This window comes from Mus musculus, chromosome 3 (genome assembly GCF_000001635.26).
Source record: "Mus musculus strain C57BL/6J chromosome 3, GRCm38.p6 C57BL/6J".
NCBI classification, from domain to species: domain Eukaryota; kingdom Metazoa; phylum Chordata; class Mammalia; order Rodentia; family Muridae; genus Mus; species Mus musculus.
Genome location: NC_000069.6, coordinates 59,480,971 through 59,553,059, shown reverse-complemented (window position 1 = coordinate 59,553,059; position 72,089 = coordinate 59,480,971). Strand labels below are relative to the sequence as shown.

The 72,089-nt window shown below is 38.4% G+C and overlaps 1 pseudogene; it reads left to right on the top strand.

Annotated features, from left to right (window-relative positions):
- Window positions 1–17,833: 17,833 nt before the first annotated feature.
- Window positions 17,834–47,479, top strand: Gm4856 (annotated as a pseudogene).
- Window positions 47,480–72,089: the final 24,610 nt, after the last annotated feature.

Below are 72,089 nucleotides of genomic sequence, written 5' to 3'. Positions count from 1 at the left end.
AACCCCACTAAAAAATGGGGCTCAGAACTGAACAAAGAATTCTCACCTGAGGAATACCGAATGGCAGAGAAGCACCTGAAAAATGCTCAACATCCTTAATCATCAGGGAAATGCAAATCAAAACAACCCTGAGATTCCACCTCACACCAGTCAGAATGGCTAAGATGAAAAATTCAGGTGACAGCAGACGCTGGCAAGGATGTGGAGAAAGAGGAACACTCCTCCATTGTTGGTGGGATTGCAAGCTTGTACAACCACTCTGGAAATCAGTCTGGTGGTTCCTCAGAAAATTGGACATAGTACTACCGGAAGATCCAGCAATACCTCTTCTGGGCATATATCTAGAAGATGCCCCAACTGGCAAGAAGGACACATGCTCCACTATGTTCATAGCAGCCTTATTTATAATAGCCAGAAGCTGGAAAGAACCCAGATGCCCCTCAACAGAGGAATGGATACAGAAAATGTGGTACATTTACACAATGGAGTACTATTCAGCTATTAAAAATAATGAATTTATGAAATTCCTAGGCAAATTGATGGACCTGGAGGGCATCATCCTGAGTGAGGTAACCCAATCATAAAGGAACTCACACAACATGTACTCACTGATAAGTGGATATTAGCCCAGAAACTTAGGATACCCAAGATATAAGATACAATTTGGTAAACGCATGAAACTCAAGAAGAATGAAGACCAAAGTGTTCACTTTGCCCCTTCTTAGAATTGGGAACAAAACACCCATGGAAGGAGTTACAGAGATAAAATATGGAGCTGTGACGAAAGAATGGACCATCTAGTGTTTGCCATATCCAGGGATTCACCCCATAATCAGCTTCCAAATGCTGACACCATTGCATACACTAGCAAGATTTTGCTGAAAGGACCCAGATATAGCTGTCTCTTGTGAGACTATGCCGGGGCCTAGCAAACACAGAAATGGGTGCACAGTGGTCTGTTAAGATACAAGGTGTTGTTTCAGTTTTCTTGCATTTGTTGAGGCTTGCTGCTTATCCAACTATATGGTTAGTTTTGGAGAAGGATCCATGAGGTGCTGAGAAGAAAGTATATTCTTTTATGTTTCATTGAAACACTCTATAGCTGTTTTTAGGTCCCTTTGATTCATAATGTCTGTTACTCTCATTAATTTTTTGGGACAACTCTGCCAATTAATGTTGAAGTTCACTGTGACCTGAAGTCCTCTGAGAAAGGAAAACAAAAGACACTTGTTAACAGATTTTCTCATTCTCTGACCTTGTCAGGGGATTCTAAGCCCCCACACTTGCCTCTACTTGAGGACAGTCAGATAGCATAAAAACCTGGAATTTTCCATACTAACGAGATATCTAGATGGGCCCTGAGTGTTTAGCCAATGAGCTTCTGTTTAACTTTTGACTGGCTGACCAATAAATTGGGAAGAATGAGGTGTTGAAGTCTCCCACTATTAATGCATTTTTTGGTGGGATTTAAGCTTTATCAATGTTTCTTTTACTAATGTGGGTGCCCTTAAGTTTGGAGCACAGATGTTCAGAATTGAGATTCTTTTTTTGGTAGTTTTTTCCTTTAAGAATGAAGCATCCTTTCCTGTCTCTTTTGATTAATTTTGGTTGAAAGTCTATTTTATTAGATATTAGAATGGCTACTCAAGCTCACTTCTTGGGTCTGTTTGCTTGAAAAACTTTTTTCCAGTCCTTTACTCTGAGATAATGTATATCATTATTGCTGAGGTGTGTTTCTTATATGCAGTTGAATGATGGATCCTGTTTACGCATCCATTCTGTTAGCCTGTGTCTTTATATGGGAATTGAATCCATTGATGTAGAGAGATATTAATGACTAGTTATTGTTAATTCATGTTATTTTAATGTTGATAGTGTGTGTGTACGTGTGTGTGTGTGTGTACGTGTGTGTGTGTGTGTGTGTGTGTGTGTGTGTGTGTGTGTGTGTGTGTGTTTGTATACTTCCCTTGATTTTGCTGGTATGTGTGTTTTCTTAGATGTAGTTATTCTATTTGGGTTGGAATTTTCCTTACACTATTTTCTAAGGGCTGGATTTGTGGATAGGTATTGTATAAACATTGATTGGTCTTGAAATAACTTGTTTTCTCCATCTATAGTGATTGAGAGTTTTGCTAGGTAAAATAGTCTAGGTTGGCATGTATGTTTCTTTACCAGGTTGGAAGTTATCTCTCCAGTCCCATCTAGCTTTTAGAGTGTCTGTTGAGAAGTGAGTGTATTTCTGATAGGTTTGCCTTTTTCTGTTATCCAGCCTTTTTTTCCATGACACTTTTAATATTCTTTCTTTGGTCTGTAGATTTGTGTTTTGATTATTATGTGTCAGGAGAATTTTTTTGGTTGGGGTCTAGGAGAAGTATTGCTGGATCTTCCAGTAGTACTGTGACCAATTTTCTGAGGAACCACCAAACTGATTTTCAAGGTGATTGTACCAGCTTGCAATAACACCAGGAATGGAGGAGTGCTTCTCTTTCTCCACATCCTTGCCATCATCTGCTGTCACCTGAATTTTTTATCTTAGTCATTCTGACTGGTGTGAGGTGGAATCTCAGGGTTGTTTTGATTTGCATTTCCCTGATGATTAAGGATGTTGAACATTTTTTTTCAGGTGCTTCTCAGCCATTCGGTATTTCTCAGTTGAGAATTCTTTATTTAGATCTCTACCCATTTTTAATGGGGTTATTTGATTTTCTGGAGTCCATCTTCTTGAGTTCTTTACATATATATTGGATATTAGTCCCCTATCAGATTTAGGATTGGTATATATCCTTTCCCAATCCTCTCATAGCTTTAAGTCTTATTGACAGTGTCTTTTTTCTTACACAAGCTTTGCAATTTTATGAGGTCCCATTTATAGATTCTTGATCTTACAGCACAAGCCATTACTGTTCTGTTCAGGAATTTTTCCTCTGTGCCCATATCTTCGAGGCTTTACCCACTTTGTCCTCTATAAGTTTCAGTGTCTCTGGTTTTATGTGGAGTTCCATGATCCACTTAGACTTGTCCTTAGGACAAGGAGATAAGAATGGATCAATTCTCATTCTTCTAAGTGATGACCGCCAGTTGTACCAGCACCATTTGTTGAAAATGTTGTCTTTTTTCCACTGGATGTTTTTAACTCCCTTGTCAAAGATCAAGTGACCATAGGTGTGTGGGTTCATTTCTAGGTCTTCAATTCTATTCCCTTGGTCTACTTGTCTGTCGCTGTACCAGTACCAAGCAGATTTAATCACAATTGCTCGGTAGTACAGCTTTAGTTGAGGCATGGCAATTCCACCAGAGATTCTTTTATTGTTGAGAAGAGTTTTTGCTATCCTAGGTTTTTGTTATTCCAGGTGAATCTGCAAATTTCCTTTTCTAATTCATTGAAGAATTGAGTTGGGATTTTGATGGGCATTGCATTGGATCTGTAGATTGCTTTCGGCAAGATAGTCATTTTTACTACATTATTCCTGCCAATCCAACAGCTTGGGAGATCTTTTCATCTTCTGAGATCTTCTTTGATATTTCTTTCTTCAGACACTTGAAGTTCTTATCATAAAGATCTTTCACTTCCTTAGTTAGAGTCACACCAATGTATTTTATATTATTTATGACTATTGTTAAGGGTGTTGTTTCACTAATTTCTTTCTCAGCCTGTTTATCCTTTGTGTAGAGAAAGGCCATTGACTTGTTGAGTTAATTTTATATCCAGCTACTCCACTGTTTATCAAGTTTAGGAGTTCTCTGGTGGAATTTTTAGGGTCACTTATATATACTATCATATCATCCACAAATAGTGTTATTCTGAATACTTCCTTTACAATTTGTATCCCCTTGACCTCCTTTTGTTGTCTAATTGCTCTGTCAAGGATTTTTAGTACTATATTGATAGGTAGAGAGAAAGTGGGCATCCTTGTGTAGTTCCTGATTTTAGTGGGATTTGTTCCAGCTTCTCTCCATTTAGCTTGAGGTTGTCTACTGGTTTGCTGTATATTGCTTTTATCATATTTACGTATGGGCCTTGAATTCCTGATCTTTCCAAGACTTTTATCATGAATGGGTGTTGGATTTTTTCAAATGCTTACTCTGCCTCTAACGAGATGATCATGTGGTTTTTGTCTTTGAGTTTGTTTATATAGTGGATTACCTTGATGGATTTCTGTATATTAAACCATCCCTGCATCCCTGGAATGAACCCTATTTGGTCAGGATGGATGATTGTTTTGATGTTTTCTTGGATTCTGTTAGGGAGAATATTATTGAGTATTTTTGCATCGATATTCACAAGGGAAATTGGTCTGAAGTTCTCTATCTTTGTTGAGTCTTTCTGTGGTTTAGATATCAGAGTAATTGTGCCTTCATAGAATGAATTGGGTAGAATACCTTCTGTTTCTATTTTGTGAAATAGTTTGTGCAGAACTGGAATTAGATCTTCTTTGAAGGTCTGATAGAACTCTGCACTGAACCCATCTGGTCCTGGGCTTTTTTGGTTGGAGACTATCAACTACTGCTTCTATTTCTTTAGGAGATATAGGACTGTTTAGGTCATTAATCTGATCCTGATTTGACTTTGGTCCCTGGTATCTGTCTAGAAATTTGTCCATTTCATCCAGTTCTCCCAGTTTTGTTGAGTATAGCCTTTTTTAGTAGGATCTGAAGGTGTTTTGAATTTGTTATGTCTTCCTTTTGATTTCTGATTTTGTTAATTAGGATACTATCCCTATGCCCTCTAGTTATTCTGGCTGAGAGTTTATCTATCTTGCTGATTTTCTCAAAGAACCAGTTCCTGGTTTGTTTGATACATTGAATAATTCTTTTTGTTTCCACTGGATTGATATCAGCCCTGAGTTTGATTATTTCCTGTTGTCTACTCCTCTTGGGTGAAATTTGATTATATTCGATATTAGAATGGCGACTACAGCTTGTTTCTTAGGACAACTTGTTTGAAAAAATGTTTTCCAGGCTTTTACTCTATGGTAGTGTCTGTCTTTATCCCTGACATGGGTTTCCTATTTTCAGCAAAAAGTTTCGGTCCTGTTAAGGTAAACAGTCTGTTAGTCTATGTCTTTTTATTGGAGAATTGAGTCCATTCATATTAGGATTTTTTTATTGCCTGCCTTTTCTTCTTCTTTTTAATTAGGTATTTTCTTCATTTACATTTCCAATGCTATCCCAAATGTCCCCCATACCCTCCCCGCCCCATTCCCCTACACACCCACTCCCACTTCTTGGCCCTGGCATTCCCCTGTACTGAGGCATATAAAGTTTGCATGACAAATGGGTGTCTCTTTCCAATGATGGCTGACTAGGCCATCTTCTGATACATATGCAGCTAGAGACATGAGCTCCAGGGGGTAATGGTTACTTCATATTTTTGTTCCACCTATAACACTGCAGATGCCTTTAGCTCCTTGGGTACTTTCTCTAGCTCCTCCATTGGGGGCCCTGTGGTCAATCCAATAGCTGACTGTAAGCATCCACTTCAGTATTTGCTAGTGCCTGGCATAGCCTCACAAGAAACAGCAGCTATATCAGGTTCAGTTCAGCAAAATCTTGCTAGTGTATGCAATGGTGTCAGCAACTGGAGGCTGATTAGGAGATGGATCCCTGGGTATACCAGTCTCTAGATGGTCCATCCATTCGTCTCAGCTCCAAACTTTGTCTCTGTAACTCCTTCCATGGGTGTATTGTTCACAGTTCTAAGAAAGGGCAAAGTGTCCACACTTTGGTCTTCATTCTTCTTGAGTTTCATGTGTTTTGCAAATTGTATCTGGTATCTTGTGTATTCTAAGTTTCTGGGCTAATATCCACTTATCAGTGAGTACATATTGTGTGAGTTCTTTTGTGATTGTGTTACCTCACTGTCTTAGTCAGGGTCTCTATTCCTGCACAAACATCATGACCAAGAAGCAAGTTGGGGAGGAAAGGGTTTATTCGGCTTATACTTCCATACTGCTGTTCATCACCAAGGAAGTCAGGACTGGAACTCAAGCAGGTCAGGAAGCAGGAGCTGATGCAGAGGCCATGGAGGGATGTTCTTTACTGGCTTGCCTCCCCTGGCTTGCCTCCCCTGGCTTGCTCAGCCTGCTCTCTTATAGAACCCAAGACTACCAGCCCAGAGATGGCCCCACCCACAAGGAGCCTTTCCCCCTTAATCACTAATTGAGAAAAAGCCTTACAGTTGGATCTCATGGAGGCATTTCCTCAACTGAAGCTCCTTTCTCTGTGATAACCCCAGCTGTGTCAAGTTGACACAAAACTAGCCAGTACACTCACTCAGGATGATGCCTTACAGGTCCATCCATTTGCCTAGGAATTTCATAAATTCATTCTTTTTAATAGCTAAGTAGTACTCCATTGAGTAAATGCACCACATTTTCTGTATCCATTCCTCTATTGAGGGGCATCTGGGCTCTTTCCAGCTTCTGGCTATTATAAATAAGGCTGCTATGAACATAGTGGAGCATGTGTCCTTCTTTCCAGTTGGAACATCATCTGGATATAAGCCCAGGAGAGGTATTGCGGGATCCTCCGGTACTACTATGTCCAATTTTCTGAGGAATAGCCAGACTGATTTCCAGAGTGGTTGTATAAGCATGAAATCCCACCAACAATGGAGGAGTGTTCCTCTTTCTCCACATCCTTGCCAACATCTGCTGTTGCCTGAATTTTTAATCTTAGCAATTCTGACTGGTATGAAGTTGAATCTCAGGGTTGTTTTGATCTGCATTTCCCTGATGATTAAGGATGCTAAACATTTTTCAGGTGCTTCTCATCCATTGAGTATTCCTCAGGTGAGAATTCTTTGTTTAGTTCTGAGCCCCATTTTTAACGGGGTTATTTGAATTTTGGGAGTCCACCTTCTTGAGTTCTTTATATATATTGGATATTTGTCCCCTATATGATTTGGGATAGGTAAAGAGTCTTTCCCAATCTGTTCATGGCCTTTTTGTCTTATTGACAGTGTCTTTTGCCTTGCAGAAGCTTTGCAATTTTATGAGGTCCCATTTGACTATTCTCGATGTTACAGCAGAATCCATTGTTGTTCAATTCAGGAATTTTTCCCCTGTGCCCATATCTTCAAGGCTTTTCCCCACTTTCTCCTCTATAACTTTCACTGTCTCTGGTTTTATGTGGAGTTCCTTAATCCACTTAGATTTGTCCTTAGTACAAGGAGATAGGAATGGATCAATTCTCATTCTTTTACATGATGACCGCCAGTTGTGCCAGCATCATTTGTTGAAAATGCTGTCTTTTTTCCACTGGATGGTCTTAGCTCCCTTGTCAAAGATCAAGTGACCATAGGTGTGTGGGTTAAATTCTGGATCTACAATTCTATTCCATTGGTCTACTTGTCTGTTGCTATACCAGTACCATGCAGTTTTTATCACAAATGCTGTGTAGTACAACTTTAGGTCAGGCTTGGTGATTTGACCAGAGGTTCTTTTATCCTTGAGAAGAGTTTTTGCTATCCTAGGTTTTTTGTTATTGCAGATGGATTTACAGATTACCCTTTCTAATTCAGTGAAGAATTGAGTTGCAATTTTGATGGGCATTGCATTGAATCTGTAGATTGCTTTTGGCAAGATAGCCATATTTACTATATTGATCCTGCCAATCCATGAGCATGGGAGATCTTTCCATCTTCTGAGATTTTCTTTAATTTCTTTCTTCAGAGACTTGAAGTTCTTATCATACAGATCTTTCACTTCCTTAATTAGAGTCACGCCAATGTATTTTATATTACTTGTGACTATTGTTAAGGGTGTTGTTTCCCTAATTTCTTTCTCAGCCTGTTTATCCTTTGTGTAGAGAAAGGCCATTGAGTTTTTGAGTTAATTTCATATCCAGCTACTTCACTGATGCTGTTTATCAGGTTTAGGAGTTCTCTGATGGAATTTTTAGGGTCACTTATATATACTATCATATCATCTGTAAAAAGTGATATTTTGACTTCTGCCTTTCAAATTTGTATCCTCTTGAATTCCTTTTGTTGTCGAATTGTGCTGGCTAGGACTTCAAGTACAATGTTGAATAGGTAGAGAGAAAGTGGGTAGCCTTGTCTAGTCCCTGATTTTAGTGGAAATGTTTCTCACCATTTACTTTGATGTTGGTTACTGGTTTGCTGTAGATTGCTTTTTTCATGTTTAGATATGGGCCTTGAATTCCTGATCTTTCCAAGACTTTTATCATGAATGGGTGTTGGATTTTGTAAAATGCTTTCTCCAAATCTAACGAGATAATCATGTGGTTTTTGTCTTTGAGTTTGTTTATATACTGGATTACGTTGATGGATTTCCGTATATTAAACCATCCCTGCATCCCTGGAATGAAACCTATTTGGTCAGGATGGAAGATTGTTTTGATGTTTTCTTGGATTCTGTTAGGGAAAATATCATTGAGTATTTTTGCATCAATATTCATAAGGGAAATTGGTCTGAAGTTCTCTATCATTGTTGGGTCTCTCTGTTGTTTAGATGTCAGAGTAATTGTGCCTTCATAGAATGAATTTGTTAGAGTACCCTCTGCTTCTATTTTGTGGAATAGTTTGTGCAGAACTGGAATTAGATCTTCTTTGAAGGTCTGATAGAACTCTGCACTGAACCCATCTGGTCCTGAACTTTTTTGGTTGGAGGCTATTAATTACTGCTTCTATTTCTTTAGGGGATATAGGACTGTTTAGATCATTAAACTGATCCTGATTTAACTTTAGTCCCTGGTATCTGTCTAGAAATTTGTCCATTTCATCCAGGTTTTCCAGTTTTGTTGAGTATAGCGTTTTGTAGAAGGATCTGATGTTGTTTTGGATTTCTTCAGGATCTGTTTTTATGTCTCTCTTTTCATTTCTGATTTTGTTAATTAGGATGCTCTCCCTGTGCCCTCTAGTGAGTCTAGCTAAGAGTTTATCTATCTTGTTGATTTTCTCAAAGAACCAGCTCCTTTGTTGATTTCTTGAATGGTTCTTCTTGTTTCCACTTGTTTGATTTTGCCCCTGAGTTTGATTATTTCCTGCTGTCTACTCCTCTTGGGTGAATTTGCTTCCTTTTGTTCTAGAGCTTTTAGGTGTGTTGTCAAGCTGCTAATGTGTGCTCTCTTTAGTTTCTTTTTGGAGGCACTCAGAGCTATGAGTTTTCCTCTTAGAAATGCCTTCATTGTGTCCCATAAGTTTGGGCATGTTTTGGGTCCATTTTCATTAAACTCTATAAAGTCCTTAATTTCTTTCTTTATTTCTTTCTTGACCAAGGTATCATTGAGAAGAGTGTTGTTCAGCTTCCATGTGAATGTTGGCTTTCTATTATTTATGTTGTTATTGAAGATCACCCTTTGTCCATGGAGATCTGATAGTATGCATGGGACAATTTCAATATTTTTGTATCTGTTGAGGCCTGTTTTGTGACCAATTATATGGACAAACAAATATCTGGGATTAAATATTTAAAAGATACATGTTAGCCAATTCAAAAACACATGAAGAAGTTTCACTCTCCATAAGTAGATTTGATTGCAGATGTTCAGGGATGGTTCAATATGTATAAGCCAATACATGTTGTAAATGATATAAATGAACTCAAAGGAGTTATATGGTTTTCTTAATAGGTGCAAAAACCGTATTTTCACAAAACACAGCAATCTTCATGATAAAATTCTCTAAATGGGAAGAAATATATCTCAACATAATAAAGGATATATAAAGAAACATTTGGGTAAAAATGCACAATTTTCTTATTCTTATTTAATGCTAAAATATTCACTAGAGCAATAAGACAAGATGAACAAATAAGAGATGTGAAGACTAAGGAGAAGTCTCAGCCTCCTTTTTTGCACATGTTTCAAAATATAAGTGCCCCTAATAATAGTCTACCAGAAAACACTAAGACATGGAAAGTAAAGTGGATGGAGACAAAATTAAAATATAATAATCCGTAGTCTTTCTCTATACAGCTGGCAATCCCTTTGGAAATAAATCACTAAAATAATCTCATCATCAATAATTTGAGAAAATAATACCTTAGTATTCATTTAACAGTGTGGCAACAGGTTAAAAACTTAAAACAACTGAGCAGGATACTAGAAAATGAAAAACCAAACATAACTACAGATATCACTATTTACTATTGAGTAAATATCCATTATACAAAGCCTACTGTAGATTCAAGGCCATCATTTAAAACCGCAGTGTCACTGCAAACCAATCTTAAATGCATCAGGAATTACAAAAGATCCTGCACAACAAAAGAGTTCTAGGGAAAAGAATGCTGATTGACAAATTCCCACAAAACCTCGTACTAGATTTCTTATAGTGCTGAGCCATAGGAAGGAAATAAGCATGACACAGACTTAAAAATAGATGTGTAGATCAAAGGACTCAATGCATCAGACTAGAAGTCATGAAAATAACCCATGTGACCTCATCATCCTGAATTTGACAAACATTCCAGAAATAGGCATTAGAAGAAGCACCATATGTCAGTGGTAGAGATGGAAGATCTGACCCCACCCTACCCATTTTGCTTGGTATTTATAAGACAATGTCAGCCTTCTGATATTCTAATGCCCAGTTCAATTTCTTTTTTCATCAAATGGATAGCAAAGGAAACAGCACTAAAATTTCTCACAGTGATCAACATTTATATCAGCAATTAGAATATCCTCTCACAACCCCCACTGAAAATTCAGACCCCTGTAGCTTTGGCTTGGGTGCTCAGTTCCCACATAAAATCATTCTGGTTTTGCCTGTTGCATGTGAACCAAGCGACTGGTGGAAAATAAAAACCAACTAGCAAAAGTATGCTACAAGATGCAGATCTTTAGATATCTATACTGAACCTCTGTAATTTTCTATGGCTGTAAAACTAAAGAATCATTCTGTCTAAGAACATTCCCTCTCTCATCCCCTACCTCTCCTCTCCCTCTCTCCCTCTTCCCCTCCTTCTAACCATACCTGTACCCCTACCCCTCCATGTCCCCCTCCCTCCTTTCCACTTCCCCTCCCTCTCCCCTTTTCCCTTTCCTTCTCTCTCTCCCTCTCCTACATTGTCTACTTCTTAATCTTCCCCTCCCCTTCTCCTCCTTCTCTCTTTCTTTCCCTCTTCTCTCATTCCTCCCTCTTTTCCCTTCTGCTCTTCTTCTCCTATCTCTCTATGTCTCTAACTCCCTACCAGTCTCTTTTATATTTTGAGAAAAAGGATTACTTCATAGTAAAGCTGACCTGAAGCACTGGCGCTATGCTGCCAAGATTCACTTTGAACTCATAATTCTTTTTCCAAGTGAAATCCCTCTTGCTGGGAATTCAGCTGTGCCCAACCATAACTGGCCTCAATTTGTTTTTCAGCTTTTATTTTTTTTTCAGTTACTTTCTGGGAAGCCATCTCTTTTTTAAAGGTTGCCATGTGAACCCTTTTACTTTAAGAGGCAATTGAGATAGCTCACATGGCCTCCATTTTTCCCCTCTCAGACTTGTCTTTTGTGCAGAAAATGTAAATCCTTGATTTAAGGGACCACGTGATTGGTTAGGGTATCTAATCTAGTCACCTGATCTGAAGGCCCCTTGTCTGAAAATTTCATTTCACTTACATAATTTCTCCTCAGAGTACTAAGCTTATTATTTAATTGACTATGTCAGATAATGTGGATCTCCCAGTGACTGGGAACCTTGAAGGTCACCTTAGAATTCTATTTACTCCATGATTTTTACTTTGTTTTGTCAGCAGTTGTGAATTTTGGGGGGATTCCTCTGTGTTTATACTGCTTGCAGTACACTGAGATACTGCAGTTTGGTTTGGTGTCCTCTCTCAGTTTGCACCAGCTCACATTCAGTCTCTTCCAGCACAACAAGGCCCCTCACCCAGAACAATGCCCTCTCCCCAACCAGTTCTCTCTTGTGTTCAGGAGAGTCACCTGGATACACAGGAGATCAAGGCAGGAAAACATCTCTCAGGCTGTGCTGCCTTTGACATTTATATTTTTCTCTGATACTATTAACATAAGTATTGGCATGTCCTCGTGCTTTCATGTTTATGCTTCTAGGAAAGTGTTGTGAGCTGGCCAGCGGCTCACATGGACAGGGTATACCTGAGTGGCAGGCCAGAGCTGAAAGAGAGGGGATTTAGGCATTTGAGAGAAAAATGGAGTTAAGTCAAGGTTCCTGATTAAAGCTCATATGTTTAATGGCAAATGTGCTTATAAAGGGGGAGGGGGGAGGCCCATTCCAGCCAATTCATCCTTGGAGCCTGGAACCAGCTGCAGGTAAAGATGTGCAGGATAGGGTATAGTCTCTGGAATAGCTCAGCAGCCTCCCAGCAGGTAGCAGTATCTTAAAGAGGAACAGCTGCATTGGCTGAACAATAGAGTGATCTAGGGAGGAAGGCTCCACCTTAGGTAATCTCCTTAGTGGCAGCAAGGTCAAGGTCTGGCTCAGCCTGCTTCAGGATGTGGGGAGGTTACAATTTCCTCCCTGTTATTAATACTAAAAAAACTGGACTGAGGCATAAAATTTATTTATGCTCTATAGTCCTGCCTGGGAGTTATGGTGGCTGGTAGGCGTGCCTGTCTTAGGAAATCTTAGATCTTCCTGAACCATCCAATTCTGTCTTGGAAGCTACATGCAGATTGTTTGTGTTATATTTCACACAAAATATGGCTCTGTGGTGTGTGTGTTATCAACAGCTACAGCCTTTTGGCATGTACCTCTGTGTTAGATTAGTATGGTTCTGAGATATGGGTGCCTGTCATTGACTGTCCGGCCTTCATTAGCACACCTTATTTCCAATTCAGACCAAAGCCACAATATGTACTTAGAATGCTTCTTGATGAAGATTAATAACTGCCACCTGCACTGTTGGAGGTGAGGCTGCACACCTGCTGCAGTCAGGCTGAAGGGAGTTGACTGACCTGCTTGAAAAACAAAGTCAAGACAGTGAAAAGCAACAGTACAAAAGCTTCTTTGGGGGAAGTTCGGGTACTCCATTCAATTGCAAATAAGCAATGATCAGGATTAGACTCAGAGGTCCTAGTGTTGGGGTGGTGACTTTGAGAATCACAGAAAGGCTGTAACTTTCTGGGAGAGGAGGCTGTGCTCCAAATTAACTTTTCGGCTAAAGAGGATTTTTAGCTATAATCAAGGTCAGAGTCATACTTACTGGAAGATTCAGGATCTGTGTCCAGTTGACGAACTAATCTTTCAGGCAGCCATCATGCTCCATCTTCTTTTTGTGAAAAGACACAGACCGAGCCCCTTCCCCAGGTTACGACCAGGTCTGGACCCTTCCATTCGTTAGTTAAGGGGTCCCGCCATTTTACCATGGCATAAGAACTAGAAGTAACTGGATGCCAGTGGCGATCTGCTGCAGACTGACCTTTAACATCAGTTTGCAAAACATTTAGAATGAAGCAAAAGCAAGATGTGCCTTTGGTGACCTTGGGGGATATAACAGCCCTTGTTTCATTTTTAAAAGCCAATTTTTAAAAAGTGAGATGAGCACGTTCAACTATTCCTTGTCCCATGGGGTTATAAGGAATTCCAGTTTTATGTTTAATGCCAAATTCTTTACAAAATGAAGTAAAATTTTTGCTAGAATGGGATGGCCCGTTATCTGTCTTAATAAGTTTAGGCAATCACATGGAATTAAAGGCTTGTAGGCAAAGATCAATTACATTTTTGGAGGCTTCTCCAGTATGCAGAGAAGCAAAAAGAAATCCTGAACAAGTGTCAATACAAATACAAAATGTATATATTTTAATTTTCCAAATTCTGCATAATGAGTTACATCCATTTGCCAAATATGATTAGTTATAAGACCTCATGGATTAACTCCTAAATGTGGCACTGGAGATAATGTAATACATTTAGGACATTGTTTTACAATCATTCTTGCCTGCTCCTTAGTGATCTTATGTCGGAGCCTTAAGGTATAGCTAGAGAGATGAAATTTTTCATGATCACATTTGGCCAAAACAACAGGTTCTGAAATTAAGGCGTCTCCTATTAGAGCTCTATCGATGCAATCATTGCTTTCAGCTAAAGGTCCAGGAAAACCAGAATGAAATCGTTTGTGTCCAATATAGAATGAATGTTTTCGGGCAAGAATGATGTTTCGCAATTGTGAAAACAGGGATCCTGCTGGCGTATAAAGTTAAACATACCACAGGTCTCCAATAAGGGTACCGATTGTGCAACATATAAACTATCAGTAAAAATAGTAAAAGCATCATTCACAGACTGAAAGACATTCAGTACTGCTGTTAATTCTGCTAATTGAGCTGAGAGACCAGGAGTCTTTATGATTACCTGTTGATTATTTATAAGAAATCCAGCTTGCCCTTTTGAGGAGCCATCAGTAAACACAAGAACAGAATTGTTGTAAAGAGGTCATATTAGGAAATATCACCTCATGTACATTCAAAAATTTTATCAACCTATCTTGAGGGTAGTGGCTGTCTATAGTTCCTTTAAATCCTATTTGAGCAAGCAACCAATCTGTACTGTGCTACTTCAGCCAAGTGTCTTGACCTATGTTGTAAGGCTGAACAATATTTGCTCTTTGCAAAAATAAGTTAGTGCCTGCTTCCTTCCAAGGATAATCATCTGAGCTACTGCTTCATAATATGGCAAGATATTATGCTTAGGAGATATCCTCGAATGTATTCACATTAGAGGAGACTTTTTCCACAACAATCCTGAAGGCACATGAATTGTATTAAAAGTTAAGAGATGTAAAGGCAAAGAGTAATCTATATAAGTGACAAATTGATCTTCAATAGCTTTTTCCATTTGTTGTAAGGCCAGCAATACTTCTAAGGTTAAAGATCTAGGGGAGGTAGGATCAGAACTCCCTTTAAGAATATCAAATAAAGGTTTCAACTCCCCCATAGTAAGCTTTAAATAGGGGCGAAGCCAATTAATATCACCTAACAATTTTTGAAAATCATTCAAAGCTCTTAAGTTGTCTCTGCGAATAACTATCTTCTGGGGAAAAAAAAAACAGCTTGATTAGTAAGTCTAAAGCCCAAATAATTATAAAGATCCTGAGTTTGTATTTTTTCAGGAGCTATCTGTAATCCTTTACCAGCTAAAGCTTTTTGTAAATCTCTATATCACAAAAGCAAAATCCTGGGGGGTCTTTTCCTGCCATCAAAACATCATCTGTGAAATGAATGATGTAGATCATAGGCCATTGTTGTCTCACAGGCTGAATGGCTTGTGCCACAAACTTTTGGCATAAGGTAGGACTATTAGCCATGCCCTGTGGGAGAACTGTCCATTGATATCTCTTCATAGGTTCCTTAAAATTTATAGAAGGGGGGGGGGGGCTGGCGAGATGGCTCAGCAGGTAAGAGTGCTGACTGCTCTTCCGAAGGTCCTGAGTTCAAATCCTAGCAGCCACATGGTGGATCACAACCACCCATAATGAGATCTGACACCCACTTCTGATGCCTCTGAAGTCAGCTACAGTGTACTTATGTATAATGATAAATAAATAAATAAATAAATAAATAAATAAATTTATAGAAGAAACACTAAAAGCAAATCTTTCACAATCCTTAAGATGCAAAGGAATAGTAAAGAAATAATCATTCAGATCTACCACAATTTTATAATATCTTTTAGGAATGGCTACTGGGGACAGAAGCCCAGGTTGTAAAGTTCCCATAGATACCATGGTCTCATTAACTTTTCTTAAATCTTGTAACAATCTCCATTTACCAGATTTTTTCTTGATAATGAAAATTGGTGTATTCCAAGGGGACTGAGATTCTACTAAATGTCCTGCCTCTAGTTGCTCCTGCACTAACGAAGAGGCAGCTTCTATTTTTTTCTTTAGGTAAAGACCACTGATCCACCCACACCAGAATATAATTAAGCCATTGAATTTTATCGGTGTGGGATGCAGGCAAGATAGTGGCCATTACTGAAAATACTCCAAACCTCTTGTGTTAGAGTGAGGTTTAGGATCTTCAAAAGTCTTAATACCTTGTCCCTTCTTTTTTAGCCCATGACCAGGCAAAAGTCCCTGTCTGAGCATCTGCTTAGTCACCATCTCATTAGGACTGTATATTATAACACCCATCTGTGACAAGAGATCTCTTCTACATAGAGTTACAGGCAAATTCGACAAAACATACAGCTGAATTTGTTCCGATTTGCCTTTCCCATCTCTCCAGGTTAGAAACTTTGAGCTTTCCTTATTAGGAAATAAAATGTGATGTCAGAAGCCTGACATAGAAAAACTTTTCAATGTTTTCTTTCTTATTGATTATAATTTTGTTTTTGGAAATTTGAGGGTAAACAGAGCTAACCTGACTGGATGGGAGTGAGAATAAGGTCAATTTAATTCCATGTGAGAGTTCTTTTCTCTTCAGAGGAGAGAAGGTAGGAAGAGTATGCAAAAGTAACCTAATATTTTAAGTAGATGCTTCTAGGATACACATGCAGAGTTGACCAGTTCAACTGGTTTGCAGCCTCCTTAACCTTCCTCTACCCATGATCCATAATCTTTTAGTTTCCCAAATTGGAGAATGACTTTTGACCTAGAAGTTCCAGTGTTCAGACTGACATGAAAGCAGGGTTGTGTTATGATTGCAACATGAGAGGAATGCCAGGAAAGGCTTCTGCCCCACAGGTTAATGAGGAAGGTGGGAAAGCCCTCACCTGAGGTAGGTGTTCTATGGATGAGCTGGTAGAACATGATTAGGAGAAACAGACCAAAAATTTCACAGGGGAACAGATGATGGCAAGTCCTACTCAATTTTTAAAGTTTTTCATCTAATCTGAGGATATGGAATAACAGGATGCAGCAAGTGTTTAATCAAAGTATAGTTTTTTTCCATGATTGCACAAGTAACTATATGAATCTACAAGGTTTATGTTTAATATGTGGAAAGCTACATACAAATCTAAGTATTAGATGGATTGGTTGGTAAGTTGGAAAAGAATAGCTATTTCATTTCATTGAAATTTTCTAAATGACCTGTGCTGTGTGTGTTAGTCTTAAGGATGATCAAATGTTGCCTAACATTCTGTGTTGTTTTCTTTTTTTTTTTTTCCATTTTTTATTAGGTATTTAGCTCATTTACATTTCCAATGCTATACCAAAAGTCCCCCATATCCACCCACCCCCACTCCCCTGCCCACCCACTCCCACTTTTTGGCCCTGGTGTTCCCCTGTACTGGGGCATATACAGTTTGCATGTCCAATGGGCCTCTCTTTCCAGTGATGGCCGACTAGGCCATCTTTTGATATATATGCAGCTAGAGTCAAGAGCTCTGGGGTACTGGTTAGTTCATAATGTTGTTCCACCTATAGGGTTGCAGATCCCTTTAGCTCCTTGGCTACTTTCTCTAGCTCCTCCATTGGGAGCCCTATGATCCATCCATTAGCTGACTGTGAGCATCCACTTCTGTGTTTGCTAGGCCCCGGCATAGTCTCACAAGAGACAGCTACATCTGGGTCCTTTCAATAAAATCTTCTGTGTTGTTTTCATACTGTTGCATCTACTCTTTGCAAATGGCAATAGAACAAAGGGATTTCTTGTTCTTTTTTTATGTGCTCTAATTAGGTCCCTAATGCTTCTGCTCTTCTGGTGACCTGTGGTGAACTAGGAACCCACTGCTCTCATAAGGTTTTGCCTATGTTGCATACTTTATCAGACATTTTGTAGTAAATTCTGTTCCAGAAAGCATTGCAGTTGCATAACCAGTTTCAACAGTGACTTGATCTTAGAACTCCATTGCTCATACCATCATTGGACCTCACACAGTTTACCTACCTTTGTCTTACTGTTCCATATATAGGACGACGTTCACTATCACAACACATAGGTTCGCAGGAGATTTATCATGGGATACAAGACTCTGTGCTTTGGATTCTCTTGTATTTTATTGGCTTATTGTCTTTATTCACCCATTCCAGAGAATATTGAAGAACCATGGAAAGTGAGATTCACGGATACTCTTGTACGAGTGATTTCACATATGGTAATATATTTTAAAAGGGGAATCAGTGTACCATGGTATAAGTATATTCAAAACATCTTTTAATCCAAAGTGTTTGAAAGCAATTTCAGGTTTCCTTTTCTTTGTTTTGTTGGTTGTTTGGTCGTTTTTTTTTTTTTTTTGTTTGTTTGTTTGTTTGTTTTTGGTTTGGTTTTTGTTTTTGTTTTTTGGTTATTTTTTGTATTTATTTTTTAGTTATTGCTGGTAGTGGTGGTTTGTTGCAGGGTGTTTTGTTGTGTTTTTTGTTTTTGTTTGGTTTGATTTTTTATTTTTGGGGGGTTGGGAGTTTCTTGGTTTCCTTGTTTTGGTTCTGGTTTTTCAAGACAGGGTTTCTCTGTGTAGCCCAGTTCTGTCCAGAAACTTGATCTATATAGAATAGGGTGTCCTCTAACTCAGAATTCTGTCTCCTGAGTTTTAGGATCAAAGGCATGTGTCACTATAACCTGACATTCTTTGTGATTTGTAAACCAGATAATCCTGATTTTTTTTAAAATCGCTGATTTTTTAATTTTTAAATTTTTTTTTAATTCTTAACTGATTTCCTATAAACAGGCAGACATACAGTGTTTGTTATAATACTAAATGTAGTTACCATATATCAACATCAGAATAAAAAGTTAGTATGTGTAATATTTGGGAATTAAGAAGATTGGATGTGTTTGATGCTCTCAGCGATGCAATAAGCTAATTTAGTCTTTGAAAACTTACTCGTTTATATCAATTAAGTTTACATTTTTGATGTATTTAATTATTTGTTGGTCCAGTGATTTTGTTTTTTAAACTACTTCTCAAGATTTCTCCTCACAGAAGCTTTGTATATTCTTTGTATTACATTACTGAGGCTTCGGAATAAATTTTGATTTAAGAACATATTGTCAATATTAACTATAAGAACAGATTTTCTGATGATGATGATGAAAACATCTCTATAAGTTAGTATAACTAATATATTTACAATTAGATGAAATATGTATAAATAACATACAGATAGCATAGTAGCATTCATTTTGTTTCCTCAAAAAACTTTACTACATTTATTTGTGGACGATAGTTGGCTCTTCCATCTGGATTTCCAATAGTCTGATGTGATATCCATCTGCAAAATCATCTGGAGAGCTGCACTGTGTTCTCCTAAACAGAATAGAGTTATTTGTAATCTGAAAGTTCACTGACATGTCCCCAAGACCACAGTGATCAAAACCACTTCTTGAAATCTACTGCTATTATTATCTTCTTGAGTTCTCAGTTGCTGGCTGGAATTCAGACCTTTTATTAAAAATGGCAAAGATATAATATAAACACATAGAATACAGCAGGATACTATTAACCAAAATATGCTTTTCTCTGGAAGCCTTACTGGTACAGAGATGATAGAAAGCTTAGGCAAAAGAAAACAATGAATGACAGAGTTATGCAAAGGTGTGGGAGATGAGAAATTGCTGTCTGATACACTGGAGAAGGGCTGCCATCTTTCCCATCTAGACACCTTACACATCTTATTCCCAGAGTCCAACATGTGCTGGATCATCCGGGAACCACGTTCTTTTTTCCTGATTCACATCTCACTTTACTGGACAGTAGAAGAGGTGGATGAACATTGTGCTTCAGGAGCGAAACTGATACATCTTCTCTGAGTCTGTCAGGAATAAGAGAGTGACACTTATCTCCTCGTCAACATGAATGTATTCTGAAAATGCCCAATTTTTGAATTTGACTCTTATTTCTCATATTTCAAAGTTAATTACACATGTAGATGCATAAGTGATTTTACTTATATATGCATATATATGGACAAACTCAGTTATTTAAATATTCTTCATAGCAGTTGACAAACTTCCACTTGCAGTACAATTGATAAGTGGTTAGTTATTATTATCACTGCATTATAGCAGCTCAGATCATTCCCAGAAGCTAATTTTAAAATATGTTTAATGAAATAAAAATTTGAAGATTTGATAAACTAGTGTAGAGAATGGAGTATTTAATAGTAATTCAGTCAAAATTCTTCACGGTATAAGATAGTCAAAAGCAAGTAAACTTAAATCCAGTTATACTTTAAACATTTTTTAAAATTTCTCGTTTCTTTTTTTTTCTCAAGATTACAATGAATACTATATTGTAGCCTTGGCATTAGGAGAATAGGAATGTATATTTTACCAAAATTCATTCAATAATTTCTAAGTAAGATCAGGCATGGTCAGAATATTATGGCCATAGACTCAATGCTAGAATCTTAGCCAATAATCTATGGAGAGGACCAACATTATTCCCATGGTTGGAGCTAAGGTAAACATGGAAGTTAAGTGTATACCTCCATATTTATTTAACTGAGACTATCTTTATCACTAATTGTGTCATTGAAAGTATTTTATATGTAAGGATTAAGCTCAAAGCCTTGTTTTGTTCCAGATTTCACTGGAATTACTTTGAGTTCCTCTCCATTTAATTTTTTACTATGGGCTTGTTGTAAATTGCCTTATATCATTAATCTTTCTATGAATATTATCTTGAAGGAGTGTTGAATTTTGTCAATGGCTTTTTTGGCACATGATGAGATGGTCACGTGTTTTTTTGTTTTTCATTCAGATTTTTTTATATTGAATTACATACTGATTTTCTGATGTTGAACTAACCCTTCATCTCTGGGATAAAGCCTATTTGATCATGGTAGATAATATAATTGATATGACATTGGATCCAATATTTGAGCATTTTCTATCTATGTTCATAGGGAAATTGGTATGTAATTCTTTTGTTTGTTGAACTTTTGTGTGGTTTGGGCATTATTGTGGCCTCATAGAATAAATTTGGCAATGTTCCTTCTGTTTCTATTTTGTGAAATAATATGAGGAGTGTTGGTGTTAGCTCCTCTTTAAAATCTGGTAGAATTTTGTGCTAAAACTCTGCCCCTGGGCTTTTCTTAATAGGTGTTTTATACATAACCATATTTTTATATGTACATATTTGTTTTTGAGTTGAGAGCTTTATACTATTGGGAAAACTCTTGAATGTGACAAAAAAAAGAAGTTCAAATACCATCAACATCACTTTTCACTCCTCAAGCATAATTCTTTAAACAACTAGCATTTTGCTTTGTATTTACTACATTCCTCTAGAACATAGCATTTTATTAACTTGTGGTTTTTTTTAAATCTATAGTATATCAGCTGCTTATACAAAGAATATATGTACCACTAACCTATATAAATGGGATTACACATTGTTCTTCCAGTTCCTATCTGTGTAACATTGGTCAACCATAGACATTTCTAGAGTCAGTACACCATCAGTTTAGATGGATATATCTTTATGAGTTTTGAATCACGAGACTGGCACAATATCTTATCTGGGATATTCTAGACACATGAAAATATACAATGATTTAACTGAAATTTTGCTGGGAGCCTCTCCTGACCAGAGCGGGTAGTGGTGGGGAACAGAGTAGGACTCTGTTGATGGCTTTAAAGTCTCAAGGTCTCAGGACTTTCTACTCCTCTAATCTGTACTGAAATGCTGATGATAATTTCTAAAAAATCCCAAAAACTTTCTTGCTCTTATTGAGAGTAAAAGGGTGCTGGCTTAGGTGATTAACATCTGTAGCCTAACAGGAGAGGATTAAGCAATGTTGCCTTTGTTCTATCTCAGCCTTTGTTCTATCTAAGCCTTTGTTCTATCTCAGCCTTTGTTCTATCTTTGTTCTAAATATAACTAAATCATTAGTGAAATTCTATAGATAAACACAGTCAATATTTTATCTTCTGTCCTAGCACCTATAATAAATCATCAGTTCCCTTTTTATAACCTTTGGTTAATTGTTTTACAACCTCTTAGAATGTGCTCTGAGTAGCAGAAAGTCTGGTTACTATCTAAGAGCAATTAACTGGTGACACTTGGGAGACTGTCATAGTTCTCATTGCAGTTTTGACTATCACAAAAGAACCTAATAGCAGTCCCACTATAAAAAAGCTTAATAATCACAGATATAACTTTAGTAATTCTTACAGGATCATCATTAAGACGCCAGAAGTTGCCCGGGTCACCTTGGGCACTGAGTCGGCAGACACCCCCGGTGTCCCTAGAGGACTCTCCACCCAATCTTAGGACCTCTGCTGAGTGGAACACAACTTCTGTTCAAATCCAATTGCGAGGGACCTGAGACAGCATTAAGGAAGAAAAAACCCGGCCTGACCAGGGTCACAAGTCCCTTCCTGTTGGAACCAGTACCTGGTCACCTTGTGCATGAAGTTGGCAGACACCCCCACACACACACATGCCACGGTCCCTAGAGGACTCTCCACGTGATCTTGGGACCACAGACCAGACAGCTCCATGCTCCTCAAAGGAGACACCACTTCCAGGCACTGTAACACACCCAGGATCTTTGACGACAGAATCCCAGGATAAAAGGAGCTTAGTCACACCAGTATTTCAGGGTCTCAGAGGAACTTGACTGCCAGGAACTCTGACACACCCAGAATCTCAGGTTCACAGGAGCCCACAAGCAAAGGATCACAGAGAAAGCTGGACTCTGAGGAGCCCCGAATCAACTGGGATTATAGGAAAGACAGGCTCCAATCAGATATATTGAGGTCAGCAAATACTTGAGATTATCAGATGGCAGGAGGCAAGCAAAAGAACAGAAGCAACAGAAACCAAGGTTACTTGGCATCATCAGAACCAAACTCTCCCACCATAGCAAGTCCTGGATACACCATCACACCAGAAAAGTAAGACATGGATCTAAAGTCACTTCTCATGATGCTGATGGAGGACTTTAAGAAGAAAATACAGGAAAACACAGGTAAACAGCTAGAAGTCTTTAAAGAGGAAACACAGAAATGCCTTAGAGAGTTACATGAAAACAATACAAAATAGGAGATGGAATTAAACAAAACCACCCAGGATCTAAAAATAGAAAAAGAAACAATAAAGAAAACCCAAAAAGAGACAACTCTGGTGATAGAAACCATAGGAAAGAAATCAGGAAACATAGATACAAGCATCAGAAGCAGAATACAAGAGATGAAAGAGAGAATCTCAGGTGCAGAAGATTCCATAGGGAACATGGACACAACAATAAAAGAAAATGCAAACTGCAAAAAGAACCTAACTCAAAACATCCAGGAAATCCAGGACACAATGAGAAAAAAACCTTCAGATAATAGAAGTAGATGAGAATGAAGATTTTAAACTTAAAGGGCCAGCAAATATTTTCAACAAAATTATAGAAGAAAACTTTCCATACGTAAAGAAAATGATGCCCATGAAGCCTACAGAATTCCAAATAGACTGAACCAGAAAAGAAATTCCTCCCAACGCATAATAATCAGAACAACAATGCACTAAATAAAGACAAAATATTAAAAGCAGCAAGGGGAAAAGGTCAAGTAACATATAAAGGCAGGCCTATTAGAATTACTCCAGACTTCTCACCAGAGACTATGAAAGCCAGAAGATCCTGGACAGATGTTATACAGACACGAAGAGAACACAAAGGCCAGCCCAGGCTACTATACCCAGCCAAATTCTCAGTTACCATAGATGGAGAAACCAAAGTATCCCATGACAAAACCAAATTCACACAATATCTTTCCACTAATCCAGCCCTTCAAAGGATAATAACAGAATAAAGAAAAAAAAAAATACAAGGGCGGAAAACATGCCCTAGAAAAAGCAAGAAAGTAATCCTTCAACAAACCAAAAAGAAGACAGCCACAAGAACAGAATGCCAATTCTAACAACAAAAATAATAGGAAGCAACAATTACTTTTCCTTAATATCTCTTAATATCAATGGACTCAATTCCCCAGTAAAAAGACATAGAACAGACTGGCTACACAAACAAGACACAACATTTGCTGGTTACAGTAAACCCATCTCAGGGAAAAAGATAGACTCTACATCAGAGTGAAAGGCTGGAAAACAATTTTCCAAGCAAATGGTCTGAAGAAACAAGCTGGAGTAGCCATTCTAATATCGAATAAAATTGACTTCCAACCCAAAGTTATCAAAAAAGACAAGGAGGGACACTTCATAATCATCAAAGGTAAAATCTTCAAAGAGGAACTCTCAATTCTGAATCTCTATGCTCCAAATGCAAGGGCAACCACATTAATTAAAGAAACGTTAGTAAAGGTCAAAGCACACCTTATACCTCAAACAATAATAGTGGGAGATTTTAACACACCACTTTCATCACTGGACAGATCGTGGAAACAGAAACTAAACAGAGACACAGTGAAACTAACAGAAGTTATGAAACAAATGGATCTGACAGATATCTACAGAACATTTTATCCTAAAACAAAAGGATATAACTTCTTCTTAGCACCTCATGGTGCCTTCTCCTAAATTGACCATATAATTGGTCACAAACAGACCTCAACAGATACAAAAATATTGAAATTGTCCCATGCATCCATCCTATCAGATCACCATTGACTGAGGCTGATCTTCAATAACAACATAAATAATAGAAAGCCAACATTCATGTGGAAACTGAACAACACTCTTCTCAATGATGCCTTGGACAAGAAAGAAATAAAAGACTTTTTAGAGTTTAATGAAAGTGAATCTACTAATACCCAAACTTATGGGACACAATGAAAGCAATCCTAAGAGGAAAACTCATAGCTCTGAGTGCCTCCAAAAAGAAACTAGAGAGACCACACACTAGCAGCTTGACAAAACACCTAAAAGCTCTAGAACAAAAGGAAGCAAATTCACCCAAGAGGAGTAGATGGCAGAAAATAATCAAGCTCAGGGGCTAAATCAACCAAGTGGAAATAAGAAGGACTATTCAAAGAATCAACTAAACAAGGAGCTGGTTCTTTCAGAAAATCAACAAGATAGATAAACCCTTAGCCAGAATCAGTACAGGGCACAGGGACAGCATCCCAATTAACGAAATCAGAAATGAAAAGGGAGACATAACAACAGATCCTGAAGAAATCCAAAACACCATCAGATCCTTCTGCAAAAGGCTATACTCAACGAAACTAGAAAAATTGGATGAAATGGACAATTTTCTAGGCAGATAACAGGTACCAAACTTAAATCAAGATCAGATTAATGACCTAAACAGACCTATATCCCCTAAAGAAAGAGAAGCAATCATTAATAGTCTCCAACCAAAAAAATCTCAGAACCAGATAGATGGATTTAGTGTAGAGTTCTAGCAGACCTTCAAAGAAGACCTATTTCCACTTCTTCTCAAACTATTCCACAAAATAGAAACAGAAGGTACTCTACGAAATTCATTTTATGAAGTGAAAATTACTCTGATACCTAAACAACAGAGAGACCCTACAAAGATAGAGAACTTCAGACCAATTTCCCTTATGAATATCGATGCAAAAATACTCAATAAAATTCTCACTAAACGAATAGAAGAACACATCAAAAGAATGATCCATCATGACCTAGTAGGTTTCATTCCAGGGATGCAGGGATGGTTTAATATACCAAAATCCATCAACGTAATCCACTATATAAACAAACTCAAAGACAAAACCACATGATCATCTCGTTAGATGCTGAGAAAGCATTTGACAAAATCCAACACCCATTCATGATAAAAGTCTTGGAAAGATCAGGAATTCAAGGCCCATACCTAAAAGCAATCTACAGCAAACCAGTAGCCAACATCAAAGTAAATGGTGAGAAGCTGGAAGCAATCCCTCTAAAATCAGGGACTAGACAAGGTTGCCCACTTTCTCCCTACCTATTCAATATAGTACTTGAAGTCCTAGCCAGAGAAATTTGACAACAAAAGGAGATCAAGGGGAAACAAATTGGAAAGGAAGAAGTCAAAATATCATTTTTGCAGATGATATGATAGTATATATAAGTGACCCTAAAAATTCCACCAGAGAATTCCTAAACCTGAATAACAGCTTCAGTGCAGTAGCTGGATATAAAATTAACTCAAGCAAGTCAATGCCCTTTCTCTACACAAAGAATAAACAGGCTGAGAAAGAAATTAGGGAAACAACACCCTTAACAATAGTCACAAGTACTATAAAATACCTTGGTGTGACTCTAACAAAGGAAGTGAAACATCTGTATGATAATAACTTCAAGTCTCTGAAGAAAGAAATCAAAGATCTCAGAAGATTGAAAGATCTCCCATGGATTGGCTGAATCAATATAGTAAAAATGGCTATCTTGCCAAAAGCAATCTACAGATTCAATGCAATCCCCATCAAAATTCCAACTCAATTCTTCAATGAATTAGAAAGGGCAATTTGCAAATTCATCTGGAATAACAAAAAACCTAGGAGAGCAAAAACTCCTCTCAATAATAAAAGAATCTCTGGTGGAATCTCAATGCCTTACCTAAAACTGTACTGCAGAGCAATTGTGATTAAAACTGCATGGTATTGATATGGCTACACATAAGCAGACCAATGGAATAGAATTGAAGACCCAGAAGTGAACCCACACACCTATGGTCACTTGATCTTTGACAAGGGAGCTAAAACCATCAGCATTTTCAAGAAATGTTGCTGGCACAAGTGGCAGTTATCATGTAGAAAAATGTGAATTGATCCATTCTTATCTCCTTGTACTAAGGTCAAATCTAAGTGGATCAAGGAACTCCACATAAAACTAGGGACACTGATACATATAGAGGAGAAAGTGGGGGAAAGCCTCGAACATATGGGCACAGGGGAAAAATTCCTGAATAGAACATCAATGGCTTGTGCTGTAAGATTGAGAATTGACAAATGGGACCTCATAAAATCGCAAAGCTTCTGCAAGGCAAAAGACACTGTCAATAAGACAAAAAAGCCACCAACAGATTGGGAAAGGGTATTTACCAATCCTAAATCAGATAGGGGACTATTTTTCAATATATATAAAAGAACTCAAGAAGGTGGACTCCCAAAATTCAAATAACCCCATTAAAAATTGGGCTCAGAGCTAAACAAAGAATTCTCACCTGAGGAATACTGAATGGCTGAGAAACACCTGAAAAAATGTTCATCATCCTTAATCATCAGGGAAATGCAAATCAAAACAACCCTGGGATTCTATCTCACACCAATCAGAATGCTTTAAGATCAAAAATTCAGGTGACAACAGATGCTGGCGAGGATGTGGAGAAAGGGGAACACTCCTCCATTGTTGGTGGGATTGCAAGCTTGTACAAACCACTCTGGAAATCAGTCTGGCAGTTCCTCAGAAAATTGGACATAGTACTACCAGAGGATTCCTCAATACCTCTCCTGGGCATATCCAGAAGATATTCCAGCTGGAAATAAGGTCACATGCTCCACTATGTTCGTAGCAGCCTCGTTTATAATAGCCAGAAGTTTGAAAGAACCCAGATGCCCCTCAACAGAAGAATGGATACAGAAAATGTGGTACATTTACACAATGGAGTACTACACATCTATTAAAATGAATGAATTTATGAAATTCCTAGGCAAATGGATGGACCTGGAGGGTATCATCCTGAGTGAGGTAACCCAATCACAAAAGAACTCACACAATATGTACTCACTGATAAGTGGATATTAGCCCAGAAACTTAGAAACCCAAGATACAAGTTGCAAAACACATGAAACTCACGAAGAATGAAGACCAAAGTGTGGTCACTTTGCCCCTTCTTAGAATTGGGAACAAAACACCCATGGAAGGTGTTACAGAGACAAAGTTTGGAGCTGAGATGAAAGGAGGGACCATCTAGGGACTGCTACACCCAGGGATCCATCCCATAATCTGCCTCCAAACCCAGACACCATTGCCTAAGCCAGCAAGATTTTGCTGAAAGGACCCTGATGTAGCTGCCTCTTGTGAGGCTATGCCACTGTCTGGCAAACACAGAAGTGTATGCTTACAGTCAGCTATTGGATGGAACACAAGGCCTCCAACAGAGGAGCTAGAGAAAGTACCCAGGGAGCTAAAGGGGTCTGCAGCCCTATAGGTGCAACAACAATATGAACTAAGCAGTACCTCCAGAGTTCGTGTCTCTAGCTGCATATGTATCAGAAGATGGCCTATTTGGCCGTCATTGGTAAGAGGGGCCCCTTCGTCTTGCAGATTTTATATGCCTCAGTGCAGGGAACACTAGGGCCAAGAAGTGGGAGTGGGTGGGTAGGGGAATGGGGGGGGGTGTGGGGGACTTTTGTGATAGCATTTGAAATATAAAATAAGAAAATATCTAATTTAAAAAAAAGAAATATGTGAAAAGAAAAAAAAAAGACTTCAAAAGTCATATATTAGTCGATATAGCACTACTACAAGACAGTATGTCTTTGTGGATCTGCAGTGATCTTGTCCAAAGGGGTGTGATATTACTTAATGATTGTTATATGTATTTAATAATAACAGGAAACACATATTAATAGCAGGAATCTCTAACAGCCTTGCTTAATAAGGGCAAACCCGTCACAGTTGATATAGTAATCCAAAGCAGGTCATCTCAGGAAGATCACCAGGTAGCTTGTCCCATTATGGCTCTTGACAAAATTGATCAGTAATGTCTTAGATAGTGTATCAAAAATACTCAAGAGAGCCTGACTTCAATGGTATAAATACAAGGTAGCTTCTCTTTCCTTAAAGGAATCTTAAGAAAAAGAAACTGTTTTGTAGCTGGAAATGAGGATCATAAACTATGATTAACATAGTAACTGCATAACATTTTATAATCTTTAAACTAAAGTAGAGATAACAGAGATTGTGTAATGGGCAAAAACCCTTAACGCACAATCATAAAGATCTTCATTTGGGTCTCCAGAACTCACAGACAGCTGAATGTAGTAGCAAGGATTTCCTACAGTGGGAGGGGAGGGGATGACAGGAGAATCACTAGAAGTTCCTGGATCAGAAAGATTGGCATATATATATATAGCTGGAGCAATTGAATTGTCTTTAAAAAGGTTAAAAGATAAAGACCAACACCACAGTCTTACTTCTACAAGCACACATGGTTGACATGATTGTACACACACACACAAGGAGAGGTAGAATTCTATATTCTAAATTGAGTGACCAATGAAACAAAAATAAAATATTGGAATATACATAAAATGTCACATTACAGACAGTTTTTTTTAGATAAAACTATAGTTAAATCATACCTATGCAAAATACATTGAAAAATTTGGTGGCATTAAATGAGATTACTATTTCTAAACATTTAGAACTTAAGTTATTTATTTATTTGTTCCTTATGTATTCCCTGTTGCATTAATTCTTTGTGAATTGTATACAATTATGTTTTTTTCCAGTCTTGAAACTCTTTACTTAACCATCCAAATTTCCTAACTTTTTCTCTCTTTTTTTTCCTCTCTCTTTTCCCTCTACAAATCATGTTCAATCTGTAATGCCTGAGCACTCTTGAATGTGGCATCAACTGGAGGTCAGGTGATATATGAGAAGCCAAATCATTTGAAAAAAAACTGACTCTTTCTCTCCAACTAGCTAAAGGTTTCCAATAGCTCCTTGGCTAGGGGTAGGACATCATGTCCACTTCCCTCAACCAAGATGGGATTTAGTGTGACTTGAGCTTCATGGGCTTGTGCACGGTGAAAAATCACTGATTTCACACAATCAGCTAACATTGTTTCTGAAGAACACTGGGTTGTTGGTGTTTTTGTTTTTGTTTTTGTTTTTAATTCATTCAATATCTCTGACTTATATTGTCTTTCAGTCTCCTCTTCTGCAATAATCTCTGAGCTTTGGCAGAAGAGTAGGCAGTATAGATAATCCATTTAGAGTTGAATCCATAGTGTATCTCTGTGTTAATCACAATCTACTACCCACAGATGCTTCTGTAATAAGGACTGAGAGATTCATTAATCTACGGCTATAACAATAAGTCATTAGGAGATTGTTTACTACTCTGCACATTTAGCTGAGTGGCAGTAGTAGATTCCTACTATGGCCTATGACCTGTCTATTCAGATTCTTGACCCAACAATGGGATTAGATATAAGTTTCATCTTGTGTAGTGGGGCTTAAATCCAATAAAAATTTGATTTTTTTAACCCATAATATTCAAATCTCTATTGCAATAGTAGGCAAGTTTTGCCATCCCAGTGGCTATTGTAGTTCACAAGGTTCACAGTTGGGCAAGACTGGTGATGGCAATTCTCCTCTGGTAGTATGCATAGCAACTTCTGGTCTTATAATAACAGGAAAGTAGGGATAAAGTTTTCAGTTCAGTATCAATTATAATATGTGCAAGTAGGCATTTATTTATTGTTTGTTCATTTGACAGGAGTGTTCATTTACCTGATGAAGTTCCTTCTTTCACCCCTTCATGAGCCTACTGGAATCCATTTTCTAAACATGTTTTCCTCCTACTTTTATATCTTCAGTCTTTTGTGTGATCCAATGAGTTTAATTAGTTCATTGATGAGAATTTCAGGGAGATTATTTACTAGAACAAGGGTAAATGACTCACAGATATTAAAAAAAAATTATACCTCCTTCCTCAATAACCAATAGCTGCCAGTATGTCTCCAGGGAGGAATGGGATTTTACTCATCCCCCATCATATAACTTGTTCATGAACTCAATCTTGTGTTGGTCTGATGCAGATGAACACACTGAGATATCCATGCTACAAAATACAGTTTGAAAATTAAATCAGTCCTCTAAAGAATTATCACATTATTTCTATGATTACAGATGTGTATTTGTTGCTATTAAAGTAAAAATGTATAATTGTTAAAATTTTTGTCTTGCTTTTATAGGCTGAATTATTTGAAAAAATAGGTCTCATGAAATATGAAAAAATATTTTCAATTATATCAGCACTTTACATTGTATAAGCAGTTTCAGATGAAAACGTTACAGTGATTGACACAGAGTTCAATAACATCCCTGTTCGTCTGTACTTGCCAAAGAGGAAGTTGGAAAGAAAGAGTCCAGCTGTGATTTTCATTCATGGTGGTATGTTTGCCTTCGGAAGTTGCAGTAAGTATATTTCTGATATGTGTGTTGTTCATATATATATATATACACACACATATATTCAAAAAAGTGCTGTGTATTGACAGAGTGTTGTCCATATAATGTTGACTTGGGTAATATGTACTTCTTAGCAGACATACATTAGAAAGTATAGGCTGTGGCTCACACATATTTCTTCATTTACAGCTTTGTAATTAAAAAATAAGATTCTTTCATTAGGAAAATGTTACTTTTAAATAAACATGTGGATAGCCTAGACTTGGAAGTGTAAATGATGACCTTGGAATTCAGACTAATATAACATAAATTTCACATAAATTGTATGAAACACTAACATGAACCAGTTACTTTAGTTGTCAGATTTGAAATATAATGGTTATACTGCAGTCCACATTTGTACAAGTAGTAGATTTTGATATGATAATAACATGTGAAGGTTAGAAATCAAAGCATAGCTTGGTATTGAAAAGATCAAAGTTAAATAAAGCTGAGTAGTCAGTTCCTGGCTTAAAATTCTGTATTATTTTCCATTTTGTTTTCTTTCTTTCTTTTTTTATGCCCCAGTACAGGAGAATGCCAGGGACAAGAAATGGGAGTGGGTGCGTAGGGGAGCAGGGCATGGGGAGGGTATGGGGGACTTTCGGGATAGCATTTGGAATGTAAATGAAGAAAATATCTAATAAAAAATTGGAAAACAAAACAAAACAAAAACAACAACAACAACAAAAACAAAATAAAAACTTCTGTATTCTTATCCAGAGGTAAGTGTGGTTGCTATAACACCAACACACACAAAGGGGGGGGGGTAACAGAGAGACAGAGATAGACATAAGAACTGAGGGGGAAAGGGAGAATTTTAAACTTGATGACTTATAGATTTACTACACAGAAAAGTATTGGAATGTTGTACTGTGTACTTAACAGATGTAACAAACAAGTAATGGAACTCCTGTCCTCAATGACTCCGTAGCTAACAATAATATCTAGTATTTTCTCTTCATAATCTGTGAATATTTCAAGTTAAGCAAAAACACCACTGTGGAAAGCTGGGCAGCAAACAGAGTGAGCATGTTTCAGAAATGTATTTCAGAGAGTTCTGCTGTGTAGTTCCTTTTTAGATAGGTGTTATCATCATGCTTTACTGCTGAAAAAGCAAATAGAGTCAGAAATGTTTTCAAAGTCCAACAGAATGAAGAGGAAGCAAGAGGTCTGTAAGCAGAAATCAGGGATGAGCAGCCCATGCAAGCTCTCCGTGTTGCTGGAAAATTCTACCTCTCAGAAGGACTTAAGCCCTCTGTTATACTCCAATGTCTAAATTGTCATCCTGTTTCCATCCTTACCTGCTCTTCTGAAATATGGGTGCATGTCTGGTATCTCCCAGTCCACCTCTCTCCCTACCTGTCTACACTGTCTGAAACCTACTGTCATCTTATTGATCCCTTCTTCATTACTCTCTACTTACTTCCTGGGATATCTTATGTTATCAACATGAGTCTCTACTTCCTTAGAATTATATTTCCTTCCAATTCATCACCTAATTTGTGTTTCTTCTACCTAGAATTGTACCCCCTTGGTTGATTCCTAAGTATACACTGTCTTTTCTGCCTTGACCTCTGGCTGTTCTGAGACTTGTTTCCATGTTTGTCTCTTTCTTGGCTTTTGACTCTTTCTTAGAGAAGCATAGTCTGAGAGGAATCCTTACTCTTTGCTCTACTGTTAGCTTGTATAAAAGAAATTTCTGTGTCCTTCATTTTTCCCCCTTTACTTTATCCCTTCCTTTGCAATTGCAACATTAAAACAAGAGAAAAGCTAAAACCATGATGAAATAAGATAATTGTTTGTAATTTACCAATACTAATATTCCCTACATTCGAGTATTTTATTCTTCAGTTGTTAATTCCACATTCTCCTATACTTTATTCTTCATTTGTTTCTTCTCTAGGCCCCATGCCCATACTGTTGATATGGGCTGTTCCCCTTCTCTAACATTCTTGCTGGACTTAAGTTCAATTAATTCATGTAGACTGTTGTGCATACCTGGTTATTAGTGTGTCATATGAATTCCTTAATGGATACCATCATATTTCTTTCTCAAAGAGTAAACAGAGAAATGAATACATCTCCCAAGACCAGAAGAAAGGCAAATATCCCTTGGTAGTGACCATTGTACACTGTGTTACAGACTCTTACCTGTTACACTTTATGACATGCTCTGGGCACAGAATTCTGAGCATCTTCCTGTTACTGCCCATACTTGGTAGCTTAACATTTAGATTGCATCCTGGTCTTCATTTCTGTCACTTTTTTCTCACCTCCCATGCCTTGAAAATATAGCTATAGAAATTATTGACCAACATTTGAGACATTCTGACCACCTAAGAATAAACCTTTGTTTGAATATTGATGTGTAGATCTTTCTTTCCTAATTTTATAATTTTGTCCACTTTCTGCATCTACTTAGCTACATATATTTCTCTGAACTCTGAAAATTCCCACAAACATTAATTTTCACTAAAATATTTTAATTATTCTCCAATGTGTTTCTTCATGGTTACTGTGTTTTTATGTCTAGCATGATGGATGGCAATTTATACATTTTAGGTGAATCAATATGTTTTGCTATCTAAAAGGAACACTGACACTGCTGCCTGTGAAGCATTTTCCTTTGCTCTCCTATCTAATTCTTTTAAGTTGATTATGACTTTATTCCATCCACAGTTTACATTTTAAGGAACTCCAAATGTAAGTAAGACCAGGATATTATTTGATTTTATACAATTTAAATTACTTTTCTATACATAAGATTAATATGAAGTTTACATCTAAGTTTATTATGACCTTATGCATGACCTTATATAAAAATGTAAGCCTTTGGCAAAGGAAAATATTCATTTGTTTTAATTACAATAAAAGTGCATCTTGCTTTAAGTAAGTTGATGTCCCTTCATTGAAAAATTCCTTTAAAAAATAACTATGGCCCTTCCGCTCGACTCGAGACTCGAGCCCCGGGCTACCTTGCCAGCAGAGTCTTGCCCAACACCCGCAAGGGCCCACACGGGACTCCCCACGGGACCCTAAGACCTCTGGTGAGTGGACCACAGTGCCTGCCCCAATCCAATCGTGCGGAACTTGAGACTGCGGTACATAGGGAAGCAGGCTACCCGGGCCTGATCTGGGGCACAAGTCCCTTCCGCTCGACTCGAGACTCGAGCCCCGGGCTACCTTGCCAGCAGAGTCTTGCCCAACACCCGCAAGGGCCCACACGGGACTCCCCACGGGACCCTAAGACCTCTGGTGAGTGGACCACAGTGCCTGCCCCAATCCAATCGTGCGGAACTTGAGACTGCGGTACATAGGGAAGCAGGCTACCCGGGCCTGATCTGGGGCACAAGTCCCTTCCGCTCGACTCGAGACTCGAGCCCCTGGCTACCTTGCCAGCAGAGTCTTGCCCAACACCCGCAAGGGCCCACACGGGACTCCCCACGGGACCCTAAGACCTCTGGTGAGTGGACCACAGTGCCTGCCCCAATCCAATCGCGCGGAACTTGAGACTGCGGTACATAGGGAAGCAGGCTACCCGGGCCTGATCTGGGGCACAAGTCCCTTCCGCTCGACTCGAGACTCGAGCCCCGGGCTACCTTGCCAGCAGAGTCTTGCCCAACACCCGCAAGGGTCCACACGGGACTCCCCACGGGACCCTAAGACCTCTGGTGAGTGGACCACAGTGCCTGCCCCAATCCAATCGCGCGGAACTTGAGACTGCGGTACATAGGGAAGCAGGCTACCCGGGCCTGATCTGGGGCATAAGTCCCTTCCGCTCGACTCGAGACTCGAGCCCCGGGCTACCTTGACAGCAGAGTCTTGCCCAACACCCGCAAGGGCCCACACGGGACTCCCCACGGGACCCTAAGACCTCTGGTGAGTGGAACACAGCGCCTACCCCAATCCAATCGCGTGGAACTTGAGACTGCGGTACATAGGGAAGCAGGCTACCCGGGCTTGATCTGGGGCACAAACCCCTCCACTCCACTCGAGCCCCGGCTACCTTGCCAGCTGAGTCGCCTGACACCCGCAAGGGCCCACACAGGATTCCACACGTGATCCTAAGACCTCTAGTGAGTGGAACACAACTTCTGCCAGGAGTCTGGTTCGAACACCAGATATCTGGGTACCTGCCTTGCAAGAAGAGAGCTTGCCTGCAGAGAATACTCTGCCCACTGAAACTAAGGAGAGTGCTACCCTCCAGGTCTGCTCATAGAGGCTAACAGAGTCACCTGAAGAACAAGCTCTTAACAGTGACAACTAAAACAGCTAGCTTCAGAGATTACCAGATGGCGAAAGGCAAACGTAAGAATCCTACTAACAGAAATCAAGACCACTCACCATCATCAGAACGCAGCACTCCCACCCCACCTAGTCCTGGGCACCCCAACACAACCGAAAATCTAGACCCAGATTTAAAAACATTTCTCATGATGATGATAGAGGACATCAAGAAGGACTTTCATAAGTCACTTAAAGATTTACAGGAGAGCACTGCTAAAGAGTTACAGGCTCTTAAAGAAAAGCAGGAAAACACAGCCAAACAGGTGATGGAAATGAACAAAACCATACTAGAACTAAAAGGGGAAGTAGACACAATAAAGAAAACCCAAAGCGAGGCAACGCTGGAGATAGAAACCCTAGGAAAGAGATCTGGAACCATAGATGCGAGCATCAGCAACAGAATACAAGAAATGGAAGAGAGAATCTCAGGTGCAGAAGATTCCATAGAGAACATCGACACAACAGTCAAAGAAAATACAAAATGCAAAAGGATCCTAACTCAAAACATCCAGGTAATCCAGGACACAATGAGAAGACCAAACCTACGGATAATAGGAATTGATGAGAATGAAGATTTTCAACTTAAAGGGCCAGCTAATATCTTCAACAAAATAATAGAAGAAAACTTCCCAAACATAAAAAAAGAGATGCCCATGATCATACAAGAAGCATACAGAACTCCAAATAGACTGGACCAGAAAAGAAATTCCTCCCGACACATAATAATCAGAACAACAAATGCACTAAATAAAGATAGAATATTAAAAGCAGTAAGGGAGAAAGGTCAAGTAACATATAAAGGAAGGCCTATCAGAATTACACCAGACTTTTCACCAGAGACTATGAAAGCCAGAAGAGCCTGGACAGATGTTATACAGACACTAAGAGAACACAAATGCCAGCCCAGGCTACTATACCCGGCCAAACTCTCAATTACCATAGATGGAGAAACCAAAGTATTCCACGACAAAACCAAGTTCACACAATATCTTTCCACGAATCCAGCCCTTCAAAGGATAATAACAGAAAAGAAGCAATACAAGGACGGAAATCACGCCCTAGAACAACCAAGAAAGTAATCATTCAACAAACCAAAAAGAAGACAGCCACAAGAACAGAATGCCAACTCTAACAACAAAAATAAAAGGGAGCAACAATTACTTTTCCTTAATATCTCTTAATATCAATGGACTCAATTCCCCAATAAAAAGACATAGACTAACAGACTGGCTACACAAACAGGACCCAACATTCTGCTGCTTACAGGAAACCCATCTCAGGGAAAAAGACAGACACTACCTCAGAGTGAAAGGCTGGAAAACAATTTTCCAAGCAAATGGACTGAAGAAACAAGCTGGAGTAGCCATTTTAATATCGGATAAAATCGACTTCCAACCCAAAGTTATCAAAAAAGACAAGGAGGGACACTTCATACTCATCAAAGGTAAAATCCTCCAAGAGGAACTCTCAATTCTGAATATCTACGCACCAAATGCAAGGGCAGCCACATTCATTAGAGACACTTTAGTAAAGCTCAAAGCATACATTGCACCTCACACAATAATAGTGGGAGACTTCAACACACCACTTTCTTCAAAGGACAGATCGTGGAAACAGAAACTAAACAGGGACACAGTGAAACTAACAGAAGTTATGAAACAAATGGACCTGACAGATATCTACAGAACATTTTATCCTAAAACAAAAGGATATACCTTCTTCTCAGCACCTCACGGGACCTTCTCCAAAATTGACCATATAATTGGTCACAAAACAGGCCTCAATAGATACAAAAATATTGAAATTGTCCCATGTATCCTATCAGACCACCATGGCCTAAGACTAATCTTCAATAACAACATAAATAATGGAAAGCCAACATTCACGTGGAAACTGAATAACACTCTTCTCAATGATACCTTGGTCAAGGAAGGAATAAAGAAAGAAATTAAAGACTTTTTAGAGTTTAATGAAAATGAAGCCACAACGTACCCAAACCTATGGGACACAATGAAAGCATTTCTAAGAGGGAAACTCATAGCGCTGAGTGCCTCCAAGAAGAAACGGGAGACAGCACATACTAGCAGCTTGACAACACATCTAAAAGCCCTAGAAAAAAAGGAAGCAAATTCACCCAAGAGGAGTAGACGGCAGGAAATAATCAAACTCAGGGGTGAAATCAACCAAGTGGAAACAAGAAGAACTATTCAAAGAATTAACCAAACGAGGAGTTGGTTCTTTGAGAAAATCAACAAGATAGATAAACCCTTAGCTAGACTCACTAAAGGGCACAGGGACAAAATCCTAATTAACAAAATCAGAAATGAAAAGGGAGACATAACAACAGATCCTGAAGAAATCCAAAACACCATCAGATCCTTCTACAAAAGGCTATACTCAACAAAACTGGAAAACCTGGACGAAATGGACAAATTTCTGGACAGATACCAGGTACCAAAGTTGAATCAGGATCAAGTTGACCATCTAAACAGTCCCATATCACCTAAAGAAATAGAAGCAGTTATTAATAGTCTCCCAACCAAAAAAAGCCCAGGACCAGATGGGTTTAGTGCAGAGTTCTATCAGACCTTCAAAGAAGATCTAATTCCAATTCTGCACAAACTATTTCACAAAATAGAAGTAGAAGGTACTCTACCCAACTCATTTTATGAAGCCACTATTACTCTGATACCTAAACCACAGAAAGATCCAACAAAGATAGAGAACTTCAGACCAATTTCTCTTATGAATATCGATGCAAAAATCCTCAATAAAATTCTCGCTAACCGAATCCAAGAACACATTAAAGCAATCATCCATCCTGACCAAGTAGGTTTTATTCCAGGGATGCAGGGATGGTTTAATATACGAAAATCCATCAATGTAATCCATTATATAAACAAACTCAAAGACAAAAACCACATGATCATCTCGTTAGATGCAGAAAAAGCATTTGACAAGATCCAACACCCATTCATGATAAAAGTTTTGGAAAGATCAGGAATTCAAGGCCCATACCTAAACATGATAAAAGCAATCTACAGCAAACCAGTAGCCAACATCAAAGTAAATGGAGAGAAGCTGGAAGCAATCCCACTAAAATCAGGGACTAGACAAGGCTGCCCACTTTCTCCCTACCTTTTCAACATAGTACTTGAAGTATTAGCCAGAGCAATTCGACAACAAAAGGAGATCAAGGGGATACAAATTGGAAAAGAGGAAGTCAAAATATCACTTTTTGCAGATGATATGATAGTATATAAAAGTGACCCTAAAAATTCTACCAGAGAACTCCTAAACCTGATAAACAGCTTCGGTGAAGTAGCTGGATATAAAATAAACTCAAACAAGTCAATGGCCTTTCTCTATACAAAGAATAAACAGGCTGAGAAAGAAATTAGGGAAACAACACCCTTCTCAATAGTCACAAATAATATAAAATATCTCGGCGTGACTCTAACTAAGGAGGTGAAAGATCTGTATGATAAAAACTTCAAATCTCTGAAGAAAGAAATTAAAGAAGATCTCAGAAGATGGAAAGATCTCCCATGCTCATGGATTGGCAGGATCAACATTGTAAAAATGGCTATCTTGCCAAAAGCAATCTACAGATTCAATGCAATCCCCATCAAAATTCCAACTCAATTCTTCAACGAATTGGAAGGAGCAATTTGCAAATTTGTCTGGAATAACAAAAAACCTAGGATAGCAAAAAGTCTTCTCAAGGATAAAAGAACTTCTGGCGGAATCACCATGCCAGACCTAAAGCTTTACTACAGAGCAATTGTGATAAAAACTGCATGGTACTGGTATAGAGACAGACAAGTAGACCAATGGAATAGAATTGAAGATCCAGAAATGAACCCACACACCTATGGTCACTTGATCTTCGACAAGGGAGCTAAAACCATCCAGTGGAAGAAAGACAGCATTTTCAACAATTGGTGCTGGCACAACTGGTTGTTATCGTGTAGAAGAATGCGAATCGATCCATACTTATCTCCTTGTACTAAGGTCAAATCTAAGTGGATCAAGGAACTTCACATAAAACCAGAGACACTGAAACTTATAGAGGAGAAAGTGGGGAAAAGCCTTGAAGATATGGGCACAGGGGAAAAATTCCTGAACAGAACAGCAATGGCTTGTGCTGTAAGATCGAGAATCGACAAATGGGACCTAATGAAACTCCAAAGTTTCTGCAAGGCAAAAGACACCATCAATAAGACAAAAAGACCACCAACAGATTGGGAAAGGATCTTTACCTATCCTAAATCAGATAGGGGACTAATATCCAACATATATAAAGAACTCAAGAAGGTGGACTTCAGAAAATCAAATAACCCCATTAAAAAATGGGGCTCAGAACTGAACAAAGAATTCTCACCTGAGGAATACCGAATGGCAGAGAAGCACTTGAAAAAATGTTCAACATCCTTAATCATCAGGGAAATGCAAATCAAAACAACCCTGAGATTCCACCTCACACCAGTCAGAATGGCTAAGATCAAAAATTCAGGTGACAGCAGATGCTGGCGAGGATGTGGAGAAAGAGGAACACTCCTCCATTGTTGGTGGGAGTGCAGGCTTGTACAACCACTCTGGAAATCAGTCTGGCGGTTCCTCAGAAAACTGGACATAGTACTACCGGAGGATCCAGCAATACCTCTCCTGGGCATATATCCAGAAGATGCCCCAACAGGTAAGAAGGACACATGCTCCACTATGTTCATAGCAGCCTTATTTATAATAGCCAGAAGCTGGAAAGAACCTAGATGCCCCTCAACAGAGGAATGGATACAGAAAATGTGGTACATCTACACAATGGAGTACTACTCAGCTATTAAAAAGAATGAATTTATGAAATTCCTAGCCAAATGGATGGACCTGGAGGCCATCATCCTGAGTGAGGTAACACATTCACAAAGAAACTCACACAATATGTATTCACTGATAAGTGGATATTAGCCCCAAACCTAGGATACCCAAGATATAAGATATAATTTGCTAAACACATGAAACTCAAGGAGAATGAAGACTGAAGTGTGGACACTATGCCCCTCCTTAGATTTGGGAACAAAACACCCATGGAAGGAGTTACAGAGACGGAGTTTGGAGCTGAGATGAAAGGATGGACCATGTAGAGACTGCCATAGCCAGGGATCCACCCCATAATCAGCATCCAAACGCTGACACCATTGCATACACTAGCAAGATTTTATTGAAAGGACGCAGATGTAGCTGTCTCTTGTGAGACTATGCCGGGGCCCAGCAAACACAGAAGTGGATGCTCACAGTCAGCTAATGGATGGATCATAGGGCTCCCAATGGAGGAGCTAGAGAAAGTAGCCAAGGAGCTAAAGGGATCTGCAACCCTATAGGTGGAACAACATTATGAGCTAACCAGTACCCCGGAGCTCTTGACTCTAGCTGCATATATATCAAAAGATGGCCTAGTCGGCCATCACTGGAAAGAGAGGCCCATTGGACTTGCAAACTTTATATGCCCCAGTACAGGGGAATACCAGGGCCAAAAAGGGGGAGTGGGTGGGCAGGGGAGTCGGGGTGGGTGGATATGGGGGACTTTTGGTATAGCATTGGAAATGTAAATGAGTTAAATACCTAATAAAAAATGGAAAAAAAAAGAAAAAGAAAAAAAAAAAACGAAAAAAAAAAAAAAGAAGGAAGAAGTAGAAATTAAAAAAAAAATAATAACTATGGTTATATCTTCCTTTGTGAAAATTATAACACTAGCTACAATGTTATTTCTCAACTTACTTCCATATTTCCTAATTCTTCTATCAAGGGTTTTAGGGAAGATGGTAATAAGTTGCAGACAATTTACTTTTTTTAATTATGAAATTATCTTTATTAAAATACTTTTGTGTTAATTCTTTGGTGTATGAAATGAATGGTTTCATTATATACACATATATATGTACACATGTATACATTTAGATAGATACTATTTTACTTCCCTCATATTGCTTCAATTCTTTTTTTTAAATTTTTTTTTATTAGGTATTTTCCTTGTTTACATTTTCAATGCTATCCCAAAGGTTCCCCCATACCCACTTTTAAGGTCCTAAATTCTAATAGTATTTTTCTATATAAGAACAAAAGTGGGGACTACAGTGTTCCATCAATTTACCACAAATCACATTTCTAGCACATTCATAGGTATTGGTGGGTTGCCATTGTTTTTCTATTAACAGTGCACCGATTTTTATTTCATTCATTTCAGAGTTAGAAGCTTATAACAACCTGAACAGACTCACATCGAATAAGCTTGGAGCTGTTGTTGTAGGAATTGAGTAAGAGAATAATAATACTTTTTAACACATCCTGGGTCCTCACAATATAAGCTTGACTTTTTCAAAGCTTGTCACCTAGCCATCATATTGCTATATCCTAGGAGATTTCGGTTTATAATTTTTCCTAGAAATTTTATATCAATATATCCTCAAAGGCATTAGTATCTGCTGTAATTTTTGCCATTGTAGACACAATTATAAAACCAGAGGAATAAACATCTTTATTGTCACAGCTATGGCATCTCTTGAAATATGAATTCCAGGTTTCACAAGTAGCTAACTTTATCTGCATGTAACTTACCTAAAATGTGTACTCATTATAATCTTGGTATGTTGGGTTTTATTTGACCTGGCTATAAAACAGTGTAAGGTTGCTGTTGTTCTTGGTTTAGTGTTTTTAAGTTAAAATGTTAGAAAATTTTTGAATATTTTAAGACATTAACAAAATAATATCTTAATATCTCATAACTTTTATCAACATTTCCACTAACATACAAAAATATGAGCAAGTTCTTTTTTACTTTATGAAAACAGTTTCCTCTGTACTATGGAAACTCTAATCTGAAAGATGAAGACTTTGTTATACATTTTGCCAGTTCCATAGTGCGTGATGTAGAAATAGACTTTACAGACTTACAGAACTCAGGCGAAATTACTGAAAGGAATTTCATAGTTCAGAGTAGATTATGAGCCAGTAGAACCCACCAGAGATTTCAGTTCTATTCTGGTCATAGTTACTTGTTAATGGAACCAGAAAAAAATCTTAGCTTTTAAGAAATATTATAACAGGAAAAATGATGTGCCTCTCATACATAAATTTTAGCTAAATTTAGTACATTATTGCCTTAAGTAAGCTTTTTAATGGTATGATATATTGTATACTGTTTAAGACTTCTACATGATTTCAGCTACTTTTTGTTCTTTATCTTGAAGGATATTAATATTTTAAGTTATTTTGCTAGTTTTCAAATATTAAAAACACAGTAAAATATAAACATGTACAAGGATCATATGATAGGCACTATTTGATATAAACATGTGAAGTATTCACTAATTCTAGCAGATATTAAGATGATAAAAATAAAAATGTGAACTCCACTGAAGTGCAATCCAAAGACAAAACACACACAATAAGGACTGAAAAGATGTAGTAGTAATTAGTCTCATGAAAAAAATAAAAAATTTGTGTAAGATCTTTGGTATACTTAAAATATGTATATTTCATAATAACTATGTTGATTTAAACACTGATCTTCAGTTTAAGATATGAAATTTTACATTTATTTACGTACATATATTTATAATTAAAGTCATCTATCAATAATTATCTCTCATATTTTCTGCAGTCACAGTTTCTGGGTACTCCTGTCAATGATTCTGAATTGTGTGCACTGGGGAACCACTGACACATGCAGACATCACAGGGTGAACACACCTTCTCACTCATTTCCCTTCAACCAATATCTCCAACCCTTAAGCACAGCCTAGTCCTCACTTTTAAGACAGAAGTTACCAGTGAGCTCGAGTTAATTTGTGAGACTGAGAATTCAACTTAGGGCCAACATATCAGTTTTATCTGTTGGTGAGAGTGAGATATTTCCTTGCATAACTTTAACAAGGGTTTTGTTGTGCTTCTGCTTGATTTACCTCTAAAGCTACAGGCTTACTCCTCAGTATCAATTCCCAGCTGCCCTTGAAGACTGTGTTTATGCGACCAAGTTCTTTCTCCAGGATAAAATTCTTGCAAAATACAGAGTGGATCCTTCTCGCATATGCATTATGGGAGACAGTTCTGGGGGTTCCTTGGCAGCAACAGTGACTCAGCTGGTATGTTGTGTGTGTTATATACATTTTAATCAGTTTATACAATTTAATTTTGCATTACAAAAGAAGCTGTGTTTCAGGTGTGTTTGTGTTACTTTTATACTGTTAAATGTGAAATTTAAACAAGTGTGATTATCCATTTTGCATGATATTACTTCAGATGTGGTTTTAGTGTCTAATGCAAGGGAAGGTATTTTAAGAGGTTGGGGGCAGGTTCTAGACTTTGAATCCAGGGCAGTATGCTTGCCAGGTATATATGCTACCAGAGGACTATGCAAACTTCACTCTTAAATGTAAACTGTTTCAAAATGTGGTTTTGATAAAGTTTCCTGAATTGCTCTGTAGTTTGTGCTGGCCTTGAACTTATGAGCCTCCTGGTCCAACAACTCAAAAACCAGATATTAGGAAACTGTAATGATCCTGGCTCAACCTGCCAATGATAGGAAAAAAATGAAACATTATTTATGAACCACTATATTCTTTACAATAATGGATTTTACACTCATGATTTGAGTTTCTATAGATAAAATATAAAAATTATCAATTTTTTATCAATATCATTGATGAGTGCATTAGTCACTCTTTTCCTCTGAGACTAAATATCTGGCAAGAAACTTTTAACAGAAAGAGGGGATTTTAACAGCTCCTATTGAAACATTCAGTGCATAATGGCAGGAAAGGTATGGCAGTGGAAACTGGTTATGACTATGGCAGTAGGAACATTGTACAGAGGGTAAAGCCATCTTCTGATTCTGTTGTAAGGGTCATACCCTTCCCACAAAGTCCAGGTTGGTGTCACAAGAGACTGTCACATGTAAAAAGATTGTGAGAAGCAGAGATGTGGCCGCAAAGTCGCCTTCCTGTGCTTCAAGGGTCAGATGCTTTGGGCTAGATTTGACCCTCTGACACATCTGACTAATTAAGGTTAAGACATCCATTGCTGTTCCTCACCAGGTGTTCAGTGTCCTAGATAAGTGTTAACACTGCTAACTATTCAGTAATTGTCCTCTTTGGTGAAAAAGGACCTTTACCTGGTCACCAGAGTCTCTACAGGGGATTTGGTATATGATATTTTGAAATTGTTTTATTGTACTATGATCCAAATTCAGGAGTTTATAATTAATGATGCTGATAGTAATGAGTATTTATGATGACTGTTATTTGAAAAAAAATTTATAATGAAGTCGAAAGTAAAGTTTAATACAAAAACTTAGAGGTAAAGAAAGTATTTCCACCATGAAAACTTGCTAGCTTTAGTACAGAGGGTATTAAAAGACAAAGGAATATAGTGGTTCAGAACAGCACAGGACTAATACAATTTGAAGCCCAGATCACCTCCCCAATATATTGTGGCATTTATTCCAGACTATTTTCATTTAAAGCATATGGAATATTCAATTACTACCTAGAGAATTAACGTTTTCTGTGTTAAGTGCAATAGTTTTTATTTAATGTGTGTGTGAGTGTGTGTGTGTGTGTGTGTGTGTGTGTGTGTGTGTACATGGGTTTATGTTAGTATACACATTTTAAATGTGTGTACTTACATATGCATGTTCACGTGTATGATTATGCATGTAGACTCCAGAGGTTGACATTGGGTGTCTTCTTCTATATTTCTCTACCTTAATTGTTAAAATGGGTCTTTAACAGGGCCTAAGATCTCTGAGTGAGCTAGATTTGCTGTACATTGAGATTCAGGATTCCCCTCGTGTCCACCCTATCCACACAGTGATGAGGTAGCAGGTGTATGCTGCTATGCCCAGGTTTCTATGTCCTGGCCATCTGTACTCAGCTCATCAAGCTTGTTTCAACAAATAATTTACTGAATGAGCCATCTCCATGTACTCCACATCTGATTGGAATAATTTCTCATCCATTTTCTTTTCTATTTCAATATGACATTAAAAGGTCAAGTACCTTATAACTTTCGTGTTCCTCAGGTACAAGCATGTATGCTAAGTCACTTGTAAGCCCTGATAAACATGAAGAAGCTGTAACAAACTGTGCTCATTGAAGAATATTTTTCTACTCTTCTGAAAGGCTTCATTTCATTTAAAAAATTCCTATTCTAAAACCACTGGGAAGTAACAAGAACCTGGAAAGATTCTCTTGAGGAAATTTTTCTTTCTTCAATTTCTTCCTGATGTGTACAACCTGTTTCAATTGTTATGTAATTTGAAATAGTACAGATGGTTAGTCTTGTGATGAGCTAAGGAACTCCACAGAATTCTTTCATTTTGTGTAAGTCCTTTTCCTTTATGAGGGCTTTATGACCTTGAGTAAATCCTCATGCTTTCCCACCCATGCACAAGTTCCAGAAATAATGACTCTGAGACTTAACCATATATGAATAAATCCCTAGACCACACATTTTAGCTTATTCCCACTAGCTTAATTATCCCACTTCCTCTATTCTAACTACCCCCATGTGGTTAATTACCTCTCCTCAGGTTCATTTGACCATCTTCCTTGGAGTTTGGGGCAAATCTTGCAGCATCTGACTCAATCCCAGAAATTCTCTCTCTCTACCAGAACTTCCACCTCCTCATTTCCTGTCTAAGCTCATAGACCAACAGCATTTTATTGACAAGTGATGCTTTTGTACATTGCACAAGAGATTCTCTCTGCACTTGAGAGCACTTTGAATAGTTTGGGATTTCTTAAAGAATGGCAGCAGTTATAGTCACTGATGCAGAGGTGCTGTAGAAGCTGGTGCTCTTGAGGTTCTCAAGCTCACAGGTGAAGTCTAGGTTCACTGTTACAGAGTGTAGAGGAGGGAAAGAATGTAGCTGCAGACTCAAGACTCCTCTTATTTCTAATAAGAAACAAGGGCTTCACATGCAACATTCCGCATCCTTTTCTGATGTTCTGATTTTCATAAATAATTCTGTCTCATCTATCACTGTTATCACACCATACTACTTAGATCAATGTTAAGTGCTTTCTTTATTATGCCATGGTCCATTAGACTAGACGTTATATGTTATATTGGCAATTGTATTTCATTATACTTGTAGATTTTTCTCACCATATTACTCAAGTCAAATATTCTTCTAGGGAAACTAGACATAATAACACATGATTATTATTATTGTAGAAATTGGGAAACTGAGGCAGGAGGAAACTATGTTCTAGAACAGCCTGAGATTCACAAGAAAGCTTTATTACAACAAAAGTTAAATCTCTTAAAAGAAACAAACAACAAATATATTGTAGTTGTTCTGTCATCATTACTAGGATGCTTCTGATCTTCCTGACCCTATTCCTGTTTGCTTGTTATATGTGAATACATGTGTAAGAAACAGAATATGCATTGTTCCTGAACAGATGAAATTAGAATGACGTACTCTCATGTCTAAGTTAATGAGTAAATTTTATGAGAAAAATCACTGATAATGTTTCAAATTAATAAATCAATTTTACTTCAGGCTATTAAAATAAAGCTTCCAATCCTTTTGTTTGAAAGTTATTGTCTCATTAATATTCATTATATTTCTAGCTACGAAATGATCTGGAATTCAAAAATAGAATCAAGGCACAAGCCTTACTATACCCTGCCCTACAGATGATTGACACCTTTCTGCCATCTCACCGAGAATATGGACACGGTCCAATCCTGCACAGGGAGATGATGCTACGGGTGGCATCTCTGTATGTGACTAAAGACTCATCGTTGATTCAGGCCTTACTGAGAAATGAGCACATGCCCGAAGGATCAAGGCACCTATTCAAGTTTGTTAACTGGAGTGACTTTCTTCCTGAGAAGTATAAAAAGAACCATGTTTACACTGAACCAGTGCTTGGAAAATTGAATGCTTCCTACCCAGCACTTATGGACAGCAGAATGTTTCCTTTGTTAGTCAATGACTCCCAGTTGCAGAATTTGCCCCTCACTTACATCCTCTCTTGCGAACATGATCCATTGAGAGATGATAGTTTCATTTACATCACTCGACTTAGAAATGTTGGAGTTCGGGTTATTCATGAGCACATGGAGGAAGGTGTTCATGGGGCTCTCTCATTCACTACGGGTTCAGTGGTTATACACCAAGGATTTAAAGTAAGAGATATGTATATTCGTTGGTTAGAGGAAAACCTATAAATTAGAGGTTCATGAAGCCATGAAGTGATCTAGTTAGAAAAGTAATCTGATAGCTGTATTTGAACTACTGTATGATGAATGGGCACAAAACAATCTGAGTTTGGGGTAAAACTATATTTCAGTTTGAATAAAGAGGACTGAATATGTTTGAGAAAGTTACTTCGTCTTCTAAATCTTAGAAATATTGCTAAAATGAGGATATTCACTTCATGATTGCCATTAATTGTCATTTGTCAGGAAAGATATATTCTGAGTCTTCAGAGCACTATAGGATAGTGCAAAAATGTGGTGACAGACAGGCTTGCAATATGGCTGGAATCTTGATGACTGGCTGGGTTGGCACATTCCTCTCCAGTACTCCAGAGGCAACAAGGTACAGAGATCTGACAGTCAAGGTTGAGAAGATCTATATAGCTAATGCTAGTACAACCATGGCTATAGAGTGGCATGCTGTCTCAAGAAAAGAACATTTCTAATAAATAGCAAAGAAAAGAAACCACGAGTGAGAAGAAAATGTGATAAGGTACTGTTGTAGTGACATTTGTATCGACTGAGCATTATAATGTACTTGTGCTATGGTTTTTCCAGTCATGTGCTGTCCATTCATTATTTCAGTCAGTTCTAGGTAAATTAAGGGAGTTGTTTTTGTTATTCATTTCTCATGGAATTTATATACTGCTTTTCAAGAGAACAATCTGTGTATTGGAGGAAACAGTTAACATCTTACTTCACATATTCCTAAAGCTCTTTAATGGAGGGATGGTACCCAGTCAACTACAGGCTGTAGGTATAATTACTTATAGTATTCTTTTGAATTCCTGAGGTGATCCACTGTGTGCGCAGACTGCATATCCAGAGAGTTATCTGAGTTGTTGATCTCCAGACACATTTGCTTTCCTATGATGATGGAACTCAAGTTCCTATCAGCACAAATGAATTCAAAATAGCTGCATTTCCACTAGGAAACCTTAAAATTAAAGCTAATTCTCTGAGGTCCTGGTCATTCTGCTGCTTGTGTAGGATTGTTTGACATGTTTAGTGCTTATTCTGTTTTTTCTTTTTTAAAAATTTATTTGGTTTATTTACTTTCCCAGTCTATGGCTCCTAAAATTGAAATCAATAGTCAGATTTTTTTTTTCTCTACACGGATATTTTTATTTTAACCGGTGTTCTTGGATACCTTTTTGTTTTGTTTTGGATGTTTTCTTTTTTTACATTTCAAATGTTTTCCCCTTTCCAGGTCTCCCCTTCAGAAACTCCCTATCTTATCATCCCTCCCCCTGCCTCTATGATGTTGCTCCCCTACCAAGCCACTCATTACTGTCTTCCAGTCCTAGCATTCACCTACACTGGAGCACCAAACACCCTCAGGGCAAGGACCATTCCTCCTTCGACTGATGTCCAACAAGGCCATCCTATGCCACAACTGTGGTCAGATGTCTCTACATGTATACTCTTTGGTTAATGGTACAGTACCTGGAAGCTCCAGGGAATCTGGGCAGCTGATACTATTGCTCCCCCCATGGAGCTGCAAACCCCCTCAGCTCTTTCAGTCCCTTCTCCAACTCCTCCACCAGGGACCTCACTCAGCCCAATGGTTGGCTATGAGCATCCACCTCTATATTTGTCAGGCTCTGGCAGAGCTTCTCAGGAGACAGCAATACCAGGCTCCTATCAACATGCATTTCCCAGCATCTACAATAGCATCTGGGGTTGGTGACAGTATGTGGGATGGATCCCCAGATGGGGCAGTCTCTGGATGGCTTTTTCTTCAGTCTCTGCTCCATACCTTGTCTTTATATTTCCTCCTGTAAGTATTTTGTTCCCCCACTGAAGCATCCACACTTTCCTGTCTTCCTTGTTGGGCTTCATATGATCTGTAAATTGTGTCTTGGGTATTCTGAACTTTTGGGCTAATATCCAGTTATTAATGAGGGCATGCCATGTATGTTTTTTGGTGACTGGGTTACCTCACTCAGGATGGTATTTTCTAGTTCTGTCCATTTGCATAAAAATTTCATGAAGTCATTATTTTTAATAGCTGAGTAGTACACTATTGTATAAATGTACCACATTTTCTTTATCCATTCCTCTGTTGAAAGACATCTGGGTTCTTTCCAGCTTCTGGCTATTATAAATATGACTACTATGAACATAGTAGAGTATGTGTCCTTATAACACGTTGGAGCATCTTCTGGGAATATGCCCAGGAATGGTGCAGATGGGTCCTCAGGTAGTACAATGTTAAATTTTCTGAGGCACAATTAGACTGATTTCCAGAGTGGTTTAGCACCTTACAATTCCACCAGCAATGGAGGAGTACTCTTTCTGTACATCCTCACCAGCATCTGCTGTCACCTGAGGTTTTTTTTTTTTTCCAATTTTTTATTAGGTATTTTCTTCATTTATATTTCAAATGCTATCCTGAAAGTCCCCTATACCTCCCCGTGCTCCCCTCTCCACCCACTCCCACTTCTTGGCCCTGGTGTTCCCCTGTACTGGAGTATATAAAGTTTGCAAGACCTAGGGGCCTCTATTCCCTATGATGGCCAGCTAGACCATCTTCTGCTACATATGCAGCTAGAGACACAAGCTCTGGGGGTACTGGTTAGTTCATATTGTTGTTCCACCTATAGGATTGCAGACCCCATCAGCTCATTGGGTACTTTCTCTAGTTTCTCTATTGCAGACCCTGTGTTTATTCCAATAGCTGACTGTGAGCATCCATTTCTGTGTTTGCCAGGTACTGGCATAGCCTCACAAAAGTCAACTATATCTGGATTCTTTCAGCAAAATCTTGCTGGCATATGCAATAGTATCTGGGTATGGTGGCTGATTATGGGATGGATCCCAGGGTGGTGGAGTCTCTGGATGGTCCATCCTTTCATTTCAGCTCCAATTTTGTCTCTGTAACTCCTTCCATGGGTGTTTTGTTCTCAATTCTAAGAAGGGGCGAAGAAGTGTCTACACTTTGGCCTTTGTTCTTGAGTTTCATGTGTTTTGCAAATTGTATCTTGGGTATTCTGAGTTTCTGGGCTAATATCCACTTATCAGTGAGTACATACCATGTGCATTCTTTTGTGATTGGGTTCCCTCACTCAGGATTACACCCTTCAGATCCATTCATTTGCCTAGGAATTTCATGAATTCATTGTTTTTGATTGCTGAGTAGTATACCATTGTGTAAATGTACCACATTTTCTGTATCCATTCCTCTGTTGAGGGAAAGCTGGGTTCTTTCCAGCTTCTGCTATTATAAATAAGGCTGCTATGAACATAGTGGAGCATGTGTCCTTATTACAAGTTGGAATGCTTCTGGGTATATGCCCAGGAGAGGCATTGCTGGATCCTCCAGTAGTAATATGTCCAATTTTCTGAAGACCGCCAGTCTGATTTTCAGAGTGGTTGTACAAGCTTGCAATCACACCAACAATGGAGGAGTGTTCCAATTTCTCCACATCCTAGTAAGCATCTTGTGTCACCTGAATTTTTTATCTTAGCCATTCTGACTGGAGTGAGGTGGAATCTCAGGGTTGTTTTGATTTGCATTTCCCTGATGATTAAGGATGTTGAGCATTTTTTCAGGTACTTCTTAGCCATTTGATATCCTCAGTTGAGAATTCTTTGTTTAGCTCTGTGACCCATTTTTTAATGGAATTATTTGATTTTCCAAAGTCCACCTTCTTGTGTTCTTTAAATATACTGGATATTAGTCCCCTATCTGATTTTGGATTGGTAAAGATCCTTTCCCAATCTGTTGGTGGTCTTTTTGTCTTATTGACAGTGTCTTTTCCTTTACAGAAGCTTTACAATTTTATGAGGTCCCATTTGTCATTTCTCCCCATTACAACACAAGCCATTGCTGTTCTATTTAGGAATTTTTTTCCCTGTGCCCATGTCTTCGAGGCTTTCCTCCCACTTTCTCCTCTATAAGTTTCAGTGTCTCTGGTTTTATGTGGAGTTCCTTGATCCACTTAGACTTGAGCTTTATACAAGGAGATAAGAATGGATCAATTTGCATTCTTCTACATAACTGCCAGTTGTGCCAGTACCAATTGTTGAAAATGGTGTCTTTTTCCACTGGATGGTTTTAGCTCCTTTGTCAAAGATCAAGTGACAATAGGTGTGTGAGGTCATTTCTGGGTCTTCAATTTTATTCGATTGATCTACCTGTCTGTCCCTGTACCAGTGCCATGCGGTTTTAATCACAATTGCTCTGTAGTACAGCTTGAGCTCGGGCATTGTTATTCCACCAGAGATTCTTTTATACTTGAGAAGAGTTTTTGCTATCCTAGGTTTTTTGTTTTTTTATTCCAGATGAATTTACAAATTGCCCTTTCTAATTCGTTGAAGAATTGAGTTGGAATTTTGATGGGGATTGCACTGAATCTGTAGATTACTTTCGGCAAGATAGCCATTTTTATTATATTGATCCTGCCAATCCATGAGCATGGGAGATCTTTCCATCTTCTAAGATCTTCTTTGATTTATTTTCAGAGACCTAAAGTTCTTATTATACAGATCTTTCACCTCCTTAGTTAGAGTCACACAAGATATTTTATATTATTTATGACTACTGTTAAGGGTGTTGTTTCCCTAATTTATTTCGCAGCCTGTTTATCCTTTGTGTACAGAAAGGCCATTGTTTTGTTTGAGTAAATTTTATATCCAGCTACTCCACTGAATTTGTTTATCAGGTTTAGGAGTTCTCTGGTGGAATTTTTAGGGTCACTTATATGTACTATCATATCATCTGCAAATAGTGATATTTTGAATTCTTCCTTTCCAATTTGTTTCCCCTTGACCTCCTTTTGTTGTCGAATTGCTCTGGCTAGGACTTCAAGTACAATATTGAATAGGTAGGGAGAAAGTGAGTAGCCTTGTCTAGTCCCCGACTTTAGTGGGATTGCTTCCAGCTTCTCATCATTTACTGTGATGTTGGCTACTGTTTTGCTGTAGATTGCTTTTATTATGTTTAGGAATGGGCATTGAGTTCCTGATCTTTCCATGACTTTTATCATGAATAAGTGTTGAATTTTGTCAAATGCTTTCTCAGCATCTAACGAGATGAACCTGTGATTTTTGTCTTTGAGTTTGTTTATATAGTGGATTACGTTGATGGATTTCCATATATTAAACCATTCCTGCATCCCTGGAATGAAGCCTACTTGCTCATGATGGATAATCATTTTGATGTGTTCTTGGATTCAGTTTGCAAGGATTTTATTGAGTATTTTTGCATCGATATTCATAAGGGAAATTGGTCTGAAGTTCTCTTTCTTTCTTGGATCTTTGTGTGGTTTAGGTATCAGAGTAATTGTGGCTTCATAGAATGAATTGGGTACAGTACCTTCTGTTTCTATTTTGTGGAATAGTTTGAGAATAGTTGGAATTAGGTCTTCTTTGAAGGTCTGATAGAATTCTGCACTAAACCCACCTGGTCCTGTGATATTTTTTTATTAGATATTTTCTTTATATACATTTCAAATGCTATCCCAAAAGTTCCCTATACCCTCTCTCTGCCCTGCTCCCCTACCCACCCACTCCTGCTTCTTGGCCCTGGCATTCCCCTGTATTGGGGCATATAAAGTTTGCAATACTAAGGGGCCTTTCTTCCCAGTGATGGCTGACAAGGCCATTTTCTGCTACATATGCAGTTAGAGTTACACGCTCTGGTTATTTCATTTTGTTTTTCCACCTATAGAGTTGCAGACCCCTTCAGCTCCTTGGGATTTTTTTGGTTGGGAGACTATTAATGACTGCTTCTATTCTTTAGGGGAAAGGGGACTGTTAAAATCGTTAATCTGATACTGATTTAACTTTGGAACCTGGTATCTGTCTAGGAAGTTGTCCATTAGGATCTCATGATATTTTGGATTTCCTCAGGATCTGTTGTTATATCTCTCTTTTCATTTCTGATTTTCTTAATTCTCCTGTGCCCTATAGTGAGTCTGGCTAAGGGTTTATCTATCTTGTTGATTTTCTCAAAGAACCAGCTCCTCGTTTGGTTGATACTTTGAATAGTTCTTCTTGTTTCCACATTGTTGATTTCACCCATGAGTTTGATTATTTCCTGCTGTCTACTCCTCTTGAGTGAATTTGCTTCCTTTTTTTCTAGAGCTTTCAGGTGTGTTGTCAAGCTGCTAGTGTGTGCTCTCTCTAATTTCTTTTTGGAGGCACTCAAGGCTATGAGTTTCCCTATTAGAAATGCTTTCATTGTGTCCCATAAGTTTGGGTATGTTGTGGCTTCATTTTCATTAAACTCTAAAAAGTCTTTAATTTCTTTCTTTATTCCTTCCTTGACCAAGGTATCATCAAGAAGAGTGTTGTTTAGTTCCACGGGAATGTTGGCTTTGCATTATTTATGTTGTTATTGAAGATCACCCTTAGTCCATGGTGATCTGATAGGATGCATGGGACAATTTCAATATTTTTGTATCTGTTGAGGCTTGTTTTGTGACAAATTATATGGTCAATTTTGGAGAAGGTCCCGTGAGGTGCTGAGAAGAAGGTATATCCTTTTGTTTTAGGATAAAATGTTCTGTAGATATCTGTTAAGTCCATTTGTTTCATAACTTCTGTTAGTTTCAGTGTGTCCCTGTTTAGTTTCTGTTTCCATGATCTGTCCATTGATGAAAGTGGTGTGTTGAACTCTCCCACTATTATTGTGTGAGGTGCAATGCGTGCTTTGAACTTTACTAAAGTGCCTTTAATGAATGTGGCTGCCCTTGCATTTGGAGCATAGATATTCAGAATTGAGAGTTCCTCTTGGAGGATTTTACCTTTGATGAGTATGAAGTGTCCCTCCTTGTCTTTTTTGATAACTTAGGGTTGGAAGTCGATTTTATTCGATATCAGAATGTCTACTACAGCTTGTTTCTTCAGACCATTTGCTTGGAAAATTGTTTTCCAGCCTTTCACTCTGAGGTAGTGTTTGTCTTTTTCCATGAGATGGGTTTCCTGTAAGCATCAAAATGTTGGGTCCTGTTTGTGTAGCCAGTCTGTTAGTCTATGTCTTTTTATTGGGGAATTGAGTCCATTGATATTAAGAGACATTAAGGAAAAGTAATTGTTGCTTCCTATTATTTTTGTTGTTAGAGTTCGCATTCTGTTCTTGTGGCTGTCTTCTTTTTGGTTTGTTGAAGGATTGCTTTCTTGCTTTTTCTAGGGCATGATTTCTGTCCTTCTATTGTTTTTTTTTTTTCTATTATTATCCTTTGAAGGACTGGATTCATGGAAAGATATTATGTGTTGGGAGGAGTTTCTTTTCTGGTCCAGTCTATTTGGAGTTCTGTAGGCTTCTTGTATGTTCATGGGCATCTCTTTCTTTAGGTTTGGGAAGTTTTCTCCTATAATTTCGTTGAAAATATTTGCTGGCCCTTTAAGTTGAAAATCTTCATTCTCCTCTACTCCTATTTTCTGTAGGTTTGGTCTTCTCATTGTGTCCTGGATTTCCTGGATGTTTTGAGTTAGGATCTTTTTGCATTTTGTATTTTCTTTGATTGTTGTGCTGATGTTCTCTATGGAATCTTCTGTACCCGAGATTCTCTCCCATCTCTTGTATTCTATTGCTGATGCTCACATCTATGGTTCCTGATTTCTTTCCTAGGGTATCTATCTCCTGTGTTGCCTCACTTTGGGTTTTCTTTATCATGTCTACTTCCCTTTTTAAGTCTAGAATGGTTTTGTTTGTTTCCATCACCTGTTTGGATGTGCTTTCCTGTTTTTCTTTAAGGACTTCTACCTGTTTGGTTGTGTTTTCCTGTTTTTCTTTAAGGACTTATAACTCTTTAGCAGTGTACTCCTGTATTTCTTTAAGTGATTTATTAAAGTCCTTGATGTCCTCCACCATCATCATGAGATATGGTTTAAATCCGGGTCTAGTTTTTCATGTGTGTTGGGGTGCCCAGGACTGGGTGGGGTGGGAGTGCTGTGTTCTGATGACAGTGAATTGTCTTGGTTTCTGTTAGTAAGATTCTTACGTTTGCCTTTCGCCATCTGGTAATCTCTGGAGTTAGTTGTTATAGTTGTCTCTGGTTAGAGCTTGTTCCTCCAGTGATTATGTTAGCCTCTATCAGCAGACCTGGGAGACTAGCTCTCTCCTGAGTTTCAGTGGTCAGAGTACTCTCTGCAGGCAAGGTTTCCTCTTGCAGGGAAGGTGCCCAGATACCTGGCATTCAAACTTGCCTCCTGGCAGATGTTGTGTTCCACTCACCAGAGATCCTAAGATCCCATGGAGAGTCCTCTGAGGAACCTTGGGGGTGTCTGAAGACTCCACGCACAAGGTGCCCCGGTGCTGGCACCGACCAGAAAGGGACCCCTCCTGTGATTCTGTTAGACTCTGTCAGCACTCCTGGGAGTCACCTGAGTCCCAGTGGTCAGAGCACTCTCTGCAGGCAAGCTCTCCTCTTACAGGGCAGGTGTCCAGAAGTCTGGAGCTCTGATCCACCTCCTGAGTCCTGGAGTCAAAGCCCTCCCTGTAAGCCAACTCTCCTCTGGCAAGGAAGGTACCCAGGGGTCTGGGTCTGGGTCTCAGCTCTGCCTCCTTGCTGAGTATGAAGGCCTGAAGGGACCCTGACCAAGAATCTCTGTTGCTTCTGTCACCCATGTTCTCTCCCATGATCACAAGATCCTGGGTGTGCTAGGGGTCCTGTGGCTTGGAGGGTCCTCTGTGGACCTAGACTAGTTCACAGGGAAGATGCTGGTTCTGGCTCCAACCGGAATGGATCCCAGCTTCTGGTTGGGCCAGGTTCCTATGTCCCTATTCCTGCTGGTGCAAGACCCTCCACAATTGTTTGGAGCTGATGTTGTGTTCCACTTGCTCGTGATCCTGAGGTGATGCAGAGGTACTGCAGCATGGAGAGTACTCTAGAGCCCTTAGTGGCCTCCACTGGATTCAGGCAGATGGCGGGTCTGGCATACAGAACCAATCTTATGTAATAAGAATAAAGATTTATTAAAACAGAAAAAAATTTCTGTCTCCTCAAAATGTATATAATGAAGCCCAACTCTGCATTATAATTCTTGTCTCCTTGGAACATAGAGCACATTTTGCATGTATTTAGTATCAAAAATGAAAAGAATTAGAAACAGACAGAGAATATTGAAAAGAATCCTATGGAATTGAATAGGAAAAAATAGTGTATCAGGTAAGCTGGAGCCTCTGACTACCAGTACAAAAGAGATGGAGAAGAGGGACAAAGTCATTGCTTCTGAGTTAGAGGTCAAGAAAGTAGCCAGGTTTAGCAGCAGAAAACTGTGAATACAGGAAGATCAGGCTTCATAGAGAAAATTGGAAAGCCCAGTGTGTCAGGAAAAATAAGTTTAGAAATGTTTCCAGACTCCAAAATATGGGTGGGGAGAAAGACCATGGGCAATCTTAGCAGTATTTCTGTTAGCAATTGCATGGTTTGGAAACTGTGAAAAATAATTCCTAACACATTGGCATTTATCATTGTGTAACTTTGAATATATTAGTAATACCATCAGAGCAAGCAAAACTGTGTCACATTAAGAAAAAGAATTAAAATATTTTCCTTTGTAGTGATTTTAGTAAGAGAGAGACCAGAATTTATTTCTCTACTTGTGTCTCCTTGAGTTTCTGTTGTCCTCTGACTGTAAACTGACATTTGTATGAGTCTAGACCTGTACTTTCCTCAAGGCTGTCATGTTTGTCTGTATGTCCCTCGGTCCTTATGTGTATATATGTGCATATTTTCCTGAAAAAGTTTTTTCTACATTTATTGGGTAGCACACAAAGCATCACATGAATAAGGCATAGGGAATAATTTACAGAAATCATTTTTTAAACAGGATTTTACAAGGGATTAATCTTTATTGAGGCCAACTGACAAAGTAGCAGACAGTATTCCAAACACCACAACAGACTAAAACCTGTGTTAAGTTGTTTCTATGCTGCTTTCAGATTTTGGTGGATATTCGTTTGTGACAGCTGCTTTCCCTATTTTTTCCTGGCTTTTCCTTTTCTAAGAGTAACAGAAAAGAGTATTTCACCATAAAAACAAAAACACTTGACCTTAACTGTAGCTTTAAAGTATTCTTAGAAGATTATGACAAAATTCAGAATGAGTTTAAAGAGAAATTCTGTCTCTGTTAAAGTATTTAGCAAAACATAATAATGCCATATTAGTAAATTTCATATGCCTTGATGTATAAGCGCCACCAATTTCCACTTATGATGATAATAAAGAGATTTAGGAACCTCTAGAATTTTGTTATTTGAACACAACACAGACATGAGACTGTTGGTTAATCTAGGCTCTTGGATTAGAGGTTGAAACAAAAAGATAAATAATACATTTGCTATCCTCTAGAAGTGCTTGCCAGGGATTGTTTGTTTTTGAGCATCTTTGTAAATACAGGATATCCTTTAAAAACAGGAGGGGTATCTTGGTTCCGGGACTCTGCCGAACTTAGGAACTTAGTCTGAACAGGTGAGAGGGTGTGCCACAGAACCGGACAGCTTCTGGGACAGGCAGAGGCACAGAGCCACTGAGGCAGCACCCTCTACGGGCCGCAGACAGCCGGCCACCATCCGGACCAGAGGACAGGTGTCCGCCTGGCTCGGAAGGCCTCAGCCTCAGGAGCAGCGGGCACCACCTTGGTTCCAGGACGCCACCGAACTTAGAAATGTAGTCTGCACAGGTGAGAGTCTGCACCATAGAAGCTGACAGCTTCTGAGACCTGCCAAAGCAATACAGCTTCTGAGAAAGGTCCTGTTTTGGGCCTTCTTCTTCGGCCAGGAGGAGGTCCAAACACAAGATATCTGCGCACCTTCCCTGTAAGAGAGCTTGCAAGCAGAGAGTGCTCTGAGCACTGAAACTCAGAGGAGAGAATCTGTCTCCCAGGTCTGCTGATAGACAGTAGCAGAATCACCAGAAGAACAATCTCTAAACAGAGTCAACTATAACAACTAATTCCAGAGATTACCAGATGGCGAAATGTAAACGTAGGAATCTTACTAACAGGAACCAAGACCACTCACCATCATCAGAACCCAGCACTCCCACTTCGCCCAGTCCAGGGCACCCCAAGACACCCGAAAACCTAAACCCAGATTTAAAAGCATATCTCATGATGATGGTAGAGGACATCAAGAAGGACTTTAATAACTCACTTAAAGAAATACAGGAGAACACTGCTAAAGAGTTACAAGTCCTTAAAGAAAAACAGGAAAACACAATCAAACAGGTAGAAGTCCTTAAAGAAAAACAGGAAAACACATACAAACAGGTGATGGAAATGAACAAAACCATACTAGACCTAAAAAGGGAAGTAGAAACAATAAAGAAAACTCAAAGTGAGGCAACACTGGAGATAGAAACCCTAGGAAAGAAATCTGGAACCATAGATTCGAGCATCAGCAACAGAATACAAGAGATGGAAGGGAGAATCTCAGGTGCAGAAGATTCCATAGAGAACATCGGCACAGCAATCAAAGAAAATACAAAATCCAAAAAGATCCTAACTCAAAATATCCAGGAAATCCAGGACACAATGAGAAGACCAAACCTACGGATAATAGGAGTGGATGAGAATGAAGATTTTCAACTCAAAGGACCAGCAAACATCTTCAACAAAATTATTGAAGAAAACTTCCCAAATCTAAAGAAAGAGATGCCCATGAACATACAAGAAGCCTACAGAACTCCAAATAGACTGGACCAGAAAAGAAATTCCTCCTGACACATAATATTCAGAACAACAAATGCACTAAATAAAGATAGAATACTAAAAGCAGTAAGGGAAAAAGGTCAAGTAACATATAAAGGCAAGCCTATCAGAATTACACCAGATTTTTCACCAGAGACAAGGAAAGCCAGAAGAGCCTGGACAGATGTTATACAGACACAAAGAGAACACAAATTCCAGCCCAGGCTACTATACCCAGCCAAACTCTCAATTACCATAGATGAAGAAACCAAAGTATTCCACAACAAAACCAAATTCACACATGATCTCTCCACAAATCCAGCCCTTCAAAGGATAATAACAGAAAAAAACCAATACAAAGACAGGAACAACGCCCTAGAAAAAACAAGAAGGTAATCCCTCAACAAACCTAAAAGAAGACAGCCACAAGAACAGAATGCCAACTTTAACAACAAAAATAACAGGAAGCAACAATTACTTTTCCTTAATATCTCTTAATATCAATGGTCTCAACACCCCAATAAAAAGACATAGACTAACAAACTGGATACACAAACAAGACCCAACATTTTGCTGCTTACAGGAAACTCATCTCAGAGAAAAAGATAGACACTACCTCAGAATGAAAGGCTGGAAAACAATTTTCGAAGCAAATGGTATGAAGAAACAAGCTGGAGTAGCCATCCTAATATCTGATAAGACTGACTTCCAACCCAAGGTCATCAAAAAAGACAAGGAGGGGCACTTCATTCTCATCAAAGGTAAAATCCTCCAAGAGGAACTCTCAATTCTGAATATCTATGCTCCAAATACAAGGGCAGCCACATTCATTAAAGAAACTTTAGTAAAGCTCAAAGCACACATTGCACCTCACACAATAATAGTGGGAGAGTTCAACACACCACTTTCACCAATGGACAGATCATGGAAACAGAAACTAAACAGGGACACAGTGAAAATAACAGAAGTTATGAAACAAATGGATCTGACAGATATCTACAGAACATTTTATCCTAAAACAAAAGGATATACCTTCTTCTCAGCACCTCATGGTACCTTCTCCAAAATTGACCACATAATAGGTCACAAAACAGGCATCAACAGATTCAAAAATATTGAAATTGTCCCATGTATCCTATCAGATCACCATGCACTAAGACTGATCTTCAATAAAAAAATAAATAATAGAAAGCCAACATTCACGTGGAAACTGAACAACACTCTTCTCAATGATACCTTGGTCAAGGAAGGAATAAAGAAAGAAATTAAGGACTTCTTAGAGTTCAATGAAAATGAAGCCACTTCATACCCAAACTTATGGGACACAATGAAAGCATTTCTAAGAGGAAAACTCATAGCTCTGAGTGCCTCCAAAAAGAAACTAGAGAGAGCATACATAAGCAGCTTGACAACACACCTAAAAGGTCTAGAAGAAAAGGAAGCAAATTCACCCAAGAGGAGTAGAAAGCAGGAAATAATCAAACTCAGGGGCGAAATCAACCAAGTGGAAACAAGAAGAACTATTCAGAGAATCAACCAATCAAGGAGCTGGTTCTTTGAGAAAATCAACAAGATAGACAAACCCTTAGCCAGACTCACTAGACGGCACAGGGAAAGCATTCTAATTAACAAAATCAGAAATGAAAAGGGAGACATAACAACAGATCCCTAAGAAATCCAAAACACCATCAGATCTTTCTACAAAATGCTATTCTCAACAAAACTGGAGAACCTGGATGAAATGGAGAAGTTTCTAGACAGATACCAGGTACCAAAGTTGAATCAAGATCAGGTTAATGATCTAAACAGCCGATATCCTCCAAAGAAATAGAAGCAGTCATTAATAGTCTCCCAACCAAAAAAAGCCCAGGACCAGATGGGTTTAGTACAGAGTTCTATCCGACCTTCAAAGAAGATCTAATCCCAGTTCTTCACAAACTATTCTACAAAATAGAAACAGAAGGTGCTCTACCCAACTCATTCTATGAAGCCACAATTACTCTGATACCTAAACCACAAAAAGACCCCACAAAGATAGAGAACTTCAGACCAATATCCCTTATGACTATTGATGCAAAAATCCTCAATAAAGTTCTTGCTAACCGAATCCAAGAACACATCAAAACAATCATCCATCCTGAAGTAGGTTTCTTCCCAGGGATGCAGGGATGGTTCAATATATGGAAATCCATCAACGTAATCCAGTATATAAAAAAACTCAAAGACAAAAAACACATGATCATCTCATTAGAGGCAGAGTAAGCATTTGACAAAATCCAACACCCTTTCATGATAAAAGTCTTGGAAAGATCAGGAATTCAAGGCCCATACCTAAACATGATAAAAGCAATCTACAGCAAACCAGTAGCCAGTATTAAAGTAAATGGTGAGAAGCTTGAAGCAATCCCACTAAAATCAGGGACTAGACAAGGCTGTCCACTCTCTCCCTACCTATTCAACATTGTACTTGAAGTCCTAGCCAGAGCAATTAGACAACAAAAGGAGATCAAGGGGATACAAATTGGAAAGGAAGAAGTCAATTATCACTTTTTGCAGATGATATGATAGTATATATACGTGACCCTAAAAATTCCACCAGAGAACTCCTAAGCCTGATAAACAGCTTCAGTGAAGTAGCTAGATATAAAATTAACTCAAACAAGTCAATGGCCTTTCTCTACACAAAGGACAAACAGGCTGAGAAAGAAATTAGGGAAACAACACCCTTCTCAATAGCCACAAATAATATAAAATACCTAGGAGTGACTCTAACTAAGGAAGTGAAAGATCTGTATGACAAGAACTTCAACTCTCTGAAGAAAGAAATTAAAGAAGATCTCAGAAGATGGAAAGATCTCCCATGCTCATGGATCTGCAGTATCAATATAGTAAAAATGGCTTTCTTGCCAAAAGCAATCTACAGATTCAATGCAAAATCCCCATCAAAATTCCAACTCAATTCTTCAACGAATTAGAAAGGGCAATCGGCAGATTCATCTGGAATAACAAAAAACCTAGGATAGCAAAAACTCTTCTCAATGATAAAAAAACCTCTGGTGGAATCACCATGCCCGACCTAAAGATGTACTACAGAGCAATTGTGATAAAAACTGCATGGTACTGGTATAGCAACAGACAAGTAGACCAATGGAACAGAATTGAAGACCCAGAGATGAACTCACACACCTATGGTCACTTGATCTTTAACAAGGGAGCTAAAACCATCCAGTGGAAAAAACACAGCATTTTCAACAAATGGTGCTGGCACAACTGGCTGTTATCATGTAGAAGATTTCGAATTGATCCATTCCTATCTCCTTGTACTAAGGTCAAATCTAAGTGGATTAAGGATCTCCACATAAAACCAGAGACACTGAAACTTATAGAGGAGAAAGTAGGGAAAAGCCTCGAAGATATGGGTACAGGGGAAAAATTCCTAAATAGACCAGCAATGGCTTGTGCTGTAAGATCGAGAATTGATAAATGGGACCTCATAAAATTGCAAAGCTTCTGCAAGCAAAAGACACCGTCAATAAGACAAAAAGACCACCAACAGATTGGGAAAGGATCTTTACCTATCCCAAATCGGACAGAGGACTAATATCCAATATATATAAAGAACTCAAGAAGGTAGACTCCATAAAATCAAATAACCCCATTAAAAATGGGGCTCAGAACTGAACAAAGAATTCTCACCTGAGGAATACCGAATGGCAGAGAAGCACCTGAAAAAATGTTCAACATCCTTAATCATCAGGGAAATGCAAATCAAAACAACCCTGCGATTCCACCTCACACCAGTCAGAATGGCTAAGATGAAAAATTCTGGTGACAGCAGATGCTGGCGAGGATGTGGAGAAAGAGGAACACTCCTCCACTGTTGGTGGGATTACAAGCTTGTACAACCACTCTGGAAATCAGTCTGGTGGTTCCTCAGAAAATTGGACATAGTACTACCGGAAGATCCAGCAATACCTCTTCTGGGCATATATCCAGAAGATGCCCCAACTGGTAAGAAGGACACATGCTCCACTATGTTCATAGCAGCCTTATTTATAATAGCCAGAAGCTGGAAAGAATCCAGATGCCCCTCAACAGAGGAATGGATACAGAAAATGTGGTACATTTACACAATGGAGTACTATTCTGCTATTAAAAAGAATGAATTTATGAAATTCCTAGCCAAATGGATGGACCTGGAGGGCATCATCCTGAGTGAGGTAACCCAATCACAAAGTAACTCTCACAATATGTACTCACTGATACGTGGATATTAGCCCAGAAACTTAGGATACCCAAGATATAAGATATAATTTGCTAAAAACATTAAACTCAAGAGAACGAAGACCAAAGTGTGGACACTTTGCCCCTTCTTAGAATAGGAAACAAAACACCCATGGAAGGAGTTACAGAGACAAAATTTGGAAGTGTGACGAAAGGATGGACCATCTAGTGATTGCCATATCCAGAGATCCATCCCATAATCAGCTTCCAAACGCTGACACCATTGCATACACTAGCAAGATTTTGCTGAAAGGACCCAGATATAGCTGTCTCTTGTGAGACTATGCCAGGGCCTAGCAAACACAGAAGTGGATGCTCACAGTCAGCTATTGAATGGACGACAGGGCCTCCAATGAAGGAACTAGAGAAAGCACCCAAGGAGCTAAAGGGAACTGCAACCCTATAGGTGGAACAACAATATGAACTAAGCAGTACCCTGGAGCTCTTGTCTCTAGCTGCATATGTATCAAAAGATGGCCTAGTCGGCCATCACTGCAAAGAGAGGCCCATTGGACTTGCAAACTTTATATGCCCCAGTACAGGGGAATGCCAGGGCCAAAAGGGGGGAGTGGGTGGGTAGGGGAGTGGGGGTGGGTGGGTATGGGGGACTTTTGGTATAGCATTGGAAATGTAAATGAGCTAAATACATAATAAAAATGGAAAAAAAACAGGAGGGGTAACCCTATCCCTTCTCTGTCTAACTATCTTGTGCTCTTCACTTTTCATAAAATAATCTTTAATGTAAGGAAATGAAAATTCTCATGAAAACCACATGAACTTTTTTTATTACACACTTTTGAGATTATACTTTAATTACATTTCCCCCTTTCCTTTTTTCCTTCCAAATTCTTCTATATGTCCTTCCATACTCCCCAAAATCAAGGCCTTCTTTTCATCAATTTCTAGTATGGGTGTGTGTGTGGGTGAGGGTCTGCGTGTCTGTGTGTCTGCATATACATATGATCTGCTGAGTCTAAATAATGCTATTTGTATATATGTTTTCAGAGCTGACCACTTGGCACTGGACAGCAAATTGGTCTGTTCTTCCCTAAAGAAGACCACCTCTTCCACTTGTGGCTTGGTTCAATTGCCTCTAGTTCTCTTTGAAGAGTTGAAGAGTCATGAGATATCCCCAGTAGAATGCACTGGTGTCCCCATTGTTCAATATATGTTTAGAACATTGTGGAAGCAAGGCTGGAGCTCTTGTAAGAACCAAAGGATCAAAGACTTGGCTCTGAGATTGTTTCTCCTACTAACATCAAGAGCTGTACTTTTAAAGTCTTACTTTTTTTTTTTTCACAAAACAAACCAAGGAAAGACAACTGAGAGTGCACATTGAATAGACTTTATACATATATTAACTCAAGATTCCATTATTGATATGTTCCTTTTGAGAAAGAAAAATGAATGTTGGAAAAAAGAAAACAGTAAGAGACAAAAGAAGGCTTATACTAATCCAAGTATTTATAAACATTTTCTTTTCAGAAAAATCCTAACTTCCTTATTTTATAGATATCTCTAACACCAACCAGTCATGACCCAGTATATTTGGCCCATGTTTTCTTATTTTAAAATGATGTCCTTGTGCATATATGTCTAGAATTACATATTAAAAGTTGAATAAAATAAAATATTCAAAATATATCTAAACCTACTGAAGTTTTAAGGACAGGTATTAAACATTTGTATTATCTCATCCTGAATGAGGTAACCCAGACCCAGAGGGACAAACATGCTGTGTGCTCACTGATAAGTAGATATTAGCTGTTAAATAAATGATAATTAGGCTATAACCCACAGTTCCAAAAAGGTTAAGTAACAAGGAGAGCTCTAAGGCAGATGTATGAATCTCCCTAGGAATGGAAAATAAAATAAATTTTATGGGTAGACCAGGGTGGGTGGAATGGGAACAGGAGGAATCATGTCACCAGGAGGGATGAAGAGAGAGAGAGAGAGAGAGAGAGAGAGAGAGAGAGAGAGAGAGAGAGAGAGAGAGAGAGAGAGAGAGAGAGTGTGTGTATGGGGTGACACAACTGGAAATGAAGGGCATCAGAGGCCCTAATAAGGTGGAAACTCCTAGGATTTTAGGTGAATGAACCTAGCAAGGGCTTCTAGTAATGGCGGATTCAAAGCCTAAACTGGTCATCTTCTGTAAATGGGCAAGTTCCAGAGGTAGGACAGAGACGCCAACACAGCCACAAAACTTTCTACCTATGATCTATCCTGTTTGCAAGATGTACAGGGGCAATGATGGTTGTTCAGAGCTTGTGGGAATGGCCAACAAATGACTGGTCTAGTTTGGGGCACACGCCAGGAAAGCGAGCCCATGACCCACATTGCCAGGATGATCAGAAACCAGAGACTGGATAGCCCAGAGACCTAGGAAAGAAAAAAGTCAGCAAACTGATCCCTAATGATATTCTGCTATACACGAAGATGAGTGCTTATCCCAGTCATCGTCAGAGAGACTTCCTCTGGTAGCTAGCTAATGTGAGCATATGTAGAGACCCATGGCTAAGCATTATCCCAGGAGAGAGCTCAAATTGGAGATCTCCATTGGGTTCCTCCCCTTTGGAGCTTGGGGAACCCCAAGAAAGAGGGAAAGGGAAGAATTGTAAGAGCTATAGAGGTCAAGGGCACATCCCACATTGCAAAGTAAGCAGGGCTCATAGGGGCTCACAGAGACTGGAGAAGAAATCACTGGTCTGCATGGATGCACACTAGATCCCCTACAAATATGTTATGGGACTATTAACAGTGGTAATAGGGATGTCTCTGACTCTTTTGTCTACCTGTTACCCTTTTACTCCTACTGTGTTGCTTCAGGCTATGCTAATATGAAGGGTTGTACTAATATGAACATCTTATTGTAACATGTTATGCTATGTTCAGTTGATATCCTTGGGAGACCTGCTCTTTTCTGAATGGAAATGGAGGAGGAGTGTATCTGGGGGAGAGGGAAGAGAAGGGATCTGAGAGGACAGGAGGGAGGAGAAATTGTGGTTGGGATTATTGTATGAGAGAGAATACAAAATTTGTATAATCACATATAGAAATTGATTTACATATATCACACTTTAAAAACTCCAATGAGCCTACTAAATGTTACGATAATCAAAGGTAAAAAAATAGCAAAAGAACACAACAAAGTAAATGAATATAAAATGCATATAAAACAGAGTTAGAAGATTAAAATATGTGCTAGAAAGATATGGGAATTAAACTTAAAGTGAACAGAGATATAACTTGTTTACAATTAAAGGTAATTAAATCATTAAATCATTCATTGTAATTCTTGTCAATTAACTACTTGTGTAGATCCTAATTTAGATAAGGAATCTGCTGTTATAATTTTGTTTAAAAGACCTGCTTATGTTTTGCTGCCAATAGAGTTAGGAAATGATCCTTGGTTTCAGAATTCGGGAATGCAAACTTTGAAAAGGTAAAATGTGCTTATAAGACCAAAGAGATTTGTTGCAGCTCTGATTTTAAGAATTACTGCTTTAATTGCAATTTTAACTTCTTTTGCATTATTTACCACAGTTTTAGTTCAGCAGCTGCATACCACTCATTTTGTTAATGATATGCACAGGAATATTTCCATAGCTTTGTCAGAACTGCACATTATAGATAAAAAATTGGAGGCACACTCTCTCCTGCCTGTGTCTGTTTGTCAATTCTCGCCGACCCCTTGCTCACCTGCAACCAGAAACCCCTTCCCAGCAGATAGGAGACCCAATAGAGGTTAGACTGCAGCAATCTACTACTACTACTACTGCTACTACTACTACTACTACTACTACTACTACTGATGATGATGATGATGATGATGATGATGATAGTAATCGATTGGAAATACAAACAAGGAGTTTGTTTCCTCTTCTTCCTCAGTAAGATACTTAAAAAAACCTATGATTAGATTTCAGTTTTATGTTTTATACATTTTTCCATTGGCAACTCCTTCAGTTGTTGGGTATCCACTGACTTAATGGTAGGAAAATACTTTCTAAAAGCCTTTTTTCCTAGTTGGCACATTCCTAAGTTACATAAGGACAAGGGAACTTGTTTTATTGTATAAATGTTTAAACCTAACACAGGAAGAATATTCCAACAACCACAAAGCCTGTTCATTAAAAAAAATCTATGCAAGAAACAAAAGAATATATGACTGACAAGCATGCACTCACTTGAAATTGTACTGATAAATGTGAAACAGCATTTGACCCTAGCAGAGCACCACATACTAATGTAGGTAAATGCAACCCATCTGATGTTACATCTGAAGGGCCTAAGCTGAGCTCTCTTAACACTCAGCACTCCTCAATTAAAGCCATGTCAAAGAAAAATTTCCACACTGAGAAGAAATTTCAGAAAATCAAATAGAATTAGGCCAATGCATGGTGAATGAAATGAAGCATGGAAAGAAAAGACAAAGTCTGGAAGAACAATAAATGGAAGAAGGGGCTCTAGAGCCACAGGTTAGAAAAGAACCAAAATCATCACCTCCTTCTGAAAGTTAAGAAAATTATAGTGTTAAATTCCCTAAAGGCAAGAAAAGCACACAGAACAGAAATAAACCACATCTTGTTTCAAAATAAACCAGTCACCAAGACCATTGAAAATGGAGAATAATATTACCAGTGAGTGGTGTGAAAGAAAACCTAGACTCATAAAACCCTAGAAATTTGTAAATAGCACACTACAAATTAGTCTACAAAACATAGCCTCATCATCCAGAGCATGCCATTGGTCTCAGACACTTGGGAGGTTGAGGCAGGAAAATCACTTGACATCAGGAATTTAATACTATCTCGGACAACAAAGAGAGGGACCCTTTGTCAAAATTAAAAAGGAAATGCCCACAAACAATTGATCAAACAAACTATAGCATTTCAAAAACTATAAGTGAGATACAAATGGACAAATGGGAGAATAAAACTGACATAAGATGTAAATGAGATAAGGACATAGGGAAATGTAACATTAAAGTAAAAAAGAAGTATGAAATAAAAGGCACTTGATGGATAAATGCTACAAAAGTCTACATACCGTATCTTTTACTAACGTATGGAGAAAAAAAGACCAGCAGCTATAAAACACAGGGTGAAGGGAGAGTTTCATTAGACAAAGAGGAGTGAGTATCTGCAGTGATGGAGCTATCCAGTGGCTCCCAAGTAGTGAAATTTGCCTGACTGTATACATATCAAGTGTAATGAACACTATAATAAAAACTTATAAGCAAATAAATACAAAGAAAATACTAGAAACAAAATGTTAATGCTTTTTAACAGACAGCAATGATTACTTTAGGGAAGGACTAACCAATAAAGATAGAGTGAAATCCCCCATAGAAAAATAAACAAAGGGAGAGAATAGAATAATTACTCTGTTCTTTAATTCAACATTAAATGAAAAATTTTGAGAGATGTCAAACTAAATAGTGAATGTATTTAGAGGAAAATATTAAACAGATAGACTACATGACATATTCTAGTAAAAGACTCAAAAGACCTCTCCTGCAACATCAAATCATATGCATGGACAAGAAAATTCAATTGTCTTCAGATATTATATGGCAAGTATAGAGCAAAGGGAAAGTTCATATTTATCTATAATTCTTTCATTTGCCCAATACTAATTCTGAATAAGGACATGACAAGCTACCACCAATGTCTAAGAAGTCAATAAAAAAGTGTCAGCTCATGAAAGTCTTGGGACAAGCAATAACATAAAAACTGATGCTTGGATTGGGAGTGCCTCTAATCTCTTGGGATTCTGAGACAGGATGATAATGAGTTTAAGGCAGCATTAGGCTATTTAGTTAAAGCCAAAATAAATGAACAATAAGTAAATTACAGCTGCCTGGTATGAGAACTTAAATTCAGTAATGGTGATCACTACTTTTTTAAAGCTTCATCAAGTATTAGCCCCTTTGGGAACCACAAGAAGAAGAATAAATTAAAAGGATAATTGGACTGATACTTCATATATAGAGAGTGTATGAGACAGAAAACTTAATATTTAGTTTAAGAAGACATAGTGACTTACAACTGATTTGAGTATAGAGTTAGACAACAGAAACTACTTTGTTATTTATACACCTAAAAATTATCTCAAATTAAACTTCATTGAGGTATAAATAAGTATTTTTATACATTTATATCTTGGATAGATAGATAGATAGATAGATAGATAGATAGATAGATAGATAGAATCACATTAGGCATTAAATATGTTTAAGATCTGATGTATATAGATATGTCTAATACATGAAATCCATATCTAAATTAAGTTTTGATGCCATCTATGATCATTGTCTGTGGATTCCATCTCAACATGGTCATGAACAACTTGAACATTGGTATTTTGAAGTTCTGAAACATAATTAAGCCCAGCACCTCTTAGATCATTCTGACAGATAAGAACATATGTTGGTGGTAATTTCTGCAACTGGGCATCACTACCCAGTAAGGGTGATCTATCAACAATGACAGTGAGTAACCTGATCTTCTACACACAGGTTCAGTACACACATATTCATTTCTATACCTGTCAGAAAGAAGAGCACTCCACTTAACACACCTGAGCACATATCTGGATGAAAATAAGGTAAACACTCAATCATCTAATATTTTTGCAAACCATTTAAAAAGCCTAAAAGTCATAAAAGGAAAGAAACAGCACTAGAAATTACTATTAATAAAAAGCAAAGGAACCATACCTCTGAGGTTTTGTTTTGTCTAACCATAAATTATTTCACAAGTTCAAACCTCAAGGTTCTGATGCCTATTGTGTTGTTGTTGTTGTTGTTGTTGTTGTTGTTGTTGTTGCTGTTGTTTAATTTGGCTAATATTCTACCTTGTTCATCTAAGAGGATAATTTCAGTCCACCAATTTACAGTGTGAACACTAAAATACTCTCTAAAATTTCAAGATCATTAAGATTAACTTTTTTAAAAGAGCAAAAAGTTGGGGAAAAGTAACTATGGTTACCACAAGTTGTTAGGTAATGAAAATAGTTTTTCATCTGTGTTGTATATCTTTGTCTGAGAGGTCCATCCTTTGATTTTAGGCAAGAGATACTCCTTTAATTTTACTAAATAACATGTCCTTACAACAAAAATAAGCAAGTATATTTGTGCGATGGAGAATATAGAGATAATATTGTCTGGCACAAAGACATGGTTTAAAATTGGAACTCATATATTCTCCTAAAATGTTAAGGAATAGAAGAGATCTGAGATGGTGCACAAAGTCCCAGTTTAAAAAAAAATAGATCTAGAGGTAAAAATAACAATTTGGAAGGACCAAATACTTTAGGCAATTACATACCAAAGAGCTTCTTCCAGCTGGAGCAAATCAATAAAGCAGCTCATACCAAGAACCTCGAGATTTTCCAAATGAAGAGACAAGACTTTGATGATCATATTCCAACACTAAACTCAACTTCAACCAAGCCCTATCATAAAATAGAGTAAACTCATGACCTCCTTCTCCCTCATCATTTTCTTTCTTTTTTCCCACATTTTTATTAGATATTTTCTTCATTTACATTTCAAATGTTATCCCAAAATTCCCCTATACCCTCCCCCCTGCCCTGCTCCCCTGTCCACTCACTCCCACTTCTTGGCCCTGGTGTTCCCCTGTACTGGGGCATATAAAGTTTGCTAGACCAAGGGGCCTCTCTTCCCAATGATGGCCGACTATGCCATTTTCTGCTACATATGCACTTAGAGATATGAGCTCTGGGGGTACTGGTTAGTTCATATTGTTGTTCCACCTTTAGGGTTGCAGACCCCTTCAGCTCTTGGGTACTTTCTCTAGCTCCTATATTGGGGGCCCTGTGGTCCATCCTATAGATGACTGTGAGCATCCACTTCTGTATTTGCCAGGCACTGGCAAATAGGAGACAGCTCTATCAGGGTCCCTTCAGCAAAATCTTGCTGGCATATGCAATAGTGTCTGCATTTCGTAGCTGATTATGGGATACACCCCCAGGTGGGGCACTCTCTGGATGGTCCATTCTTTTGTCTTAGCTCCAAACTTTGTCTCTGCAACTCCTTCCATGGATATTGTATTCCCTATTCTGGGGAGGAATGAAGTATCCACATGTTGGTCTTCCTTCTTGATTTTCTTGTGTTTGGAAGTTGTATTCTAGGTTTCTGGGCTAATATCCACTTGTCAGTGAGTGCATATCAAGTGACTTCTTTGGTGATTGGGTTACCTCACTCAGGATGATATCCTCCAGATACAAGGATCAAAAATTCAGGTGACAGCAGATGCTGACAAGGATGTGAAGAAAGAGGAACACTCCTCCATTGCAGGTGGGATTGCAAGCTGGTACAACCACTCTGGAAATCAGTCTGGCGGTTCCTCAGAAAACTGTACATAGTACTACCACTAGATCCAGCAATACCTCTCCTGGGCACATACCCAGAAGATGTTCCAACTGGTAATAAGGACACGTGCTCCACTATGTTCATAGCAGCCTTATTTATAATAGCCAGAAGCTGGAAAGAACCCAGATGTCCCTCAACAGAGGAATGGATACAGAAAATGTTGTACATTTACACAATGGATTACTACTCAGCTATTAAAAAGAATGAATTCATGAAATTCTTGGGCAAATGGATGTATCTGGAGGATATCATCCT